We start from the raw sequence: 72,089 nt of genomic DNA on the forward strand, positions 1-72,089 counted from the left end.
CCAGTGGCTGTAAAGCGGGGTCTTTGTCCCGTCGGTAATCCCTATGTCCGGGAGTTTAATCTTGTCCCTTGCCTCGGACAGAATTTTGGGCATGTCCTTTTGTGGACATGTTAGCACCACTGCCGACGTTTTCGGGATGCGTCTCCTGTTTCTTCTTTTCCTCTTCTTCTTAGTCGAGGTGTTGGATGAGGAAGTCTTCTTGCCTTCCACTTTGCCTCTTTTAATCCCAGGAGCTCCTTTAGTGATGGTACCTGGGGCTGAAGTTGAGGCAACAGGTTTCATTACCTGTTTATTCTTCCTAGCTGCATTCCTGCCGAGGACTTTTGTCCACGGCGTTTCCACAGGGTTGCTAGTCGATCCGCTGCACGTTTGCAGATTTTCCGATGGAGCTGGTGGCGCATCCTTCTTCTTCTTAGAAGGCTGAGCCTTGTTATTCTCAAGCGGAGAGACATTTGATGGTCCTTGGCCTTTGTTCTTCTTCGTCTTCTTAGACTTATCTTCTCTATTTTTCTCTTCGGGAACCGGGTGCTTCTTGGTGTGGTCTCTCAGGCCGGACACCATGGAAGTGCTTTCTTGGGCTCCGTTGGGAGATACTTGAGGAGAAAGTCGCTCCGTGAGAGTGGACATCATGTCCCTCATTTGGGCCTGCATCATTTTGGCAAACACCGCTAGCTTGCCATCAATAAGTTCTTCTAGGCCTTTATCCTTATTGGCCGCTTTGCGACGAAGAGTTGTATTCTTGCTCTTCAGAGTTTCTTCGTCGTCGTCGGTAAGTATCCGCGATTTGCCTTGTACGGGCGGCCTAATCGCCGGTGGCCACTCCTCCCGGGGTGGAAGCGTCACAGACGGAGGGGCTGGAACATGGCTTGATTCAGCTCCAGTATCCATCTCCATAGGTTCGTCCCTAACTTGATTGTTCCCAGATAAGGGAGACGTCATCGCAGTAGAGCGGACTCTGTCTAATTCTTCGCGTAGTTGCCTAACCTCGGCCCTTAACTGCTCGACCTCTTGAGCATCCGTGCTTTGCATTGGCAACACCTTACGCGTCATTGCGTCCGCGTTTATTTCTATCTTAAGGGCGGCTTCCCTTAAGATGCGTACAAAGCCGCCCTTTAAGTTGCTGGATTTTACAGCAACCTCCTCTATCTTCTTAGCTGTTTGCAGGATCTCTGCCGCCATGGCCTGTACTGGCAAACCGGCAGACTCCTGCTCTATCCTCTCTGCCATCTGGGAACGACGTTTCCCCTTATAGTCGGATGGGTCGTATCCGCCCTCCGCAATTTGCTTCATAAGCCTAATCTCGTCCTTGATAGATTCAAGCTCCTTAGTCTTTTCTTTGATGGCAAGAATTTCAACGCCTTTCCCAGTTACTATTGGGCGTCCACGTTTCTTCTTCTTTCCTTCGAGCATGTCTTCGAAGAAATTCTCCTCCGAGGAAGAGAGAGAACGGTCCGTGCGCGCCGTCACACGGCGGGCTTTAGCGTCAACTTCGCGATTTCTTCTTCTGGATCTCTTAGACGCTCCAGACGCAGTAGTGCGAATAGAGACGTCCGTGGCGTCAGATGAATCCAAATTGATGACGTCCGTGTCTCTGTTTTCGTCCATGCTTGCGTCTTCCACTGAAGATTGTTGCGGCGCGCTACGAGCATCATCCTCCGTTGCTGTTGTTGGGCAGGTTTCCGTCAGCGCAGTTGGCGGAGGAGAACCTGCACTTGGTCGAATAGTGCCAAAAACACCCGTTGATGTCGACGGCTGGTTCTTCTTAGTTGCCGCGCTGGGTCTTGTCCTACTCTTAGGACCAACCTTCCTTCTTGCTTTCTTGACGACTTCCATTCCAATAAGTCGTGGAAGCTTCAGAAATTCTCCATCGGTGTCCGTGCATGGAGCGGCTCTTCTGTTCGTTTCTCCCTCTGAGAGAGAAAGACCTCGATCCTCCTGGTCAGATCGAGCTTCATTTGTCGCAGGCGCATTGTCCACCAGCGCCCTGCGGGCAAGCGCTGGATCGCCCGTCGTTGGATGACGACATGGCAGGAGCCGGGACGGTACTCCCACCACGCCGGTCCCTGAGGGTCCGAATCCTCTGGGGCTGTAGAACTTCCTTCTTTTGGTCTGACATCTTCATGTTGTATCAAGGGTTGGTTTGTGTAGGGTTTTCCTTCCCCTAGGCCGATTGGGTGCCCGCCCTGCCGACTCCGACCTAGCCGCTTCCTTCTTTCTTCCAGAGACACGCCGCGAGCCCCGCCTCGGAATACGTCCGAGCGGCCCCGCGGCGGTCAAAACCTCCTCCCCGGGGTGACCAGGCCCACCTCGGAAACTTCCGAGCGGCCCGAAACACCCCCTACGTCATCCCTGGGGTGCCCAGCCCGCAGGCCGGAACACCCTACGCCCCCGGAGACCGTGGGGTCACACCCCCGGTGTGCAACTCCGGTGCGTATACTCGTACCCGCCCCAGGAACGCACCACGTACGCCCCGGAAACGGGTAGAGGTAATCCCTAACCTCGGCTGCGGGAGCACCCGCGTGCAATGCCTCAGAAAGGGATCTTCTCCCCTTGAACGGGAGGCCCCTACCCAACCTCTGCATGGCGGGGAAACCACCCCTGCGGCCCAGCCGGCCGGGATTTGCATTCCGGGTTACCTTCCCTTACCACCTTGGGGGAATAAAACCCACCCTCTCGGCGAAGTGGTCGCCGGGCTCAGGCACCTCGGGACCGCCAAGTCCCGTACCACAGATCTACACCGTCCTAATAAAGGACGGCCTCAGCCCCTTGAGGTTTACTGAGGTTGGGTGCAAGCACCCAGACACTCGTTGCCACCATACTACAGCGGCTCTACATCCCGTGCCCCCCCCAACTGCGCCGGGCCACTAATAACCGGCCTCCGAATTGATTATAGTGAGGGGAGGTGGACCCTCACTAGACGGACACCAAGAGTCCAAGGCGCGGTATCCACTCTCGCCACGGCTCTTTTCAGAAGGGAACGGTAAACCGCCCAACCTTACGAGCCTGACACCCTCCGCGTGCGTTCGGGGCGAGAGGGGAGACCCCAGGGGATACCCACATCGCTGAATCCCGACGATCACGGACACCGCGCCCCGGACTGATGGCCACGCCATTCCCGGAGATGCTTCGCCAAGTGCGAACCACCCCCGGCCCGCCCACTTCCGATTTATTATACAGAGGGTAAGTGGACCTCTGTTCGACGTTTCATGTCCGAACTTATGCCCCCGCAAAGCGGCGTATCACAGTCGGCCATGAACCGTCTCCTTCCCGTGTCCCGCCTCCGTGTTTTTATACGTGGGGAAGGCGAACCCCAGTTTGCACATGTGACCTTCAGGTCCTCGGACCGTCAGATCACATGCACCCTACCCGAAGTCTATGTCTGCGGAATTATTGAGGGGCAGACATAACCCCTACAGTGGACGGTTCGATGCCTCGCATTGCCAGCCTAACTCCCCGAAGCCGCCCGGCGCCGCGCGACATTAATGCGTCCTCCTACCCGGACCCCTTTCATGCAAGGGGTAAACTAATCCCTAGCCATCCTCCGTTATTTATCCAGGGTGAGGATGGGACCCCTGTAGCGGTCTTAGTCCTCGGGCCAAAGGCCTTCGGCCAGTGTTCCGCTCGCGAGAAACGATGCCTGCGATTTAGGGAGCAGGCACGACTCCCTGAATTCGCTCTGGCCACTGGGCACTAGGCGAATAAGTACACGAACCCGAACGCGACGCGAAGTCTGCGGATTATCGAGGGGCAGACTCGAACCCCCCTCTGGCTCCGCTCTATGGCCGTGGCTCATGTGGCGGAACCTCCTACCCGAAGAACTAACGCCCGATGGCTGACTCGGGGCACCCGGGATTCCCGAGTCATGCCTACGCCTACCCGAGGCTCCCTGCAAACGGGAGCCAAGCTACCTAAGCGGACAGGGCCGTGCCAGAAGCCGTCACGCTGCCAGGGCGCCGAAGCTCCCAGCCGACCCGTGCCCGAAGACAATTTACCCCGAGGGGTAAAATGTCACGGGTATAGACTTATAGCTTTGGGACTTACAGCTGCATGCAGCTGCCCTGCCACCAGTCCACCCGATGCAAGGGAGTGAAGCTCCTCGCCAGCGCTCTAAGCGCCGCGTGGCAGTTTCAGCAGAGACAGTTTCGGCCAAGTCGTGCTTCGGCTTTAAGGACTAAAAGCCCCCGGCCATACTCCGAAGAGTACTTTGCCGTTACCTCCGCCACGACTTATAACCTACTACTGCCTCCGATCCGCCGCCCGAAGTTCCACACCGGTGTGTGGACTTCGCCCGAAGCCAGAGCCCCGTCAGCCTCCGGGGAGTACCCGGAGTTACCGACTCTCACCACGAGGGGTGGTTGGCGCGTGGGCCGGTGCCCTTCTGAGAGTCTCTGAGAGTCAACCTAACCTTAACCTTTTTTTTTTTTTTTTTTTTTTTTACGTGTGGAAATCCTTACGGATACCCCGGCTTGGGAACTCCGGGGTTATGTGGGACTCAGGTCTTATGCAAACGTGCTGCTCAATACCCACTAAAACCACACACGGTGGCTCGCAGGCAATGATTTGCGGGCGGCACGGGAACACGGATGTATTGCAAACTCCGCACTGCCCGCGCATCGCCGGGCCCCATTGACTAAGGGGGGCCTCTGCCTGGCCAGGGACATCCCCTCTTTTGGCGGGAGGGGAGGCCCCGGCACCCGGTCATGTTGATCGACCGGGCCACTCGATGTTAATGTAACCCCTCGGTGAGAGGCATCACCGCCACCCCTACCGACGCTCATCCTGGGCGAGGGGGCGGCAGACGGTTCCCAGCCGTCTGTGTTGCCACCCTCCTCTGCTCAAGGCCGCGGCCGGTTCAAGCTGAGAGGCGGAGAAACCCTCACCCTTTCGGGAGCTATTGGGTCCCCCACTTCCCCCGGAGGCTATCACCGGCGCGCGGCCCATCTCCTACCTTGGCCCTAAGAAGGGCCTGATTTAGAGTCAGGGGAATTCCTTGTGGGTAGAGTCCCCACGGTCCCCCCTTAACTCTAACTTTCGGCGCAATGCGCCCCAACACCCCGGCGAGTGTGACAAGTTTGTCGCACCCCCGGGGTCCCCACCTGCAGAGGTGCCTGCGCACTCCGCGCTGAGCTCTTCTCAGCTCTTCTCCCTTCTGCGAGATAACAGCTCGTAGAAGGAGAAGAACGCCGCCTCCGCCTCCCTCCGTGATGGCTTGATGACAGCCGGGAGGGAGAGGTCATCACCTATCGCCGCTCTAACTCAACTCCAACCTTTTTTTTTTTTTTTTTTTTTTTTTTATAGTGGGGAATGCACTCTTTACACATACCCTCTCCCTGGGGAAGGGAGAGGGTATGTCGGGCTCAGGTCTTATGCCGCGAGGCTGCCCACTACCGACTAAACCCCCACTTTTGCCCGCATATGGTGCCGTGACTGATGGGGAGGTTGAGGAATCACGTGCGTATACTTCTCAACCTCCCCGGCACCGACCCACCCGATGACTTGGGTGGGTCCCCCGCGCTGCCGCTCATTGGACTTAGAGCGGCAGGGCCCGCATTTGTGTGGCGGGCCGGCTTCTCTAAAATAGTCGCGTCTGGCTTGCGACTAACTATCTTCTTTGAAGGCGAGACTGGGAGAGGCTCCCCAGCCTCTTAATATTTCCTGGCCTCGCTCTTCTTGAGGCGAGGGAGAGACGCCCTCCCGCTGAGTTATAACTTGGCGGGGGAAGACTCGTCCCCGCCTTACTGTCATCTCTGTGTGCTGTTGGAGTTCAGACGCGAACTCCGACGCACAAGTTGAGTGGCGCCACCGTTTGGGCCAGGAAGGAGGGGGGAGGCTTGCGCCCGTCCCCTACCTCCAACCCGGCGCGCACGATGGACGCCTGTTGGGGCATGATTGCCCTGCGACGATGTCTGTCCTACGCCTGGAGTGGAGTTCACCGGCTGTCCTCTTCTTTGGCGTTCAGCGTCCTCCTTGGCACTCATGACACGCCCCGCGAATGTATGGAAGGCCTTGTATGCCTCCTCGTCGTCCACCATCTTCTTCATTATAGCCGGAAGGGATAAGTTGCATCCTGTCTTCCGGATAAGGTCAGCTCTCTCTTCTTGCCACGCAAGACATCCTTCTAGGGTGTGCTGCGCGTCGTCTCGGGGTGCCTCACAGTGATGACACCTTACAGATTCCTCCTTACCAATACGACGCAGGTAGGAGGCGAAGCAGCCGTGCCCCGACACCACCTGCGCTGCATGGAAGGAGAGTCTTCGCTTTACGGCAAGCCACTCTTCCAAAATTGGCTCTACTGCGCCAACTACTCGGCCTCCTTCTACCCTTACTTGGGCGCGTAAACGCGCTTTCCACGCCTTAAGTGTCTTAGCACGGTAATACAACCTAACCCGATTTTTGATGATCGGGGTCGGCCGTACACCGTGCTTTCTCTCGAACTTCCTAAGTCCCTCGTATACTCGGGAGTGCTCCGTCGCTGTCAGGTCCAATGGTGGAACTCCTGCTAATACCGCAGCCGCTGCTCGCGACACGGTGCGGTATACTCGCGCCGACCTGACATTGACCAGATGGAAGGCTTTCTCTAAAGCCGTACGACCACTTCTGGACAATGCCAGGTCATTCGCCCACACCGGCGCTCCATACATTACAATAGACCGCACCGTGTTCGCATATAGTTGTCTTGCTGCTCCACTGGGCCCCCCTAAGTTAGGGAGAATGCCTCTCAAGGCCGTTGCGCTGGATGCGGCCTTTGCAGCAATTGTGGTGATGTGCTCACGAAACGCCCACTGTCCATCGATGAGGAGTCCTAGATACTTGACGGTGGGTGTTACGATGACTTCCGCCGAGTCCAGGAATACTTTATTGTATGGCGGAGGGCCCTGAGCTTTGTTGTAGAACCACAGGGCCTCCGTTTTATTCATCGCCACCTCTAGGCCAAGTTTCCTGATGGCCGTTAGAACAGCTTGAGTTGCTACCTGAGCCCTAGCACGGGCCTCCTGCCAATTATCTCCTCCGGCTAACACTATGGTGTCATCGGCGTAACATAAAGTGTGACAGCCGGGAGGTAGAGCGACGTGAAGTACCGCGTTGTACCCCAGGTTCCATAGTAAAGGTCCTAGAACAGACCCTTGGGGTACCCCGCGGCGCAGTAACTTCTCTCGTGTGTTGCCATCACGGTCCTTGTACGTGATGGACCTGTTTACGAAATACTCTCTCACGGCGGCTTGTAAATATGTTGGAATCCTGTGCCGCCGGAGGGCCTCCATTATTGCCTCCCAGGGGAGGGAGTTAAAAGCATTTGAAATGTCTATCAAGATGCCCATGGCGACTCCCCCCTGGGAAGTTATTTCCTCTGAGAGAGATCTCAGCCGCAGGATTGCGTCTACTGTCGACAGTCCCTCTCGAAAGCCATATTGAGAGGCGCTCAGATTTGGGCCTACCTCTTTTAAGTGCTGAACGAGGCGGTTTGCTATTACTCTTTCCAAGAGTTTCCCTGCCTCGTCCAGCAAACAAATAGGGCGAAAGGAAGACGGTGCGTTGTCTTCTTTGCCCTTCTTCTTAAGAAGAACCAGTCTAGCGCACTTCCACTGTTGTGGAAAGGCTTGTTCTTTTAAGCATCTATCCAGAAGATGCTTGAGTTTGTCTCCTATTAATGGTAGAGCAAGGGACAGAATCTTCTTTTGTATGCCATCAGGGCCTGGCGCAGTATTGCCCTTGAGACTTCTTCTTACCGCTACACCAAACTCCTCTTCTTCCAGTGACGGAATTTCCTCGCGTTGACTGATAAACCGGCCAGTAGTAAAGTCTTCGGGCCTTGGTCCCCGGGGAGCGTCCGGGAACAAAGAGTTCACCACTTCACGGATGAGAGTCGGGTCCAAAGTTTCAGTAACCGAGGGGGCCGGCGTTCTTAGCTTCTTCGTCACTATCTTATACGCCAACCCCCACGGGTCGTCGTCTAAGTCTTGAAGAAGGCTTTCCCAGGCCTCAGTTTTGGCCTTCCGGATTGCCGTACGCAAGTCTTTCCTTGCCGCCTTATAAATGTCTAAAGCCGCAAGTCTGCCAGGTTTGTCGCGGCAGCGCGTGACTTCTCTCCTCTTCTGTGTAGCTTCTCGACGCAACTCCGCGATGTTTTCATTCCACCAGTAGGCGGAGCGCCGAGGGTTACGTCGGACTTTCGGCATGGAAGCGTTGCAAGCATTGGTGATCTCTTCCATGAACCAATCAGCCTCGCTCTGGACTGATGTAACGGAGCGGGTGTTCTGGCTCTCTCTACTCCAGCATGAAACCTCGAGAGAGGCTCTGAAGACATCCTCTCTGATTTTCTTGGACGCCCATCTTGACTCGGAAGGACGTCTTCTATTTCTTGCAGGTGTGGCTTGAAGCCCGAACTTTACAGATATGTATCTATGATCTGACAAATGTTCAAGCTCTGTAGCCACCCTCCATTGCCGCACTAAGTTCGCGGCCGCAGGGGAAGCCCATGTGAGATCTATCACAGACTCCCCCTGTGCCCGAATACACGTCGAGACCTTGCCTTTATTTAGCAGGACAAGATCCCACGAAGCCGCCCATTCCTCGAGGATTTTCCCTCGTTTGTTTGTTAGCCGGGAACCCCAAGCCGTAGACCAGGCATTGAAGTCCCCGGCCAACACCACGGGAAGTGGCCGAAGTCCGCCGATGCACACGCCGATCTCCTCCAACCATTCTTCGTACTCCGTAGAAGAGCCCGATGGTGGCAAGTATGTGCCAACTACAGCAAACGGGCCCCAATGTACCGCGGCGAAATGCCGACCACGGCCGATGGGAGCGCAGGGGGGTGCTCCTTGCCACCACCTCCACGTCAGCGCCACCGTCTTCGTCTCGTCCTCTATCCAGGATGGGTGGTTCTCGGGGATGCGGTGTGGCTCCGAGATCACTCCTAGTGTGCTGCCAGTCTCGGCCATCGTATGCAAGAACAGATCTTGCGCAGGGCGAGAGTGGCCAATGTTTGCCTGAAGAAGCGAAAGGGCCATTAGATAACGGCAGGTTGTCTTCCCTCCTCCAGGGGCCTTCTTCGTTGAGGCAGTGCGTCGGCAGGAGGCGGGATGTCCACTTCCATCGCTGTCTCTTCACTGGTGCGAAGTTTGTTTCCTCCGCTCGGTGGGCTTCCTCTTCTGTTTCGGGTGGTACATTGTTTACCACCCAAGATGTGGTCGGCTCTTCTTCCGATGTCAGCGCAGATTGGGCATCTGGGAGTGGCCGTGCATACTCTCGCCACATGTCCCGTGTTTCCGCAACGGTAGCATTTGCCCGACCTATCCACCTTGTTCGGGCATCTCTCTCTTGTATGGCCCCGCTCCAAACACTTGAAGCATCTCATTGGGCGGGGATCCAGAAGGGCCACCTTGACCCTTGTCCAGCCTATGGCGAGTTTGCCTCCTTCCGAGGCCTTCTTTGCGGCAGTGAGTGGCAGCCTGAGCCACAGACTATTCATGCTGCCGGCAATCTGTCGCATGTCTCCAGCCTGTACGTCTTTTGGCTGACATAGACCTTTACTTGTCACAGCCTCGATGACCTCCTCCTTAGTTATGGAAGGCTCCAGCGGCCAGACACGCAGCTCCGCAGTTATAGTTGGGCGAGAGATCTTGACGTCCTCTCTGTTTGCCAACACCTCCTTCATTAGGCCGGCTAAAGCATCAGCCTTGCAATCGCTCTCTGATCCGGGTATTTGGATCAGCAGAGCGCCAGTCGCCGTTGTGCGCATTGAGACTTTTTCGCTGATGCCCACCTCGGATAACTTTATCTTTGCTCTGACCTCTGCCATAAGTTTGTCATACTCCGCGCCGGGAGCTGACAGGACGACTGCAGAAGTTCTTGGAGCTCTTCTTCTCGTCTTCTTCTTTCCCTTGGGCTTCGCCGCAGGAATTTTGTTAGAAGAATTGGTGGCAGGTTTATCACCTTTCTTCTTTCCTCCCTTCTGTCGCGCATTAGCGGGCGCCGAAGAAGAGGAAGCTGTGGGTCTCGGCGGTTGTTTGGTCCCTTTTCTGGCCTTGCGTCCCACGACTTGAGACCATGTCTCTTTGTCTGTGGAGCGTGGGACAGGCTTCTCGGGAACATTCTCCTTCCGAGAGGTGGGACCGGCACTCGTCGGCCTTCTGCTCGTGGCCGTCTGTTTAGAGACAGACGGTTGCTTGGAGGAGGTAGAGATCTTAGATCTCTGGCCCTCGTCTTTTCCTATCTTCTTGGGATCTTCCTTCTTGGACTTGATCTTCTTGGGATCTTCCTCGGGAACCGGGCGCTTCTTGGTATTGTCCTTGGGGACGGATACCGTAGAGGTGTTTTCTCGGGCTCCGCTGGAAGAGACTCGAGGATCCAGTCGCTCCATTAGTGTGGTCGCCATGTCCCGCATCTGGGTTTGGACGACCTTGAAGAAGGCAGCTAACTTGTTGTCTATGATGCCCTCTATGTCCTTGCTGGGCGTTTTACGCCGAGGGAGCAAAACTGAAGGTCCAGCGTCTTCGCTGTCAGAAAGGACTTTACTGTGTCCTTTTAATGGCGGCCTCATTGCTGGTGGCCACTCCTTCTTAGGTGGCAAAACTACAGATGGAGGAGGCGGAGCGGTAGACGACTCAGCCACCTCACCAGCTTCTACCTCCATTGCGATGTCGTCCGCGTTTTCCTCTCTTGTTGTCGGTGATGAAGTTGGGGGACGAATTATCGCGGCCTCGCGAGCTTGCTTCAGTTCTTCTCGCAACTGAAGTACTTCAGCCCTCAGCTGATCGATTGTTCCGACGTCCGTGGTCTCCGCAGGAAGTACCTTGCGGGACATGGCATCTGCACTTATCTCAATCCTGAGTGCTGCCTCTCTAAGTATGCGAACAAATCCGCCTTTCAGATTGCCGGACTTGACCGCAACTCCTCTATCTTTTGGCTGTTTGTAAAATGTCAGCCGCAAGTGCCTGAATGGGCAGGCCGGTAGACTCCTGCTCTATCTTCTCAGCCATTTGAGTGCGGCGTTTGCCCTTAAAGTCGGAAGGGTCATATCCACCTTCGGCAATTTCTCTCATGGTTCTTATTTCGTCTTTGAGAGATTGCAACTCCTTGGTCTTCTCTTGAATTGCCAAGATGCGGACGCCTTTGCCGGTAACGACGGGTCTTCCTCGTTTCTCTCTCTGGTCCTCCTCGAAGGGATTATCTTCCGATGAAGAAGAATTCGATGCCATACGACGAGTCTTCGTCTTGATGTCGCGGTTGTTTCTTCTCCGAGTTCTCTTGGCTGCTCCTGATGCGGTAGTTCGTATGGAAGCATCTGATGCGTCCGACGACTCGATGTTTATCACGTCGGTGTCCGCGTTCTCCTCTATGTCATCTGCTTCCATTGGGCGGGATAGCCGTTTGTCGTCCTCTTCCGTGGCCGTGGTTGCGCCGGTTTCCGTAAGCGCTGTCGCCGGCGGAGGCGAGCCAGCATTTGGTCTCACAGCGCTGAACAACACCTCTTCGTCAGACGGTTGGTTCGTCTTGCGATTAACTTTGGCGCGCGCCTTACTCTTCGGGCCAAGTTTATTAGCTCTGGCCTTCTTTACCACCTTCATGTCGACTATCCGGGGAAGTTTCATATATTCCCCGTCTGTATCCGTAAAAGGGGCGGCCACTCTTCGCGTATCTTCTCCTGAAGATAGCCTGGATTGATGATCCTCTCCGTCGGACCGATCTTCATGCGAAAACATCGCAGACGCTGTAGCCACCAGCGCCCCTGCGGAGCAAGCGCTGGATTGCCCGTCGTTGGATGACGACATGGCGGGAGCCGGGACGGTACTCCCACCACGCCGGTCTCTGAGGATCCGACCCCCCTGAGACGGTAAAACCTGCTTCTGATTGGACGTCATTCCCATGTTGTATCATGATGATTTGGTTGGGGTTTTCTCCCTTAGGCCGATTGGGTGCCCGCCCTGCCGACTCCGACCTAGCCGCTTCCTTCTTCTTTCCAGAGACGCGCCACGAGCCCCGCCTCGGAATACGTCCGAGCGGCCTCGTGGCGGTCGCAACCTCCTCCCCGGGGTGACCAGGCCCACCTCGGAGACTTCCGAGCGGCCCGAAACACCCCCTACGTCATCCCTGGGGTGCCCAGCCCGCAGGCCGGAACACCCTACGCCCCCGGAGACCGTGGGGTCACACCCCCGGTGTGCAACTCCGGTGCGTATACTCGTACCCGCCCCAGGAACGCACCACGTACGCCCCGGAAACGGGTAGAGGTAATCCCTAACCTCGGCTGCGGGAGCACCCGCGTGCAATGCCTCAGAAAGGGATCTTCTCCCCTTGAACGGGAGGCCCCTACCCAACCCCCGGGTGGCATGGCGGGGAAACCAATTCCCTGCGGCCCCAGCCGGCCGGGATTTGCATTCCGGGTTACCTTCCCTTACCACCTTGGGGGAATAAAACCCACCCTCTCGGCGAAGTGGTCGCCGGGCTCAGGCACCTCGGGACCGCCAAGTCCCGTACCACAGATCTACACCGTCCTAATAAAGGGACGGCCTCTGTGGCCCCTGAGGTTGCCAGGAGGAAGTCAGAAGACCTCCCCTCACGACCCTGACAAGCCGGGCGTTTGTATTCCGGGTCGCCATCCCTTACCACCTTGGGGGGAATAATACCCACCCTCTCGGCGAAGTGGTCGCCGGGCTCAGGAACCCTCGGGAACGCCAAGTCCCGAACCACAGATCTACACCGTCCTAATAAAGGGACGGCCTCTGTGGCCCCTGAGGGTGTACCTCCCCCGGCTCGAGTACGTGATGTACTCGGAGTGCAATGCCAGGAAGGTACTGTGCGCTCTTAGTAGGATCGAACCTCCCCGCCGGGCCCTCCCCGGGACTAAGTCCCAGGTACTGCCCCAGCGGATCGTTGATTCGATCCCTTAAGCCCCCTCACCACGACAAGGTGGCGCACTACGAGGGGGAACCTAACCTAACCTTTTTTTTTTTTTTTTTTATAGTGGGGGAATGCCTTTACGCATACCCTCTCCCTTGGGGAAGGGAGAGGGTTATGTCGGGCTCAGGTCTTACGCCGCGAGGCTGCCCACTACCGACTAAACCCCCACTGTTGGCCTGCTTGGCGCTTTGACTTTGGAGAGATGCTAGGAATTGCAAGTGCATAACATCTAGCATCTCTCGGCGCCGACCCACTCGTTGGACTGAGTGGGTCCCCCGCACCGTCTCCTCTTTGTGGCTAAGGAGACGGGGCCCGCCAGTTTTTATGTGATGGCGGACCGGCCTTCTCTTGGAGCCAGCTCCAACTTCCAACCTAATTATAGAAGAACGGAAGAAATACCCCATTTCTTCCGTCTTCCACTATAAACTGCTCGACGGGGAAAGGACTTAGTGTATGTCCCTTCCCCGGAGCCGTCATCTAGGTGACGATGCAAGCATCGACACCTGAACAGAGGCGGGCGTTGCAGAAACATTGTTATTTCTGATGTGTCCGCCTCTTAAGTTGGGGTTAACACCCCCTACTCGGCCGGGTCGACCCGGTATATTAGGGGCATTTTGCCGAACAGACGGCGTACTATTTTGCCCTCCGACGGGCTGCCCCTGTCTAATTCTTTCGGCCTCCTCCTTCTTCCGCATTACACACGTGCAGAAGAAGGAGAAGGCCTTCCATGCCTCTTCATTATCTATTATGGCCGGGATTACTGATGTCATTGTGAGATCCTGGCCTAAACTTTGTATTAACTCCTCTTCACCGCCCAAGCATCACATTCTGCCAGAGTGTGTTGGGCGGTGTCCTGAGGGAAAGCACACCCGTACAGTGATAACACGCCCCGTGAGGGTCCCTCCCAATGCGACGCAGGTATGCGGCAAAACAGCCGTGACCAGAAATTATCTGCGTCACATGGAAGGGTAGTCCTTTGCCCCAGCGACGATCTAACCACTGAGGCAGCACGGGGCGTATACTATCACGACTCGCCGCCCCATTATATTGGAGCCGGCGAGTCTTTCTTTCCACTTCTTTACAGACTCCTTCCTATGAAGGAGTCTGACCTTGCCTTAATGCGGGAGTAACTTCTCTCCCCGCATCTTTAATAGCACGTAGCCGGCGATACGTACTTTGATGTTCGAGGGCCGTAATGTCTATAGGGATCAGCCCAGCCAAAACACTTGCCGCCATTCTAGCAACGGTCCGGTATGCCCTTGCTACTCTGACGGCCATGGGGTGAAATGCGGCTTCAAGTGTCACCCTTCTTCTTTTGTTGGCCGCCAGTGCATCAGCCCACACTGGGGCAGCGTAGAGGGCAATCGACCGGACCGTATTTGCATACAAGCGCCGGGCTGCCCCCTCAGGCCCGCCGAGATTCGGAAGTATACCTCTTAATGAGGTAGAACGCTCCCTAACTCGGCGGGCTATCTCCTCAAAATGGCCCTCAAAACACCACCTACCATCCAGTATTAGTCCCAGATATTTAATCCGAGAGCTAATACTAATTTTTTCGCCGGCTACGGCAATCTTCATCTCCTGTGGCGGCGGCCCAGATCTTCTGTTATAGAAAAATAATGCCTCTGTTTTAGCCGCCGCCACTTTAAGTCCCATTCGCCTTATAGAACTAACAACCGCCTGCGCGGCTATTTCTCCTCTGATGGCGGACTCCTCCCAGCCACTTCCCCCGGCTAATATTATAGTGTCATCTGCGTAGCAAACAACATGACAGCCGGGGGTAAGGTATGCAGCACTGTGTTGTACCCCATATTCCAGAGCAATGGCCCCAATACTGAGCCTTGGGGTACTCCACAGTGCAGCTCCCTGTCCCTAATTCTCCCGTTTCTATCCTGGAACGTGACCCATCTATCATTTAAATAGTCGCTCACAACGGCGACAAGGTAAGACGGAACCCGATGCCGTTGGAGCGACTCTCTTATTTGCTTCCAAGGGAGGGTGTTAAATGCATTGGATATATCAATTGATATTCCAAGCATCACCCCCCCCTGGGACGTTACCTGTTCAGAGAGAGACCGGACACGTAGAATTGCATCAACTGTTGACCGGCCCTCTCTGAATCCAAACTGGGCCACGCTCAGATTGGGACCTACCCGGGACAGGTGTCGGACGAGGCGGTTAACTATAATCCTTTCGTATATCTTGCCAGCCTCGTCCAACAGACATATTGGCCTGTATGCCGATGGGGAGTCCGCCTCTTTCCCCGGTTTTTGAAGGAGAACCAATTTGGCTCTTTTCCACACCGGGGGAAAGACGCCGCCACGCAGGCAACTGTTAAATATCTTTCTGAGGTGCTCTCCCAGGAATTCCATGGCCAGAGTCCATACTTTCTTTTGAATGCCGTCTGGTCCAGGGGCGGTATTGCCTTTTAGACCTCTTTTGACGGCATTCATAAACTCATCCAAAGTTATCTCTACATCCGCGGACCACTCGACCGGCTCAGTGTTCTCAACGTCGGCATTCTCTGTCTCATTATTTACTGGAAACAGGGTGCCAATTACATGCTCAGCAAACGCCGGTTCGAGCGTCCGCAGAACAGGGGGCGCAGCTGGTCGAAGTTTCTTCGTCACTATCTGGTAAGCGCGCCCCCATGGATCTTCGTCAAGACTTTGGATGAGTTCCTCCCAGGCTCTGGCCTTAGATAAGGCTATGGCCTTCCGGAGAGCACTTCTTGCTTCTCTGTATAAACAGAGAGCCTCTTCTCTTCGAGCCATATTGGCTCTACTCCGCGTGACCATTCGCATACAGCGGATAGCCTCACGCCGGAGATCTGCAATTTCGTCAGTCCACCAATAAGTGGACCGACGAGGCGCGCGGCTCACTTGAGGCATAGACGCATTACACGCGTCAGTCATTGCCTCGATAAGCCATTGTATCTCCTGCATAGGGGAGATATTTTCAGTAACAGCCTCGTTACTACTGTCTCTAAACCAAAGAGCCGCGATGATCGAGGCCTTAAAAGCCTCCTCATTTATTTGCCGAAGCGCCCATCTATTCTCGGGGCGGCACTTTCTGTTCTGCGTGAAAGTGAAGGGAATCCCAAGCTCGATTGTAATATAACGATGATCAGACAAGTGCTCGAGATCCCCTTCTACTTTCCATTCTCTAATTAAGCGTGCGGCCGTAGGTGAAGCCCAGGTTAGGTCAATAATTGACTCTCCCTGAGGCCGCACGCATGTAGCTTCATTTCCTCTGTTAATGAGGATGAGGTTATGAAGCGCCGCCCATTCTTCTAATATTTCACCCCTGGTTCCAGTTCGACGTGAACCCCACGTTCGGGACCAGGAGTTGAAATCTCCAGCAACAATAATAGGGGAGGCTCGGAGACGCCCTATGCAATCTCCTATGTCCCGCAACCATTTCTCAAAGTCCGCCAGGGTACCCGAGGGAGGTAAATATATTCCTATCACCACTACAGGCCCCCAGCGGACGGCGACGTAATGTTCGCCACTTTCTAAGCGACTGCAGGGCAGCGCGCTCTCCCACCACTTCCAAGTGATTGCCACTGAGCCAAGGGTATCTCCAGCCCAACAAGGGTTATTAGGGGGAATTCTATATGGCTCAGCGGCAATTCCCAAACTGTAGCCACGTTCCGCGAGGGTTTGTAGGAAAAGATCCTGTGCCCCACGGCCGTGGCCTAAATTAGCTTGGAGAAGGCGTGGAGACATTATTTAGCATCTCCATGACCTTCCTCCGTAGGTTCCACCTCCATGGCCTCCTGTTCTCCCCTTGTCGGGAGTTGTTGTACAGGCCTTTGAGTGATCGGTTTGTCCACTCTTCCTTTCCTCTTTCTAGAAGTGCACTTGGCACTGCCCAAGATATGATCTGCCTTTCTATTCAAGTCCCGACAGACCGGACATTTAGGCGAAGAAGAACAGTTCCTTGCTATATGCCCCGATTCTCCACAACGGTAACAACAACCGGATCTATCTTGAGAATCGGGACATTTTCCAGCCACGTGCCCTTTTTCTAAACATTTGTAACAACGGAGGGGGCGCGCGTCTAAGAGTTCAACTCTGATGCGAGTCCACCCAACATCCAGACGACCCCCCTCCGTTGCCCTTTTAGCCGCTGCAATGGGGAGTTTGATCCACAAAGTCCCCAAACCACCGGGAGGTCTTCGTATGTCTCCTGTGGTTATTTCTCTGGTGTGGCAGCCTCCTTTTTCTGCAACAGCTGTCACTATTTCTTCCTTACTCAAGGAAGGTTCGAGGCCTTTAATTCTTATTTCCGCCATTAAACATGGGCGGCTAACACGAACATTTTTGCCACCAAGGACTTCTTTGATTCTTGATGCTAAAGCATCGGCCTTAGAATCATTTGAAGTCCCTGAAACTTCTATAAGGAAGGCCCCAGACGCAGTAAATCTTGTCTTAACTTTCTCGGCAATTCCAACTTCATTGAGCTGAATCTTCTGTCTCACTTCCTTCATAATTTCTGAGTATTGGCCTTCAGGGCAGTTCAACACAACCGCAGAGGACCTGGGCACTCTTCTTCTTGGCTTCTTCTTCTTTTTCTTTTCCCCTCTTCCCTCCTTTGTGGCCATTTTAGCCGCAGAAGGAAGAGAAGGAAGAATATCTTCCCCCATCTTCTTAGATTGGGTATTATTTTTCTTTCTTCCACCTCCAGATTTTTGTTCTGGGATGGAAGAAGATGAACCACCTTCTTTGGCAGTTTTCTTTGCTGCTCGCCGTCCAACGACCTGAGACCATTCAGACTCCTTTGTCGACGATACAGCAGAAGATTTTTCAGCGGAGATATGTTTAACCGCTGACTGTCTTGTAGAAGGAACATTTTCCTTTTCACTGACTTTACTCTTGCCAGCAGACGAGGGAAGCGCAGGAGATTTAGTTCTCCTATTTGCCTTCCCTTTGTTTCCCTTGGCACCCCCACCGGGAACCGGGCGCCCGTGGAAACGCTTTTATAGCGTCCACATTTGGGGTGTTATTCCGGGCCCCAGTGGAAGTGCTTTGGGGAACAACCTGTTTGGCGAAGGTTGCTATCATGCCACCTATCTCCTTTCGTATCTCTTCCGCAAAGAATGAAAGCCTTTTTTCGATCAGGCTCTCAATATCTTTTATAGATTTCACAGATGGAGTGTGAGTCTTGGCTATCTCAATACTGGTTTTATCAGAAAGAACCAGGCGGCGTCCTTTAATTGGCGGTCTAACTGCCGGCGGCCAATCTTCTTTAGATGATAATACTTCCTTGAAAGAGAGAGGCTCACCGGCCTCAATCACTTCCATTTCTACATCATCCATTTCCTCACTTATCGCCTTTTGCGTTTTAAGTGGAGGAGGCATATATTCTGCATCTCTGGATGCCTTGAGTTCCTCGATTTCTTTTCGCAAAGACGCAGCTTCAACTTTAAGTCTTTCGACCTCAGATTGGTCAACTTTCTGACCTTTAGTCTCTGTGAGGGGCGCTTTACATACTAGAGCATCTGTCCCTACTTTGATCTTGAGGGCCGCTTCTCTTAAAATTCTTACGAATCCGCCCTTCAAATTGGTGGACTTTTTAGCCACTTGTTCAACCTGTTGGGCGGTTCGCAGAACCTCGGCAATTATGTCTCGAGAAGGAAGGTTAGACATTTCTTCTCCAAGTCTTTCCGCCATTTTTGAGCCTTTTTTGCCCTCAAATTCGGAAGGGTCATAATTACCCTTCGCAATTTCCTTCGCAGTTTTAATTTCTTCGCGAATCCTTCCTAATTCCTCTTTTGCTGCTTTTATAGCAAGGATCTCAACCCCTTTACCTGTTACTATGGGGCGTCCACGTTTTTTCTTTTGGCTCTCAAATAAATTATCTTCTGATGAAGAAAAAGAGCAGTCCATTCGTGTCATGACTCGGCGAGCCTTTGAGTCGACTTCGCGAGTATTTCTTTTCCTCGTTCTTTTTGATGCCCCTGACGCAGTAGTGCGAATAGAAGCATCTGAAGCGTTGGAGGAATCCAAACTTATAACGTCGGTGTTGGCGTTTTCGTCGCAAAACGCATTGTCTGCGGATGTTTGCAGCAACGCGCCTCGAGCGTCATCCTCTGTTGCCGTTGTCACACCAGCTTCTGATTGCGCAGCTGGTGGTGGAGAACCCGCATGTGGCCTTATTTGTTTAAAAGAAATCGCCGATGTCATTGGCAGATTTCTATTTGTTGCCTGGCCAGTCTGCGTCCTACATTTAGGGCCTACTTTCTTTCTACCCTTCGCTTTTTTAACAATCTCCATTCCGATTACTTGAGGGAGTTTCATATACTCCCCGTCTGTATCGGTGAATGGAGCAACATTCTCAGCCAATTCTTCGTCTAAGAGATAATGGCCTCGATCCTCGTAATCGGATCGGTCTCTGTTCATCGCAGAGGCATTTTCCCCGGCTGCCCCTGCGGAGCAAGCAGCCGGTAGCCCGTCGTACGATGACGACGAAGGGAGAGCCGGGACGGCACTCTCCCTCCGCCGACCCCTGGCCGTCCGAACGACCTGGGATGGTAGTGGTTCTCCTTTATTGCTACTCATATCCATGTTTAGTTATAAAATGGTTTGTGTAGGGTTTTCCTTCCCCTAGGCCGGTTGGGTGCCATCCCTGACGACCCCGGCCTGGCCGACTCCTTAAACTCGCGGCGCGTGGGCCCCGCCTCGGAATATGTCCGAGCGGCCCCACGCCCGCCCACACAGCTCCGAAGAGCACAGGAATAGGAAGGAAGGAAGGAAGGAAAGGAAGGAATAAGAGAAAAACAAAAAATATAAAAAAACAAAATAAACATAAAAACACAAAACAAAAAATCCCCTTAAACCCCCAAAAACCTCCCCCATAACCCCCCATTCCCCACACCTTGCCGGAGGGAGGTCTTAGACCATCCCCTAACGACCCCGGCGGGCCGGGCGTTTGAATTCCGGGTCGCCATCCCTTACCACCTTGGGGGGAATAATACCCACCCTCTCGGCGAAGTGGTCGCCGGGCTCAGGAACACCTCCGGGAACGCCAAGTCCCGTACCGCGGATCCCAGCCCTGAGAAGGACTGTTCACCGCGGCCCCTGAAGGTTTGTACCTCCCACGGCTCGAGTACATGCTGTACTCGAAGTGCAATGCCAGGGAGGTACTGTGCGCTCTTAGTAGGACCGAACCTCCCCGCCGGCCTCCCGGGACTAAGTCCCAGGTACTGCCCCAGCGGATCGTTGATTCGATCCCTTAAGCCCCCTCACCACGACAAGGTGGCGCACTACGAGGGGGAACCTAACCTAACCTAACCTAACCTAACCTAACCTAACCTAACCTAACCTAACCTAACCTAACCTAACCTAACCTAACCTAACCTAACCTAACCTTTTTTTTTTTTTTTTTTTGATTTACGTGTGGAAAAATCCTTTTACGGATTCCCCTTGAGTTGGGGGATATGTCGGACTCCGGTCTTATGCTACAGATGTAATTGAGCTGCCTAATACCGACTAAAAAACCACACGCTATTCTTCTCTGCGAGAGATAAGTCACGGCACGGGAGGCGACATATCATTACAGTGCCGCGCCGTGACTTTCGCATATCATTTTCACCTCTGGGTTTATTGTCTCCCTTCTTGGTAACAAGAGTTATTATTCCGCATTTCTCACGTTTCATTGTTCTGCCCAAGCTCATCAGGCGTAATAGAACACCGTGAGGTAAATGAATCCCAATGAAAAGCCCGGCAGAGATCTCCTCACCCACAAGGGGAGCTATTGGAGATCCCCGTGAGACCCTCATCAGGAAACAAAGTCCTCTAAGTTCTTAAAAGAACTGTTTGTCAAAGTATCATAATGATGATTTCTGCTTGTGATTAGAAATCTAATCCCGTCGTAGATGCGCTGGTGGTCGTCTTCTACGCCTTGTCCGTCTTGTGAGGATTTCTCGTCTTCGTTCTGTCTCGTTTTTCTCTTTGATAGAGATAACTTCTTGACAGAACGTGCAAAAGGTACTTTTGACCGAGGGGTCTGTTAGTATTGCAGACATGATAGAGTGCAAGTTTACATGTGGACCTATAAGTTGTATTAATAAGTCTCGCTGTGTTGTAAACGCAGAGCATTCGTAAAGAGTGTGGTCAGCACCATCCTTTGATGCACCGCACTCCCAGCACTTAGCACTTCCTTCCTTTCCTATTCGGTGTAGGAAGTCCCCAAATACACCATGGCCGGTAATAATTTGTGCCGTGCGGTAATCCAATGTACCGTGTTCCTCCAGCTCTGCTTGCCATTCTGGTAGTAGATCTCGTAATGCCATAATTACTCTATGTCCTGAACTTATGTTAGTTAATTTGTATAATTCCTTTTTCCAGTCCGCCAGTATCTTTTGATTCTCTTCTTTTCGAAGTTGTACACTAATTTCGTTAGTGAGAACTCGATGTTGATTTTCAATCCGCTTCTTGAAGTTATATCTACGTGCCAGGGACACCGCCTCTAAGTGTAGGGAGGTAAACCAGCAAGTATACACGCCGCATCTGTTGCTGTAGTTCGATAAAGTCGTGCTACTCTAACCGCCAGTCTTCGTTCGAAGCGTCGTATTTCTGCTAATGCCAGCCGATTGTGTTGAAGCTCGTCAGCCCACACAGGAGCCCCGTATAGAATTATACTGCGAACTGCAGTGGCGTACAACTTTCTTGCCTTCCACACCGGACCACCTATGTTTGGCATGAGATGTCCGAGAGAAATTGCAGCTTTAACCGCCTTTGGCACAACTGACTGGAAGTGCGTGCCAAAGGTCCAGTTTTCATCTAAAGTCAACCCCAAATATTTTATATAGGGGGAAGTTTGCACAGGTGTGTTGCCGACTAGTAACATGTGTTGAGGAGCCTTGCACGTGTAATTGTGGAAGAAGACAGCCTCCGTTTTAGACGTTGCGACGGTTAAACCGAGGCTTTTAATTGTCTCAACGACAATATGTACTGCTAGTTCAGATTTGACTACTGCCTCTCTCCAGGAGAGTCCCGTGGAGAGCACCAGCGTGTCGTCCGCATAGCATATAGTGTTACAGCCACTAGGTATAGGTGCCTGTAATACCGCGTCGTATGTCAGAATCCACAGGGTTGGTCCAAGTACCGATCCCTGGGGAACACCGCGCTCGACCGTTTCCGTGACGAGAAATCCGTCTCTGTTATTGTAAGTAAGTGTTCTTAGCTGTAAGTAGTCCTGTAAGATATTAACTAGGTATCTTGGTAATCGTAATTTTCGCAAAGCACCCATAATCACCGGCCAGGGAATGGTGTTGAACGCATTGGCAATGTCCAGAGATGTGGCCAATACAGTTTCTCCCTTCTCATTGCTTTTATGCACGTATTTCTTGACCGCCTGAATTGCATCTATCGTTGAGTGTCCTTTTCTAAATCCGAATTGGTTAACACTCAGTCCTCTTCCAGTTGATTCGACCCACTCCGTGAGTCTACAGTTGATAATTCTCTCCATGAGTTTTCCCAATTCATCAATAAGACAGATAGGTCTAAAAGACGAGGCGTTGTCCAGTGGCTTCCCTGGTTTTGGTATTAGCACCAGTGAGGCTCTTTTCCACTCTCTGGGAAACACTCCTTCCCTTAGTAACCTGGTGAATACCCGACAAAGCCTAGGGAGGAGTATGTCTGCCGCCAGGGTAATTATTTTCCCTGGAACATTGTCCGGACCTGGGGCCTTGTTGGCCTTGATTCCTTTGATTGCCCTCGTGATTTCCTCTTCCGTGACAGTAGGGTCCTCTTGTTCTTCTTCCTCTCCAGAGTCAATATCCTCCAGGGGTGTAGGTATTACTGCTTGCGAGGTGTCCCTTGGGAAAAGTGTGGTTACAATTTCCGTGATCTGCTGTGATTCCAGCATTTCCGTAGCCGGTGGTCCTCTTCTTCTATATTGTCCGCTAATTATTTTATAGGGACGGCCCCACGGGTCTGAGTCAATGGTTTCCATTAACTCAGCCCACGCTGCTGTCTTAGCTGCTGTGATTGCAATTCTAAGGTTTCTTCTGGCCTCCCGATAGTCTTCATATGCTTGGTCCACTTCCTCTTGTGTACTTCTGCGCCTTCTACGGCACCTTGTAAAGGCACGTTGCTTGATCACTGCCTGTTTCCTAAGCGAGGCAATGCTCTCGTTCCACCAATATGCTCCTTTCACCCTTGTGTTTGAACATAATGGCATTGCCATATTACACGCATCCGTTAATATACGAGTTAGTTTTTTAGCTTCGTCCTCAGGTTCATCCGCAGGGATATCTTCGGGCCATGTTGCAGACTCCAGGGCCGTCATGAGTAAATCCATATTTAATTTCCGTAGTGCCCACTTCTTTGGTCACTGTTTTCCTTGCGTCCGTAGTACGATTTCCGCTTGTCGAGATGATCATTCCCACATATCTGTGGTCCGACAGGGTTTCTAATTCCTCCCAGACTCTCCAGTTACAAACATGCTTGACAGCACTGTAATTGGCCCATGTGATGTCCACAGTGGATTCTCCTCTCCAGGCCACACAGGTGTTAACATCTCCCCGGTTTACCAGAAGGAGTCCTAAGCCAGAGGCCCAGTCCGCGAGGAGACGACCCTTTTGGTCCCAAAACTTACATCCTTATTCCGGGGACTTGGCGTTAAAGTCCCCTCCAAGGAGAATGGGGGTAGCCGGTGTACGCTTAATAAAGTCGCTTATTTCTTCCAGAGATGTCTCCATGTCCTCAAGGTTTATTGATGGTGGCAAATATGTGGCCATCACGATTATATTTCTCCATTTAGCTGCAGTCCATCCTGTTCCGCTTGTGATAGGGTTACATGCATTATCATTGCCCAGCCAGAAAATAGCCACGCTCCCCGCTGGGTCACTCATCCAGTTTGGATGCTTATCCGGTATATTGAAAGGCTCCGAAATGAGCGCAATCCCCCCGCCACACTCAGCGAGTGTGTGGAGCAGTAGGTCTTGCGCTCTCCTCGCATGGTTAGTGTTAATTTGAATTAAAGTTGTACTAGCCATTAAGTTCCTATTCCGTGTGCATGGCCTCCTCCTGGCCACTAATCTCTGGTGCAAGTTTTGGTGCTTCCGGTACCTCCTGTGTTTCTACTTCCATCACTTCCTTGGAGAGCTGTGGTGGATTTCCATCGTCTTGTCTATTAGTATTCGAAGCTGATTGTGTTCGAGGTTGTCTTCTATTTGTCTTGGCATTACATGCTGGTCCTCCCATTTTGTGCCTGAATGGTTTCTTCAGTTCTTCACAAATCAGACATTTAGGTAGGTTCTTACAGGTTACTGCAGTGTGGTTAGTTTCCCCACATCTGAAGCAACTGTTTGAACGGTCTATAGGACTGTTACAGTTTTCACGGACATGTCCCTTTTGTAGACACCGGAAACATTGTAATGGTCTTGCAGGTAGAGCTTCTATTCTTGCGGAGACCCATCCTATTTGTATTCTCTTCTTCTCGATTAGTTGGTTAGCAACGGCTACCGGGCACTTAAGTACTGTCGTGTAAAGTCCGTTGTATGATCTCCTAATTTCACCTAATTTAAGGTCCTCCTGCCTGCAAGTTTCAAAACTTGTAAGTACTGCATTAATGACATCATCCTTACGTGTATAATCATCCAGATCCCTGATTCGTATATCCGCGGTTTTCTGTGGACACGCTATCCTAACCTGTTGCACACTTGCAGTGCCGTAGAAAGTTCTTTGCAAGAACTTTTGCCTTCTCGTTATGATTGTCTCCCTTGATCTCATAAATGATGGAGCCTGTAATACCTCTCTTGGGTCGCAGGCTATCGATTCCAAGTTTCTTTAAGTCTATCCTGTCTTTGGCCATTTTCAGGATCTCCTGGTATTGACCATTTTCGCAAGTGATCGATACGGCCGCCGAATTAGGTGTTTTGCGCTTGGTCGTCTTGGGTTTAGGCTGCTCCGGTGCTTTCTTGCCACTCGTTGTCCTACTTCCTTGTCCGACTGTCTTATTACTGTTTTTTGTTTTTCTTCCAGCTACTGTTGCCCATGTCTCCACGCCAGGGCTTTCCTTGCTTGTGCCTGCTATAGCAGTTGCCGATCTAGGGTGTTCTGATGCTGTCACCGGTTTGCTCTTAGAGCTTTCTTTGTTCGTACCTGTAGTTGCCTGGCTTGATCTAGGCTGATTCCTGGTTCGTGGCTCCCCACTGGATTTTCCTGTGCACCACGAATGGAAGAGTTCATCTAAATATTTAAAATGAACAGATGAGATTGCGTTGGTGGAAATCTCACTAGCTTCCCTGTCTTCATTGTATCGTAAAGTGCCACCTGCTTTGTTCGTTGGTTTTTTAAAAGTTGTTTTAGTAGAAACTACCTCGCTGGTTACCACTTTAGAGGTACCGGAAATTGGACCTGTGGTAGTCTTATATGGTATAGGGTCTTCCCGCCTCTTTTTGGATTGAGGAGGCTGCGTAGGTGAGATCTGTGCGATTGTCTCCCGCAAAGTATTTACTTCTTGTTTAAGGTTTTTTATTTCTTCTTGTGCCTTGTGCAATTCATTAAGGAGACTCATGGTCTCTTGTCCTGTCGAACCGTCCGTGTTAAGTCTTGTCAGCATAGTGGTGACATTTGCTCGTGTTCTGCATGCGATTTCTCTCAGGGCCTTAGAGTATTCGCCCTTAAGACCTTTGGAAACCCCGGAAACTCGAAGTACCACTGCCATGTCCCGTAGGACTGTGCTGGCAAGGTCCCGAGATGGTGCATTCCGATTATCGTCCAGGAAATCTTCTTCGAGCTTATCTGCTCTTTGTTGCGAACGTGCTGAGATGGGGTGATTTGCATTGAGTATGCGACTCTCCTCCTCTTCCATAGCAGCTGCTCTTTCAAGTGCTGAGGTTGCATCATTTCTTTGTTCCGCAGTTCTCTTTCTGCCGATGATAACTCTCTTCCTTTTGCCGAGTGGCATATTCATGCGTTCGTCATCTCCTTCGATGGACCCTCCGTAATCCGAGCCGAGGTCTCCAGTACCTCCTGAGAGATAGCTGGAAGCTGGCGAGGTCGTTCTTTGTGAGGGTGTTCCCCTCTCTGATAAGTTCTCTCCCATGCTACGAGATAACAGGCTCCTGCCCGTATCTTTGCTCTTAGCTGTCTTCTTTGACGAACTGGTCTTCGCAGACACATTATCATCTACCCCCCCTGCGCTGCAGGAGGTAGATTGCCCGTCGTTGGATAACGACAAGGGGGAGCCGGGACGCTACCCTCCCCTGCCGACTACTGGGTGTCCGAACACCCTGTAGCTGTAAGTTTTCTTCTTTCTCATTGTCCATATTCATAGTTGTTGAATTGGTTTGTGTAAGGTGTCCTTCCCTAGACTGGTTGGAGCCCAATCCTTTCGAGTCCAGTCTACCCGTGTTCCGCAGAAGAAGAGCCCGAGCTGCAAATATTTTCCAGTGGCCTCTTCTTAATTTCTTCAGGTGATGTCCTCCTGTGTCCAGCGATGTTATCCTGTCCTTCCTTGCGGGGTCCTCTTCTGTGCGCTCTTAGCAGAAAGCAACATGCTTTCTGTGCCCCCTCACCACGACAAGGTGGCGCACCTCGAGGGGGACCTAACCTAACCTAACCTTTCTGTTCTAACTAACCTAACCTAACCCTAACCTAACCTAACCTAACCTAACCTAACTTAACCTTCCCAACCTAATTCTTCTCCCTAACCTGTTAACTAACCTAACTAACCTAATATCTAACCTAACCTAACCTAACCTAATTTCTTTCAACCTAACCTAACCTAACCTAACTTGTTTAGGTTAGGTTTAGGTTAGGTTAGGTTAGGTTAGGTTAGGTTAGTTAGGTTAGGTTAGGTTAGGTTAGGTTTAGGTTAGGTTAGGTTAGGTTAGGTTAGTTAGGTTAGGTTAGGTTAGGTTGGTTAGTTAGGTTAGTTTAGGTTAGGTTAGGTTAGCTAGGTTAGGTTAGTTTAGGTTAGGTTAGGTTAGGTTAGGTTAGGTTAGGTTAGGTTAGGTTAGGTTAGGTTAGGTTAGGTTTCCCTCAGGGGCCACAGATGCCGACCCTTTATTAGGTCGGTGTAGGTCTGTGGTACGGGACTTGGCGGTCCCGAGGTACCCGAGCCCGGCAACCACTTTGCCGAGAGGGGAGGTTTATTCCTCCCCAAGGTGGTAAGGGATGGCGACCCGGAATCCAAACGCCCGGCTTGCCAGGGTCGTGAGGGGAAGTCTTCTGACTTCCTCCTGGCAACCTCAGGGGCCACAGATGCCGACCCTTTATTAGGTCGGTGTAGGTCTGTGGTACGGGAATCGGCGGTCCCGAGGTACCTGAGCCCGGCAACCACTTTGCCGAGAGGGTGGGTTATATTCCCCCCAAGGTGGTAAGGGATGGCGACCCGGAATTCAAACGCCCGGCCTGCCGGGGCCGATAGGGGGGATTAGTTCCCCTTCCGGCGGGTGGTTGGGGGTTGGGGGTTTGGGGGTTGGGGGTGTTTTCCTTTTCCTTTCCTTTCCCTTCCCTTCCCTCTCCCGCTCAGTCAGAGCGGTGAGTACGGGCGTGGGGCCGCTCGGACGTATTCCGAGGCGGGGCTCACGCGCCGTGAGGCTAAGGAGTCGGCCAGGCCGGGGTCGTTAGGGTTGGTACCCCACCGGCCTAGGGGAGTAAACCCTAAACAAATCATTCTTGATTTGCTATGGAAATGTCGGCTCAAGAAAATGTAAACTTACAGTCCCAGAGAGAACGGACTCTCAGGAACCGGCGCGAGGGGGGTGCTGTCCCAGCCCCCCTCCCGTCGTCATCAAATGATGGGCCACCTACCACTTGCTCCGCAGGGGTGGTAGAAGAATATGCGTCTGCGCAGGATTACAACAAGCCAGGACCGGCTTCGTTTAAACAGAAGAAGGCGCGACCAATGGGACATTCACCATATCCGTCTCCTTTGGCCAATAGAAGACCATCGAGGGCATCATCACCTACTCCGTCGATGGCATCAAACACGACGGCAGACGTCTACACAGATGACGTCTTTATCTCGGGCACTGAAGACTCCGATGCTTCGGGATCATTCGGATCCGGGAAACGCAAGAGAGGACGTCCAGCTACGACTGGAGATTACGTAGGTCTCGCTGCAGCTAAGAGACAGGTGTTAGAGACGGAGCAAGAGATTGCTGAAATGGAAGAACGTAAGGCTATCTTGGACCCTTTATCATCTTTAAATCCCAAGCTACGCGAATCGGTAGATGACGCAGTAGAGCATTATTTGGAGGAATTTAAAAATGCTCCATCTGGAGACATAGTGTCTCAGACTTATGAGGACGTAGACCAGATTCTCCGTGTTTCTGGTGTCTCAAAAGGTTTAAAAGGGACTTTGGCGAAAGCCCTTAAAAAAGCAGCATGCCGTGCACGTGCTGGTATAACGGTGCTCTCTACTAGAAACGCATCGACGAGTGGAGGAAATTCTAACGCGGAACTCCAACTATTAAAGGAGTTAGATCAAGCGCGAAAAGAAATTAAAAATTTACGCGAAGAAGTTCGGGCATTAAGATGCAGAGCGGCGGAACTACCTATAATAAGGCCTGCTTGCACTTCTCCTAATGCAACCGAAAAAAGATTGAGGACTCCTCCTCCTATGGACGAACCAATGGAAGAAGATAATCCTTCCTTAACTAATAATACGACGATAGGTGCAATGCCAAGCACTAGTATGCCACCTGCAATCCGTCCTCCTATCAAAGGACGTTCTAAGGTGCTCAGGGATACTTCGCCATCAGAATTTGAGGCCGAGGAATTATTGTTAAAAAGGCTAGACGGTCTTTTTGGTAAATGGTGTGAGAGACGCTTTGGCACATCACCACCCTTTCCCATTGCCAAGGAGAAACCTCCTGCTTCCACCACACAAAGGAAGCAGAAGCCAACTGCGGGCAGTACTAAAGGAGCTGCAGAAACTTCCACTAAGGAAAGAAGAAAGAAGAAAACGGGCGCGACATCTGGTCAGGAGAGCCAATCGGAAATATTAATGCCTCCGCCTTCCTCTAGGAAAAATACTAGAGATACTTCCAAAGATCCGCCGTCCCGCTCCACTTCCGCACGTACTGAAGTGTGGGCGAAGGTTGTTGGCAGAAAGGCCAAAAAGAAGACGGAAACAACTCAGGTTTCTGTGCAGCGGTCATTATCTAAAAATAATAATGCACAAAAGGTCTCTGCAAAAAAGAGACCTTCAGAAATAAGAGACAAAGGTCAAACTCAGCCGACGGCGCCTAAAAAGCGAAATAAAAAGAGAAAAGTGCCTAACACGGCAGCAATTACAATTACTTGTCCGAAAGGAAAGTACGAGGACACTTTGAAACTTGCCAAATCACAAATCGATTTGGCAAGTCTTGGTATAAACGAGCTCAAGTCGAGGCGAGGCTTAACGGGCTCTATTATATATGAAATATCCGGCGAAGATAATACGGTTAAAGCCGACGCATTATCCGAGGCAATGTCTAAAGTACTTGCTAATTGCGAAGGGGTTAAAATAACACGCCCTAGGAAAATGGCGGATATCCGTGTACGTGATCTGGATGACTCTATAACATCCAATGAAGTCGCTGAGGCTGTCATAAAACTGACAAAATGTGCTCCTGAGGACATTAAGACTGGCCCTCCTAGACGCTCGTTTAACGAGCTATTTACCATTTTAATTCACTGTCCTTTATCAGTGGCTAATAAAATTGTGGCCAGTAAACGTATTCGTATAGGCTGGATATCAGCGAGAGTAGAACTTCTTGCAGAACGCCCTCTGCAATGTTTTCGCTGTCTGCAGAGTGGCCACGTTAGGGAGCGATGTCCCTCAACAGAAGATAGAAGCAATTGTTGCTTCAGGTGCGGTGTTCCGGGACACAGAGCGGTTGAATGTGTTAATCCACCAAGTTGCCCGGCGTGTAAAAAAGCAGGCCGTCCACATGGACATAAGATGGGCGGAGCTGCCTGTTCTGCTCAGGCCAAACCGGCCAGGAACAACGGAACGAATAGAGGTGAAGGTACCTCAGAGAATGTAGTAGTGACGGAGACGACAGACCCTCCGCCCAAGCCGCAACGCCCAGCCACAAGGCGTACAGCCGTTAACAAATCGGCCGAGAAGAGTTCCGACCTGGAGGAGGTCGAAATGAGGCCAATCAATGAATAATACGACCTTACTGCAGACTAATTTAAATCATGCTCGCGAGGCTCAAGACCTCTTTGTCCATAGTCTCGTAGAGTATGGTTGCGGCGTGGGCATAGCAGCAGAACCATATCGTGTTCCTCCAAATCACCCTTCTTGGGCAGTTGACACCCTTGGATCTGTAGCCATTCACTGGACTTCGCACACTCGGCCATGTATTTCTGTGGCATCTGGAGATGGTTGGGTTTGCGTAGAATGGAATACCATTTATTTGATAGGTATATATATATCCCCAGCTCTTAACCTGGTGGATTTTGAAACAAGACTAATGTCTTTGGACGGTGTTATCAGGCAACTTCTCCCCCGACCGATCTTGGTCGCGGGAGACTTTAATGCCAAGTCTTTAGCCTGGGGATGCCCGAGGCCGGATCGGCGAGGAGATATTACAACAGAGTGGGCGGACAGTTTATCCCTCTCTTTAATTAACGAGGGTAATGTTCCAACGTGTATTGCATGGAGAGGTGAATCGATCGTAGATCTCACATGGGCCTCCCCCTCCATGCGAACACTTGTATATAATTGGAGAGTGGCAGATGATGTAGACTCGTTATCAGACCATAGATACATCTTTATGACATTATCTGCTACACGGTCTGCTTTGCAGACACGATTGTTTGCGGAGGTCCCACGAGGTCGCAGATGGGCCTTGCGCAGCCTGGATCAAGACAAGTTCTTAGCAGCGTTGGAAAGCAGTACTTGGCCGCCGATAAATGAAGAACAAACGGCCCTGGAGGAAGTAGAATGGCTTCGAGATACGCTACAGGGAGCCTGTGATGTAGCCATGCCTCGTGCGGGTGCAAGAAGGTCGTCCCAAGCCTACTGGTGGACGCAAGAGTTAGCTGTTCTTAGGAGATCTTCTGTAGAGGCTCAACGACGGTTTACGCGTACTAGAAGAAGAAGACGTAGTACTGCGGAAATGATAGACGAGGCATATGAGAGTTATCGGGACGCTCGCCGAACTCTTAGATTAGCAATTCGCCAAGCAAAAAACGCGGCTTGGAACGAGTTATTAACTTCGATGGAAGAGGACCCTTGGGGCCGTCCTTACAAAATTGTAACGGGAAGACTTCGACCCAGGGCCCCTCCGATTACGGAATTACTGGACCCACGAAAGGCCAGTCAAATCGTGGATCATTTATTCCCGCCAGAAGATGGCCCATCTATTACTAGGGTGATACCTCCACCTGATTGTACACAGCGAGACGTTCCCCCGGTTACTGGGGAAGAATTACAGCAGGCGGTCCGACGTATTCGATCCGGTAAAGCCCCGGGTCCTGATGGGATACCAGGAGAAGCAATCAAGCTTTCCGTCAAAGTACTTGGTCCAAGAGTATGCCGTATTTTTACCCGATTAATAAAAGAAGGTATATTTCCGCCGGCTTGGCGAGAATCTAATCTTGTCCTGATACCAAAGCCGGGAAAACCTGTAGGAGAAGCTTCATCATATAGGCCTATCTGTTTGTTAGATGAAATTGGCAAGCTATTTGAGCGCATAGTGATTGGCCGTCTCACTCAACATACAGCTCGGAAGGAACATCGCCTTGACTCAAGGCAATTTGGATTTAGAGAAGCGAAGTCGACTATTGACGCTATTTCAATGGTCCGCTCTCTCGCAGAAGCGGAAACATCACAAGGGAGGGTGTTAATGGCGGTCTCATTGGACATTGCCAATGCGTTTAACACCCTCCCATGGAGAACAATCGGTGAGGCAATGCGGCACTTCGAATTGCCGTTATATGTGCAGGAGATAATAGGACAATATCTTAAAGACAGAGTGTTGTCCTATACAAATAAAAACAGGCAGGTAGTTAGAAAAGAAGTTGAGCGCGGGGTTCCACAGGGCTCTGTTCTTGGCCCTGCTCTGTGGAATCTCGCATATGATAGGATCCTGAGAGTCTCCCTTCCCCCGGGCTGCAGCGTAGTATGTTACGCTGATGATACCTTGGTGCTAGCCCGGGGGGAGGAATGGGTAGAAGCCCGCACATATGCGGATTTGGCAGTTAGTGCCATAGTTAGTGCGATTCAACGCCTAGGTTTACGGGTGGCGGCGAATAAGACCGAGGCAATTTTCTTTCATGCTTCGCGAACTCGTCCACCCGAGTTAAGTATTAATGTGAATAACACTCTCGTCCGGGTAGGCTCATTTGTCAAATACCTGGGCCTCACCTTGGACGGGCAGTGGAGATTTAACGAGCATCATGCTCGTTTGGCTCCAAGAGTGGGAAAAATGGTTGCTGCCTTGGGGCGTCTTATGCCCAACCTTGGAGGGCCAAGTTGGCCAGTACGCCGTCTATATGCTGCCGCAATCAGATCGGCGGCACTTTACGGGGCGCCTATATGGGCTAGGAACCTCACCACGAGGTCAAAGATGTTTTTACGCCGCATTGAGCGTGCTCTTGCTGTTAGGGTTGGCCGTGTTTATCGCACAACAGCTTGCGACGCGGCGTCATTGATTGCCGGAGTGCTGCCTTTGGACTTAGAGGCCCTGGCCCACGCCCGGCGTTACGAGTGGGTAGGCAACATTAGAAGCCGGGGGGATCTACTTACACCTGCCATAAAGGCAAGAATGAAGAACCTCAGCAGGAAGGAAGCTTTGAGGAGTTGGAGTGAGCGATTGCAGCAGACGACTGCAGACGCGCCCGGACATCGTGTGATATTGGCGGTTCGTTCCTGCTTGGAGGACTGGCTCGACGATGTGGCCGGCAGACTTGGATTTCGTGCGGCACAGGTGATCACCGGACATGGTGTCTTCGGTGATTACCTGTGCCGCATTGGTAGGGAGCAGTCTCCCCGTTGTTGGGAATGCGGTGCAGACCGGGACTCGGCGGATCACACTCTCGCCGAGTGCCCGGCCTTTGAAGAAGCCAGACGCGAATTGATCGCAGTCATAGGGGTTGACCTCTCCCTTCCGGTAGTAATTAATGCTATTGTGGAGGGGGAAAGGTCGAAAGAGGCATTTGCCTCCTTCTGTGAGACAGTAATCTCACAGAAGGAGGAAAATGAAAGAGTTCGTCGGGGGGAGATAGCCCCATCGAACTCCCAAAGAGGGCCTCAACAAGCGCCGATTAGGCGCAGACATAGGGGCATCCCGGCGCACTTACGCCGCTGGTGAGGAAACGGGGGGGCGGGTTCGGTCTAAGGATCAACCCTAACCCCCCCCTAGTGAGGAGTTGGGAAATGGTCCTTTTTAGGGCCAAGTAGTTAGGCGAAGAAACACGGCCCTTTTCAGGGCCATGTAGTTAGGCGGTGAAATACGGCCCTTTTCAGGGCCACTCGGAGTTAGCCCCCTGTAGGGGGCCCTCCACTTAACAGCCCTTGTCAGGGCTGAGGAAGGAGAGTACGTGCTGGCGCCCCGGGGGACGGGCAACCCAATAGCTCCCGTAAGGGTGAGGGTTGTTCCGTCTTTCTGGTGGTGTCAGCCGTGCTTCTTGGTACGGAGGGGGCGGTATCATAGGTGGCTGGGAACCACCTACTGCCCCCTTGCCCACTTGTGGGCGTTGGCGAGAAGGCGGTGGTCCCTTCTCGTCAAGATACAGTGTGGTGGCCCGGTCAAGTCAAAAGACCGGGCGCCGGGGGGCCTCCTTAGCCTTTAAGGAGGAGCCCTCGGCCAGGCAGTGACCCTCTTACACCTGGGGGTCTCGGCGGTGGGCGGCGGCGCGGCGTTTGTAATGTTTTCACGCCTCCCGTGCCGTTCGCCTATCACTGCCTGCGCTAGGCCACTCGTGAGGTTTTAGTGGGTATTAGGCTGCATGTCTGCATAAGACCTGAGTCCCACATAACCCCGGAGTTCCCAAACCGGGGTATCCGTAAAAGGATTTCCTCACGTTAAAAAAAAAAGGTTAGGTTAGGTTAGGTTAGGTTAGGTTAAATTTTTTTTTTTTTGACAAATCAAAATTTTTGCGCCAAAAGCCCAAAAATTTTCGTTTTTGCCACCGGCCAAAAGCCGGCGCAAAAATTTTTTACCGACTGTCGGTAATGCAGATTCTTGTTTTACCGACATAGTATCAATCGGTAAAACAAATTTTTTAATTTAATATCGGTCGGTAAAACAGATTTTTAAATTTTTTTTTTTTTGGCAAACCAAAATTTTTTGCGCCAAAAGGATAAAAATTTTCGTTTTTGCCGCCGGCCGACGGCCGGCGCAAATATTTTTTACCAACTGTTGGTAATGCAGATTTCTGTTTTACCGACATAGTATCAATCGGTAAAACAGGTTTTTTAATTTTATATCGGTCGGTAAAACAGATTTTTTTTTTAATTTTCTTTTTTTTTTGACGGATCAAAATTTTTGCGTTAAAAGCCCAAAAATTTTTGTTTTTGTTGCCGGCCGAAAACCGGCGCAAAAATTTTTTACCGACTGTCGATAATGCAGATTCCTCTTTTACCGACATAGTATTGGTTGGTAAAACAGGTTTTTCAATTTTATATCGGTCGGTAAAACAGATTAAAAAATAAATTTTTTTTTTTTTTTTTGACGGATCAAAATTTTTTGCGTCAAAAGGCTAAAAATTGTTGTTTTTGTCGCCGGCCAAAGGCCGGCGCAAAAATTTTTTACCGACTGTCGGTAATGCAGATTTTTAATTTATTGACATAGTATCGGTCGGTAAATCAGGTTTTTCAATTTAATATTGGTCGGTAAAACAAATTTTTTAATTTCTTTTTTGTTTTGCGGATCAAAATTTTCGCGCCAAAAACCCAAAAATTTATGTTTTTGTCGTCGGCCAAAATCTGGCGCAAAAATTTTTTATCGACTGTTTGTATTGCAGATTCCTGTTTTACCGACTTAATATCGGTCAAAAAGCAATTTTTTAATTTATGATTGGTCGGTAAACAAGATTTTCAAATTATTTATTTTACGGAACAAAAATTTTTTTTGTTTTTTGTCAATATTTTCGCCCCTGGAGAAAATAGGCCGCTGAAAATGATTACGTGGACATCTGTTGACGTCACCGCTGTGACGTCCTGAAGTCCGAAATGGTCTCGAGACTTGGTTCAACCATGTAATGATGAATAATAATAATTAAAGAGTTTTTCTGCAATTAAAGAGGCTAAAACTCCAAGATAAAGGTTACTTAATGATTCACTGTTGAAGAGTTGATAATTTGTTCCCAGACTAGATTTATTGTTGAACACAAATTTTTACGTTTTAATATAATTAGTAAATTTGGTCTTATAGTTTAACAAATTTATAATATGCGTATTTTATTTATATCTTCTGGGCGCGAAAAAATCGTAGAAGTAGTAGTAGAAGTATCTAAAGTAGTGAGCGCGATAAAAGGTTGACTTGTGGTTTTCTGAACTGCTTATATACTATTTTAGAACAATGGAAAGGAGTAGTTCTGACCTTTACAATCCTTATTTGGTTACAGAGTTTCAGATTGGTCCACGTAGGTTCAACCTTGGTTCCTTATAAGGTAAGATAGTGTTTTATTTGTTTATAACAATTTGGATAATTAACTAATTAAGAAAGTTTATTTATAGAACCATTTTAATTCTTTTATTCAATCACTTTATAAATAAATTAAAAGTTTATTAATATTTTATAATTTAAAAAATTTTTTATTAACTTTTGTATCTCTTGTTTTTCAGTAAAAGGTATTCCGGTTCTTCAAACTATCGGAGTTTGTAAAATTAATATCTCGGAATCTATGAGAAGTAAAAGAAAGTATAATATATGGATTTGGGGTAATTTTGCAAATGCCAAAGGATGTACGGAACAAAATTTAAAAATATTGTACTTGTTTAATATGTTTATAACAAATTTAATAATTAATTAATAAATAATAACTTTTATAAAAGTTTATTTAAATATTTATTTACTTTTAATACAAATATAACTATATATAAATACGTAAAATCACCGCATATTATCACGCATTAAATCGATACTTTCGCGGAACTTTGCACTATTACCTAAAGCCAATTATTTACGTCGTAAAGATCTTTTCCTTGAACGACATCCCGAAGGACGACCCACGCAGGAGAGCTTACAAAAATCTATCATAGAAAAAAGTCAAAAACTGTAATGCTGAATTCATAGAAACGCAGAGGAAGCAATCAAAAGCAGCGCAAATAAGATGTTGAGATCGGGTAAGTACCTGCCAATCTCATTTGTAATGTGTATCTTAAACGGAAATGTGCTTGCCGAATTAGAATAATTACTGTAGAATCAACGAAAAAAATTACGCGTTATTAAATCTAACTGCTACTAGATTAAAGTAAATAGCAAACGCTTGCTGTGTCTATAAAATATACCATCAACATCGCAAAACTCGTGAATTATATTGTCTCGGTTGTGCACCATTAATTGACTCTTTTAAATCCAACTTTGTGCACGTTGTTGATCTTTACCTATATTTCGGGAACGCTCTTAGTACATTAAAGTGTCGCGAGTGCGGATTAAAATTAGAGCTGTCGAAAGCTTACAGAAATTGTGGCATTTGCTCTATAGTTCATCGCGATTTTGTACGTTATTTTGAATTGAGCGGAGATACAGTATATTTGTTAGGAGAACCAGTAGAAATATTTATCGATTATATGGGAAGCGAATTTTAGTAAAAAAACATAAATGTGTCCAAATCGACCCCGTCCTCAAATGCCCATTAACACAGCTCCCTTGGGATTAACCAGAGCATTTATCAATTGGTTGCTCCAAGCTACGTTCGAAATCAGGTACCGTCACTTTGAACAAAAATTTACGCGCCTTTTTTTTTGCCGTAAATGCATGCTTAATTCTTGATATCCGACTTCAGAATTTAACTACGTACTATCTCATCGCATTCTTATCGGAATACGTAGCGGAAAATATGAATGTAGCAATTGTAATGTTTTGATAGCAAATTCGAGTAGTATCCGACACTGCCACTTGTGTACAGAAACGATAAATTGTTTTCTAACTTATCTCGAAGAAAATCCGGAAGATCAACAATATTTAGATAGTAAACCGACTATAATCACTATTTTATACCGGAGAATGCCAGTGCCAGATGCCTTATAAATTGTAAAGTTAATATTTCGTGGTCCGAGCGAATGAAAGAATCCCTTGATCGAAAGCCGCAACACGCTGAACTTTTGTGATCCTGTTACGTCCCGCTAAAAAACATGTATTTCATAGGAATATTTTTGCGAATACATTTAAGTACAATTTAATAATTATGTATGTAATGCGTAAAAAGTAAGACATATATAAATTTTTATCACTTTACTCATGCGTAGTATAGCATTAGTTGCGCCAACGTTATATTCAGTAGCTTAGCATTATTCACGCCGACGCTAGAAATCAGTAGTTTAACTTTATTTCCGCTTACAAAGGCTTCCACTTCCATGCGGCCCGCAGCGCCGAACGCCGCTATTCCCACCACCACCGTTTCACCTCCAGTCGGCCGGCAGCGCCGAACGCCGCTATTCCCACTACCTACTCCCACTACCACCTAAGCGCTAGGTGGGAGGCAGCGCCGGTAGAGCCCGGAGCTCGGTTGCACCGAAGCGTCAATTCTATTTCCAACTTCAAACTTTAAGCATCTCTCTTCCTAGAAAGTTTATTCCGCGTGCGGGTCTTGCGACATAAGCCTAACGAAATAAGTTCAACTTTTATACTTTATAATTGTAACCAGTAGTGTAACGTAAATTTAAGAATATATTTTAATTGTTAAAAGAAACTTCTTGTGTTAAATTTAGTGACATCCTAAATCTATTATTTCATTCCAATTTTAATTGTTTCACAATTTCAATTTATTAACGATATCTCAAAAACCCTGTGATTGACAATTAATTCTGGTGCAGCTGCACTGCACGTTTTTAAGAATCGATCTAACAGGCATTCTAATGTTGGAAGTGGTGCAGACGCACTGCACGCTTTTACCCTAAAATTTTTATTGACTTTATTTAATAGTATAATACTTTTGTGAAATTCCTACATGACGAATTCCAAATCACGTCGTGGCGGTCGGAAATATCAGATTCGCAAAATTACGGCCTATTACCACGCGCTGAATCGACGATCGCGCAGCAACCCCAGAATCACCAGCCACCGACGATACCGCCTGACACCGATTACCGTGGTCCTGAGAAAGCCGAGTTTAGACGACATCCCTAAAAACGATTTCCGCAGACAGGCGTACGGAAACCGTCCACGAGAGAACGCCGTATCCTGCGACGCCGACTTCATCAAGGAGCAAAAGAGGCAACACCGCGAAGTACAATCGAGATGCCAGCAGTGGGTGAGTCAAATTAACAGTCATATTTAATTTCTCTTGCATTCATTTTACAAGCCACATCCGACTAGACCAGCGCATTCCTGTCCAGACTTGTGCAACTTTCACTTTACCCTATTGTTCTGTGGAATTTTCTAACTTTCTCTTTACCCTATTGTCCTGTGGAATTTCCTAGCTTTTACTTTTCCACCCTTTCGTCCCATTGTCTATACCCGGATACGGCACCTCGCAGCGAGGGTCGTCTCTAACTTTCTTTTTTGGCTTGAAGGAATTTAGTTAAAATCTTGTGCATGAATATTCTATATTTTACTTGGCATCACTATGTATAATGTACCCGCCCTGTCGATTTGTGCCGCAACCCACTAATAATTCTCGCGACATTGCTTTATTGAACTCGACCCATACGTTAACCGAATGGTTAGATACAGGCCGCTGTGTTCATAAAGTGTATAGACGGCATCGCGAAACTCGCGATAATTATTGTTTAACCTGCGCACTTAACGCCGATAAATTTAAAATAATTTTGTTTTTGTCACCGGGCATTACCTTTGTTTGGGACCTTCTCACTATCCTCCCAAGTGCCATAGCTGTAGAATTGTTTTAGAGATTTTTGAGTCGTACCGAGACTGCCATTATTGTCGGTTAGTACGTCGCGACTTTTCTCGCTACTTAACTCTGAGCGGAGATAGAGTATATTTACAGAACAACCCCGTTGAGATTTTCATAGAAACGTTAACAACGGTTTAGTCTGAATTAATAAATGTGTCCAAGGCGACCTCGCGCGCGTGTACCCACTTGTAGAATCCCGTTGGATATAACTAGAATAATTATTAATTGGCTAGCTCACGCGACTTGCGAGACCAGATATTGGCGATACAAGCAAAAAGTGACGCGTCTCTTTTTTTGCCGGAGGTGTATGCTTAGATCTGGGCAACCCTCTTCGGACTTTTACTACGTGCCGTCACATAGAATTAATATCGGCTTAAGTCAAGGAGAATATGAATGTAGTAACTGCGGAGTATTAGTCGCCGACTCGCGAAATATCAGACATTGCCTACAGTGCCAAGAAGTTTACGGTTATTTCTAATCTACCTCGAACAAAACCCGCAAGATCAACCCTACTTAAATAGCGAAGCAACTATCATCTGCATCGAATATCAGAGAATTGCTTTAACGTAGATCAATCCCATTTTGTTAAGTTATCGTAACTCCCACAATTGCCTAGGCCCGTAGTCCGAATCCGCTTTGGGCGCCCGCGACTACCGGGACGTAACAATATCAATCTTTTTCGATTCCGGTAACGTAAACCAAAGAGGTAATAAGAAAATGCGAACACGTTACGCGCCAGACATAAACATCTTTCCCAACACCGGTAATATAAGTAAAAAAGGTGATAAAAAAATATGTGAAACGATAACCGACATTTAAGGGCGCAATACATCAAACATAAATATCCTACCCAAATCAAGTAACATAAATTAAAACGATGCTTGCTTAGATTTAGATGCTCTCTTGAGTGACAATTATAATAACAAATATGCGGATAGCGGCGTATCAGATATATCAGATAGCAACTCTATTTCAAGCGATCAGTCCAACAACAAAATATTTAATAATGTTAATATACCGTACCAGTTTCCAAATCATTACATGACCATAATAAGGAACACGCAAAACAATATTTTATATCGAAAAAATAGTTTGGTAATATTTATCTAGAAAACCGGACAACCATGCAATTAATGGGCTAAAATGTTAAAACAAAACTTAATTTTACCGAAAATTAATGAGCCTACTATTGGACAAGCGCGTCTAGTACCGTATATAAATAAATATAATAATTATTAACTTTACCTAAAAAATTATTCACTGTATTGCAAATGTTACGTCTCGGCAGTCGCGGACGCCTAAAGCGGAATTAAACTACGGGTTTAAGCAATTACGGGAGTAACAATAATTTAACGAAATAAAATCAATTTACGTTAAGGCAACTTTTTGATATTTAATACAAATAATAGTTGCTTTGCTATTTAAGTAAGGTTGATCCTGCGGGTTTTGCTTAAAGTAATTTAAAAATAACAATATTGCTTTTTAACACAGTGGGCAATGTCTAATATTTCGCGAATCGCGACAAGCACACCGCAGTTACTGCATTCGTATTTCCTTTGACTTAAGCCGATGTTGATTTTATGTAATGGTACGTAATAAAAGTCCGAAAAAAGTTGCCCAGATCTAAGCATACACCTTCGGCAAAAAAAAAGACGCGTTACCTTTTGCTCATACACTCAATACCTGGTTTCGCAAGTGGCATGAGCTAGCCAGTTATAATTACTCTAGTTAAATCCAACGAGATTTTACAGGTGGGTGCACGCGCGCAAGGTTGCCTTGGACACATTTATTAATGTAAACTATAAACGTAGTTAAAGTTTCTATAAAAATCTCAACGGAATTGTTTTAAAAAAATATTCTATCTTCACTCAGGGTTAAACAACGGGAAAAATTGCGACGTACTAATCGGCAGTAATCACAATCTTAATACGACTCAAAAATTTTTAAAATTATTTTACAGTGATGGCACCTTGAAGAATTATAGGAAAGTCCCAAACAAAGATAATGTCCGGTAACGAGAACAAAAATGATTTTAAGTCTATCAGCGTCGAGTGCGCAGGTTAAACAATAATTATCGCAAATTTTGCGATGCCGTCTATATACTTTATGGACACAGCGGCCTGTGTCTAACTATTCAGTTAGCGTATGAGTCGAGTTTAATAGAGCCGTGTCGCGAGTATTACTAGTGTGCTGTGGCACGGATCGACAGGACAGGCACATTATACATAATGACAGAAATCAAGTTTTATTGATGCAAATAAAATTTAAAATAATCATGCACAAAATTTTACCAAACTTCTACAAGCCAGGAGAAAAAGTAAAAACAACCCTCACTGCAGAGTGCCGAATGACAATAGGACCAAAAAATAAAAAAATGAAAGTTAGGAAATATCACAGAACAATAGGGTAAAGTGAAAGTTAAAAAAAGTTGAGCAAGTCTGAACAAGAATAAGCTAGTCTAGTCGGATGTGACTTGCGGAGCAGATGTACAAAGAATTAAATGTAACTATTAGTTTGGTTCACCCACTGCTGGCATTTCGACTGTACTTTGCGGTGTTTTTTTTTTGTTCCTTGATGAAGTTGCAGGATATGGCGTTCTTTCGTAAATGGTTTCCGTACGCCTGCCTGCAAGAATTGTTTTTAGGATGTTGTCTAAGTTCGGCTTTTTCAGGACCACACTAATTGGTGTCAGGCGGTATTGTAGGTGATTAATGATTTTGGGGTTGCCGCGCGATCGTCGATTCAACGCGTGGTAATAAGCCGTAATTTTGCGAATTTGGAATTTGTGTTTATCTCGTTGTCTAAAAGCTAAATCCCAACATCCGCAAGAACTTTTCAAAATACATTTTAGGTTGCCGATAGTAAAAAATATGTTATCGACCAACTCTCAACATCTTTCGTATTAAAAATGAACAATGCCGACACCATGCGCAAACCTCGAGACAATCGTAATAAGCTCAAGCGGTGCCCCGCTCCGGTGCCAGTCGGATTTAATCAGTCATACAGTGCACATCGTCTGTGCCAGTCTATTCTCTATACCTGTCATTAAGACTAATTTTTGTGAGAGCGTTAGCAATACACTTGCAACTCCGCTTAGTTCTATTGTTCTACTTCAAGGATTATTTTCGTAAAACATCCAACGCCTGGAACTACATTCACAGGCCGGTGGTTACATTTAAAATCAATTAACGCCTCAAAATTTTAATTTTTTTTAACATTAACAACGTAAGTTTTATTCACTTTTTAAACTTAAGAAATTACACTTAAATTAGCTACCGTGGTCAATTCTATTTTAAATTTAATTCATTTTTGTAAGCTATTGCAATTTAAATTAATAATTTATTTGAAACTAATAGTATAAATCTATGACAACTTACCTTAAACACGAATCGATTACCAATTATATTGTACTGTTTTTTATTGCATTAAATATTATAATCAATGATCGAGTCAACGGTTACACTATTTGGTCTCTACGTCGTTTAATTTTAATCCTAAATTTAGCTTTAGCATGTCGGTGGGACTTAGCTCCATTAGCACAAACTCTGAGTAATTTATTTTTTTCAAATTTGTGACATTGATGCGCTAACACTTGCCCCATTGACACTTAACGTTGATGCGCTACTAGTCAGTTTGAGCGTATGCAAATTCGCTCCATATGACTCAACGTCTATAAATTTTGTTAACAAGCGACAGCGTAGATGTGATCTCATTTTAAAAGATAAATACACTTTGATTCTATTTGCTTTATAGGCGCATTCATATAATTGCTACTCTGCTGATCCATTTTATTTCTATTTTCTTTTTTTAATCCGTGTTTGTAAAGTGGAGCAAACGTGTAAGACCCGCCAAGCAAAAGAGTGTTCCAAAGTGCTACTCCGCTTTATTAGCGACGATATTGAAGCGCTGGACCGCCCCATAAGCATTAACGTTTGAATTGCTACATTGCTTGAGAGGCAAAAGTGTCCATGTACTATCAGCAAGACAAGCAATAGCATCGACGAGCGTCTCTCTAGCTCGGCGAATAATACAAATCTTTATTTTGCGAATTCATCCAGTTCTGAAGAGCTACTCCGCTTCGTGCCGTAACACGATAGCGCTAGAATCAAGGACTGCGCCACAAGCGATTGCTCCGATGACCAAGTCTTTTCTATAATTTCTATTATTCTTTTTTATTTCATTACACTGACACAAGCGGCCATACCGCGTTACATAAACACAAATTTTATTAACTTTACACTACACTTACACCAGCAAAAGCTAGCAATAGCTATTCCGCTTTTAGACTAAGGCGTTAGCATTCATCTGCTACACCGCCGCCTACACAACACTCCACAAGATTATCCTCAACCGTGAGCATTTTAATTGCTAAAATTGCTTATCATATCTTTTTCCTTTTTACCTTAGATAATCTGAAATTTAAAACACAGAGCCGGCAAACGTAAACGCGCCCGGATAGAATTCTTGAAAAGAAAAGCAGCGGCAGAAAAGGCAAAACCAAAAATATTATTTATTGAAAACGGAACATTTCTAACACTTGCAAATACGACAATTTTAACGATCTTTGAGACCACCGACTCCGCCAGTAATAGACACAACAGATTTAACTTTAGACGCATCTTTTATTCCAGACACTGCAAAAACTTTTACTATCTTAAACACCCCAAGATCTTTGACACAAAAACTAAAAAATTTTTGAATTTATGGAAATAATTAAAAACTAACAGTTGTTACGTCCCGGTGGTCGCGGGCGTTTATAACAATTTCGGACCACAAGCCTAGGCAATAATAAGATCGCGATATTTTGACCGGGTAAAAACTGAATTTATTCCGTGGGAACTTTTTGATAATCTATAACGATTATGGTAGGTTCGTTATCCAAGTACGGCTGCTTGATGCGATTTTGCTCGAGGTAATTCAAAAATAACAGAATAGGTTCTCGACACTTTAAGCACTGCCGGACGTTGCAAGAATTAACAATTAAAACGCCACAATTACTACACTCGCGTTTGCCACAATTTAATCCAATAAGCAATTAATGCGAGTGTACGCGGACAAAATCGGTAATAAGATGTCCAGTTCTACGCATACACCGTTCACAAAATAAAAGATGCGTAATTTTCTGCTCGAAATAACGATATCTGGTCTCACATCAACCGTGAGCCTACCAATTAAGAACCAATCTAGTTAAATCTTTGAAATAAACGCGAGCAGGTATCCGTACATGAGGGTGTCGTGAACACATTTATTAAAATAAATTAAATAGTAGTCAAACTCTTTATAAATATCTCAACGAGATTATTCTGTAAAAAAAACTTGATCGCCGCTGAGATTTAAGTACCAAGAAAAATCGCGATGGACTAACCGGCAATGATTGCAATTCAAATAAGGTTCAGAAATTTTTAAAATTAATTTGAAGTCGTGACACCTATGTAAAACGCAGAACGTTTTAAGACAGAGATAATGACCAGTAACAAGAATAAAATTACCTTTGAGTCTATCGACGTTAACTGCGCAAAGTAGGCAATAAATATTACAAGTTTCGCAATGACGCCTGTACAGTCTGTGTACACAAAGACCGGTCTTTAACCACTTGGTTCGCGTTAAATTTAATAAAACAATGTCACAAATATTATTAGCGCGTTGTGGGGTACGTTGACTGGGAGGGCACATTATTCATCCTAGGATAGTACAAAATAAACACACGTATTTAAAATAAAAGTCTAAACGCTATTTAGGAAAATGCATGTAATGCGGTAGGTGTAGAGTTGACAACACGACCCTCACAGCAGGGGTCGGGATAAAAAAATAAAAGTAGGCTTTTAAGTTAAGTGCTTGCTAAAAGGTCGAACACGTAACCCTCACAGCATGGGTTAGGGTAAAAAAAAAGATTTTGAAATTTTAAGTTAAGTGCTAGCGATGCGGTAGGTAAAGGGTCGAGCACGCGACCCTCACAGCAGGGGGTAAGGTAAAAATATAAAATGGAGTATTTGTTAGGTTTAAGTGGATACAAATAAATTTGGGATAGCGTAGACGCGTGCAACAGATTTAAGAGCGAAAGTTATTCGTACTTACCCATTCTACACATCTAAGCTGCTTGGCTTTTGATTGCCTTCGCTGCGTCTCGATAAACTCAACGTCGCAATGCACGTTTTCCGGGAGTAGATTCTCGTAGACTCTCCTGCTTAAATCGTCCTTTGAAATGTCTTCTAGGCTTGGCTTTCTCACGATGAAGGTGATCGGCGTCAAGTGGTATTGCGGGCGTACGTCGTTCGAATGTTGGTTTAAATCGTGATAATACGCGGTTATCTTTGGAATCTGATATTTCCGGCCGCAACGACGTGATTTAAAATTTGTCCTTTACGAGTTTCACAAAAGTATTATATTATTAAATAAAGTTAATAGAAATCCTAGGGTAAATGCGTTGCAGTGCATCTGCACCACTTCCAACACTAGAATGCCTGCTAGATCGATTTTTAAAAACGTGCAGTGCAGCTGCACCAGAATTAATTGTCAATCACAGGGTTTTTGAGATATCGTTAATAAATTGAAATTGTGAAACAATTAAAATTGGAATAAAATAAAAGATTTAGGATGTCACTAAATTTAACACAAGAAGTTTCTTTTAACAATTAAAATATATTCTTAAATTTACGTTACACTACTGGTTGCAATTATAAAGTATCGAATATAGAAGTTATACTTATTTAGGCTTATGTCGTTAGACCCGCACGCGGGATGAACTCTTTGAAAAGAGAAATGCTTAGAGTTTGAAGTTGGAAATAGAACTGACGCTTCGGTGAGACTGAGCTTCGGGTTTTACCGGCGCTGCTTTTCACCTAGCGCTTAGATGATAGTAAGAGTAGGTAGTGGGAGGAGCGGCGTTCGGCGTTGCCGGCCGCCTGAAAGTAGAACAATGGTGGTAGGAATAGCGGCGTTCGGCGCTGCGGGCCGCATGGAAGTGGAAGCCTCTGTAAACAAAAATAAAGTTAGACTACTGATTTTTAGCGTTGGCGTAAATAATGCTAAGCTACTGAATATAACGTTGGCGCAACTAATGTTATACTACGCATGGGCAAAGTGATATAAATTTATATGTCTTACTTTCTACGCATTACATACTTGAATATTAGATTATACTTAAATGTACTCGCAAAAATATTTTTATAAAATACATGTTATTTGGCGGGACGTAACACAGTTTATCATTAATTACCTCTAAATTTTCTTTTGAGATTAAACACAAAAAACAGATTTATTCATTGTTTAATCAATTAAATTACAAGAAAACTTTGTCCGTAAAAAGTACAATAAATAAGCAATTATTTTAATGAAATTCAGTTTCAATTTTATTTGTTATAACATTGATTCTATTCCGAACAAAATCAGTGACGTTCTTGCCAATTTCCGAGCTATCGCCGGTGTATGCAAATAGGTTCAAAAATAAATAAGGAGATCGGCTTGCGTCGTAAAACCGAAGTATCTGAGGCGAGAGTAAAACAAAGCGTAGTGTTCCCCGAGATGCAACACGACGTGACAGTAGTATTTATCTAGAAAACTGGACAACCATGCGACTTAAAAGCAAAGTTAAAGCAAAATTCATTTCTGCCGAAAATTAACGAACCGACGGTTAAACCAGCGCGTCTTATACTATACAAAAATAGACATTATTGTAATAATTTTTTTTGATAATTCATTTACTGTATTACAAAAAAATAGCGTTAAAGATGCAATTTTATTTTTATACGATGTAGTAAAAGAAATCAGCATTTCCGATTTTTCAATCACTAAAGAAGACGTCGGTAACATACTTTGGAAAACCGTTGATAAGTACTTTGACGATACATTCCAAGGAATGAAAACAACAATTACAATTTGTTTAAATAAAATTGTTTTACCTCCTGAAAACCGTCGAGAAAATATAAAAAAGTACCACGCTTCTTTTCTCGAAGGCCATAAAAAAGTTACAAAAATTTTTAGTCGCGGACGTCTAAGACGGATTCGGACCACGGGCCTAGGCAATGAAATCGCGATATTTCGACCGGGTAAAAACTGAATTTATTCCGTGGAAATTCTTTGATAATTTATAACAATTATGGTAGGTTTGTTATCCAAGTACGGCTGTTCAATTGGATTTTGCTTGAGGTAATACGAGAGCGTACGCAGACGAAGTCAGTAATAGGGTGTCCGGTTCTACGCATACACCGTTCACAAAAAAAAAAAGACGTGTAATTTTCTGCTCGAAGTAACGATATCTGGTCTTACATCAAGCGTAAGCTAACCAATTAAGAATTAATTTAATTGAATCTTTGGAATAAACGCGAGCAGATATCCGTACACGAAAATGTCGTGAACACATTTATTGAAATGAATTGAATGGTAGTCAGACTTTCTATAAATTTCTTGACGGGATTATTCTGTAGAGAGACTTAATCATTGCTGAGATTTAAATACCAAAAAAAATTACGGTGGACTAACCGGCAATGATCGCAATTTAAATAAAATTCAAAACATTTTAAAGTTAATCTGCAACCGTAACATTTTTGTAAAACGCGGAACGTTCCAAGACAAAGGTAATAATTAGTAACAAGAGTAAAACTACCTTTGAGTCTATCGACGTTAACTGCACAAAATAAGCAATAAATATTACGAGTTTCGCGGTAACGTCTGTACAATTCACGTACGCAAAGACCGGTTTCCAATTACTCGATTCGCGTTAGATTTAATAAAGCAGTGTCACAGATATTATTAACGCGTTGTGGGGTACGTTGATTGAAAGAGCACATTATACATCTTAGGATAGTATAAAATAAACACACGTATTCAAAATAAGAGTCTAGACGCTATTTATAAAAATGCATGCAATGCGGTAAAGGTAGGGTTGACATCACGACATTTACAGCAGGAGTCGGGATAAAAAATAAAAGTAAGCTTTTAAGTTAAGTGCTCGCTAAAAGAATTAAACACGCAACCTTCACAGCAGAAGTTAGGGTAAAAAAGTAGATTTTCGTATTTTGGGTTTAAGTGCTAGCGATGCGGTAGATAAAAGATCAAGCACGACCCTCACAGCAGAAGGTAGGGTAAAAAAGTAAAGTAAAGTATTTGTTAGGTTTAAGTGAATACAAATAAATTTGGGATAGCGTAAACGCGTTCAACAGAATTAAGAGCGAGTTATTTGTACTTACTCATTCTAGATATTTAAACTGCGTTGCTTTTGATTGTCTTCGTTGCGTTTCGATAAACTCGGCGTCGCAATGCACGTTTTTCTCCTGGGGTGGATTCTCGTAAACCCTTCTGTGTGAAACGTCTTTTGAAATAACTGCTGGGCTCGGCTTCCTCACGATAAAGGTGATTGGCGTCAAGTGGTAATGCGGGCGTACGTCGTTCGAATGTCGGTTTAAAGCGTGATTATACGCGGTTATTTTTTGAATCTGATATTTTCGACCGCCGCAGCGGATTCTAGAATTTGTCATAAAGTTTTACAAAAATATTATAATATTAAATAAAATTAATAAAAATCTTAAGATAAAAGCGTGCAGTGCAACTGCACCACTTCCAACACTAAAATGCCTGTTAAATTAATTTTTAAAAACGTGCAGTGCGGCTGCACCGAAATTAATCGTCAATCACACAGGATCTTTGAGATATTGTTAATAATTAAAATTGTGAAACAATTGCAATTGGAATAAAGCAGGAAATTTAAGATGTCATTAAAGTTACCACGAGAATTAAAACAACTAAAATATAATCTTAAATTTTACGTTACACTACTAGTTACAATTATAAAGTATTGAATATAGAAGTTAAATTTATTTCGTTAGACTTATGTCGTTAATTTATTAGACTCGCACGCGGTATAAACTTTCTTGGAAAAGAGATGTTAAAAATTTGAAGTCAGGATTAGAACTGTTGCTTCGGTGAGACTGAGCTCCGGACTTTACCGGCGCTGTTTTTTATCTAGCGCTTAGGTGGTAATGGAAGTTGGTAGTGGAAGTAGCGGCGTTCGGCGCTGCGGGTCGCATGGAAGTGGAAGCCTTTGTTGGCGTGAATAAAGCTAAACTACTAAATATAAGTCGGCGCAATTAATGCTGTACTACACACGAGTAAAGCAATATAAATTTATATATGTTTTATATGTATAAGTAATAAATAATGCTTTAATGTACTCGCAAAAATATATTTATAAAAAATATATATTATTTGGCGGGACGTAACAAAATATACATATTATATTTTTAGTATTAAGAAAAAGCAAAAATTTAAGATTGAATTTGTTAATACTGTAAACATACTCTAAACATTTCTTAAACAATTTATGTAAATTATGTTTAAAAATTATCAGTTAAAATAATAAAGAAACTGAGCTTATTATGTGAGTCATGATTTTGAGTCATGATAAAACAACATTTTAAACCAAGACCAGATTTTAAAAACAATAACGAAATTTGTTACCATATAAAGAACTAAAATTAAACTTACATAAACTAATTTAAAACTCTGTAATTAAAAAAGGATTAACAAAGACGAAACCACTTTTTTTTGTTGCTCTAAAATGGTATACAGGGTGTCCCAAAGTCATGTAGAAAAACATTGGAACTAAGTAGATCTCGTTATTTTAAGAAGAAAAGTTTAACCATTTTTTATTCCGAGTAATATTAAACTAGATAATAATTATTGAAAATTATATTTTTTGAGCGGAACTTACTGCCCCCCACACCGCGCGGAGACGCTTTATCTATTGGTAGTCCCCAATCCTTGCGTTCTCGATCATCGATAAAAAAAATGAAAGCGCGCGAAGCAAGACAAACGGTTACGATCGGCCCACCTAGATAAACTGGTCTAAACCAGAAATCAAAAAAAGGCGACAACGCGTAACAATACAAAAAAAATTATCGATGATCAAAAAAACAAGGACTAAAAACTACCGACGGAAAAAGCGTTTCCGCGCGGTGTGAGAAACAGTAAGATTCGCCCAAAAAATCTAATTTTTAATAATTTTTATTTTGTTTAATATTAATCAAAATAAAAAATGATTAAAAACGTTTTGTCTTAAAATAACGACATCTACATAATTTTAAAGTGTGTCTACATGACTTTGGGACACGCTGTATAAGCAGTACTAAAAACCACAAACAACCATTACCTATCTCGCGCTCGCTCTTTAGTAAAAAGCTTAAAAAAATTTTCAAAAATTTTCTTGTAAAATTTACAAAATTCTTAAGCTCTAAGCTTTTAGATAATTTTAGAAGGTTTATAAAGAATTACAAATTAAAATACGCATATTGAAAATTCGTTAAAATATAAAACCAATTTTAAAAATACGGACCAATTTCAAGTTTTTTGTTTTCACCAGTATGCAAAATATTGCAAAAAAACAAAATAAATATTTTTTAAATCTGGCAACGTAGTATTGTGCGCAATTTGAAAAAAATGTATACAAGTTCATTTTGAGCATTTCACTTTTACCAGTAGTAGAAATATGGCTTAAGAACAAAAAAAAACTATCAAAAATCTTGCAACGTAGAATTGTGCATTGACGTCAGCAAATGCCATTATGACCATTTTCAGCGTTCTACCCCCACCAAAAGCAAAGATATTAACGAAAAACAAAAAAAAAATTTTTAAAAATCTGACCACGTGACGTCGTGCGGTGACGTCAGCAGATGCCCACGTGACCATTTTTAGCGTCCTACCCCCTCCAGGGGCAAAGATATTGACAAAAAACAAAAAAAAATTTTTGAAAATCTGACCACGTGACGTCGTGCGGTGACGTCAGCAGATGCCCACGTGACCATTCTTAGCGTCCTACCCCCTCCAGAAACGAAGATATTGACGAAAAACCAAAAAAAAAATTTTGAAAATCTGACCACGTGACGTCGTGCGGTGACGTCAGCAGATGCCCACGTGACCATTTTTAGCGTCCTACCCTCTCCAGGGGCAAAGATATTGACAAAAAACAAAAAAAAAGTTTTTGAAAATCTGACCACGTGACGTCGTGCGGTGACGTCAGCAGATGCCCACGTGACCATTTTTAGCGTCTTACCCCTTCCAGGGGCGAAGATATTGACGAAAAACAAAAAAGAAATTTTTGAAAATCTGACCACGTGACGTCGTGCGGTGACGTCAGCAGATGCCCACGTGACCATTTTTAGCGTCCTACCCCTTCAAGGGCAAAGATATTGACAAAAACAAAAAAAATTTTTGAAAATCTGACCACGTGACGTCGTGCGGTGACGTCAGCAGATGCCCACGTGACCATTTTTAGCGTCCTACCTCCTCCAGGGGCGAAGATATTGACGAAAAACAAAAAAATTTTTGAAAATCTGACCACGTGACGTCGTGCGGTGACGTCAGCAGATGCCCACGTGACCATTTTTAGCGTCCTACCTTTCCAAGGGCAAAGATATTGACGAAAAACAAAAAAATTTTTGAAAATCTGACCACGTGACGTCGTGCGGTGACGTCAGCAGATGCCCACGTGACCATTTTTAGCGTCCTACCCCTTCAGGAGCGAAGATATTGACGAAAAACGAAAAAAAATTTTTGAAAATCTGACCACGTGACGTCGTGCGGTGACGTCAGCAGATGCCCACGTGACCATTTTTAGCGTCCTACCTTTTCAGGAGCGAAGATATTGACGAAAAACGAAAAAATTTTTGAAAATCTGACCACGTGACGTCGTGCGGTGACGTCAGCAGATGCCCACGTGACCATTTTTAGCGTCCTACCCTTTCCAGGGGCGAAGATATTGACGAAAAACAAAAAATAAATTTTTGAAAATCTGACCACGTGACGTTGTGCGGTGACGTCAGCAGTTGCCCACGTGACCATTTTTAGCGTCCTACTGTTTTTAGAAGCGAAGATATTGACGAAAAACAAAAAATAAATTTTTGAAAATCTGACCACGTGACGTCGTGCGGTGACGTCAGCAGATGCCCACGTGACCATTTTTAGCGTCCTACTCTCTCCAGAAGCGAAGATATTGACGAAAAACAAAAAAAAAATTTTTTGAAAATCTGACCACGTGACGTCGTGCGGTGACGTCAGCAGATGCCCACGTGATTATTTTTAGCGTCCTACCCCCTCCAGAGGCGAAGATATTGACGAAAAACAAAAAAAATTTTGAAAATCTGACCACGTGACGTCGTGCGGTGACGTCAGCAGATGCCCACGTGACCATTTTTAGCGTCCTACCCCCAGGGCGAAGATATTGACGAAAAACGAAAAAAATTTTTGAAAATCTGACCACGTGACGTTGTGCGGTGACGTCAGCAGATGCCCACGTGACCATTTTTAGCGTCCTATTCTTTTCAGGAGCGAAGATATTGACGAAAAACGAAAAAAAAATTTTTGAAAATATGACCACTTTACGTCGTGCGGTAACGTCAGCAGATTCCTACGTGACCATTTTTAGCGTCCTACCCTTTCCAGGGGCGAAGATATTGACGAAAAACGAAAAAGAAATTTCTGAAAATATGACCACGTGACGTTGTGCGGTGACGTCAGCAGATGCCCACGTGACCATTTTTAGCGTCCTACCCCCTCCAGAGGCGAAGATATTGACAAAAAACAAAAAAAAAATTTTAAAAATCTGACCACGTGACGTCGTGCGGTGACGTCAGCAGATGCCCACGTGATTATTTTTAGCGTCCTACCCCCTCCAGAGGCGAAGATATTGACGAAAAACAAAAAAAAAAATTTTGAAAATCTGACCACGTGACGTCGTGCGGTGACGTCAGCAGATGCCCACGTGACCATTTTTAGCGTCCTACCCCCTTCAGGAGCGAAGATATTGACGAAAATCGAAAAAATAATTTTTGAAAATCTGACCACGTGACGTTGTGCGGTGACGTCAGCAAATGCCCACGTGACCATTTTTAGCGTCCTATTCTTTTCAGGAGCGAAGATATTGACGAAAAACGAAAAAAAAATTTTTGAAAATATGACCACTTTACGTCGTGCGGTAACGTCAGCAGATTCCTACGTGACCATTTTTAGCGTCCTACCCTTTCCAGGGGCGAAGATATTGACGAAAAACAAAAAATAAATTTTTGAAAATCTGACCACGTGACGTCGTGCGGTGACGTCAGCAGATGCCCACGTGACCATTTTTAACGTCCTACCCATTCCAGGGGCGAAGATATTGACGAAAAACGAAAAATAAATTTTTGAAAATCTGATCACGTGACGTCGTGCGGTGACGTCAGCAGTTGCCCACGTGACCATTTTTAGCGTCCTTCCCTCTTTAGGGGCGAAGATATTGACGAAAAACAAAAAATAAATTTTTGAAAATCTGACCACGTGAAGTCGTGCGGTGACGTCAGCAGATGCCCACGTAATCATTTTTAGCGTCCTACCCTTTCCAGGAGCAAAGATATTGACGAAAAACGAAAAAGAAATTTTTGAAAATTTGATCACGTGACGTCGTGCGGTGACGTCAGCAGATGCCCACGTGACCATTTTTAGCGTCCTACTCTTTCCAGGGGCAAAAATATTGACAAAAAACAAAAAAAAAATTTTTTTAAATTTGACCACGTGACGTCGTGCGGTGACGTCAGCAGATGTTCACGTGACCATTTTTAGCGTCCTACCGCCTCCAAGGGCGACGATATTGACGGAAAACGAAAAAAAATTTTTGAAAATCTGATTACGTGATGTCGTGCGGTGGCGTCAACAGATGCCCACGTGATTATTTTCAGCGTTCTACCCTTTTTAGGGGCGGAGATATTGACAAAAAACGAAAAAAAAATTTTTGAAATTTTACAACGTAGCATTGTGCGGCAATTAAAAAAGATGCATACGAGCCTATTCGGAGCCTTTTATTTTCATCAAAAGACGAGTCATAACCAAAAAACGAAAAAAAATATTTTTGAAATTTTACAACGTAGCAATGTGCGGCAATTAAAGAAGATGCATACGGGCCTATTCCGAGTTTTCTATTTTCACCAGCAGCCGAGATATGGTCAAAAAACGAAAAAAAATATTTTTGAAATTTTACAACGTAGCATTGTGCGGCAATTAAAAAAGATGCAAACGGGCCTATTCGGAGCCTTCTATTTTCACCAGCAGCAGAGATATGGCCAAAAAACAAAAAAAAATATTTTTGAAGTTTTACAACATAGCATTGTGCGGCATTCAAAATAGATGCATTTGGGCCTATTCGGAGCTTTTTATCTTTATCAGAATTCGAGATATGGCCAAAAAACGAAAAAAAATATTTTTGAAATTTTACAACATAGCATTGCGCGGCATTCAAAATAGATGCATTTGGGCCTATTCGGAGCTTTTTATATTCATCAGAAGCTGAGATATGGCCAAAAAACAAAAAAAAATATTTTTGAAATTTTACAACGTAGCATTGTGCGGCAATTAAAAAAAATGCATACGGGGCTATTCCGAACTTTTTATTTTCACCAGCAGCCGAGACATGGCCAAAAAACAAAAAAAAATATTTTTGAAATTTTACAACCTAACATTGTGCGACAATTAAAAAAAATGCATACAGGCCTATTTGGAGCCTTTTATTTTTATCAGAAACCGAAATATGGCCAAAAAACGAAAAATAGTATTTTTAAAATTTTACAACGTAGCATTGTGCAACATACAAAATAGATGTATTCGGGTCTATTCGGAACCTTTTATTTGCATCAGAAGCCGAGATATGGCCAAAAAACGAAAAAAAATATTTTTGAAATTTTACAACATAGCATTGCGCGGCATTCAAAATAGATGCATTTGGGCCTATTCGGAGCTTTTTATCTTCATCAGAAGCCGAGATATGGCCAAAAAACAAAAAAAAATATTTTTGAAGTTTTACAACATTGCATTGTGCGGCATTCAAAATAAATGAATTTGGGCCTATTCGGAGCCTTTTTTTTTCATCAGAAGACGAGTTATAGTCAAAAAACAAAAAAAAATATTTTTTAAATTTTACAACATAGCATTGCGCAGCATTCAAAATACATGCATTTGGGCCTATTCGGAGCTTTTTATCTTCATCAGAAACCGAGATATGGCCAAAAAACAAAAAAAAATATTTTTGAAATTTTACAATGTAGCAATGTGCGGCAATTAAAAAAAATGCATACGGGCCTATTCGGAGCCTTTTATTTTTATCAGAAGCCGAGATATTGCCAAAAAACAAAATAAAATATTTTTGAAATTTTACAACGTAGCATTGTGCGGCATTCAAAATAGATGAATTCGAGCTTATTCGGAGCTTTTTATTTTTATCAGAAGCCGAGATACGGCCAAAAAACGAAAAAAAGTATTTTTAAAATTATACAACGTAGCATTGTGAAACATACAAAATAGACGTATTCGGGTTTATTCGGAGCCATTTTATTTCATCAGAAGTTGAGATATGGCCAAAAAACGATAATAAATATTTTTGAAATTTTACAACGTAGCAATGTGCGGCAATTAAAAAAGATGCATACGGGCCTATTCGGAGCCTTTTATTTTTATCAGAAGCCGAGATATGGCCAAAAAACGAAAAAAAGTATTTTTGAAATTTTACAACGTAGCATTGTGCAACATACAAAATAGATGTATTCGGGCCTATTCGGAGCCTTTTATTTTCATCAGAAGCCGAGATATGGCCAAAAAACGTAATAAAATATTTTTGAAATTTTACAACGTAGCATTGTGCGCAACTAAAAATAGATGCATACGGGTTTGATTTGAGCTTTCTATTTTCACCAGCAGTCGAGATATGGCCAAAAAACAAAAAAATATTTTTGAAATTTTACAACATAGCATTGTGCGGCATTCAAAATAGATGCATTTGGGCCTATTCGGAGCCTTTTATTTTTATCAGAAGCCGAGATATGGCCAAAAAACGAAAAAAAGTATTTTTGAAATTTTACAACGTAGCATTGCGCGGCATTCAAAATAGATGCATTTGGGCCTATTCGAAGCTTTTTATCTTCATCAGAAGTTGAGATATGGCCAAAAAACAAAAAAAAATATTTTTGAAATTTTACAACATAGCATTGTGCGGCATTCAAAATAGATGAATTTGGGCTTATTCGGAGCCTTTTTTTTTCATCAGAAGACAAGTTATAGTCAAAAAACGAAAAAAAATATTTTTGAAATTTTACAACATAGCATTGCGCAGCATTCAAAATAGATGCATTTGGGCCTATTCGGAGCTTTTTTCTTCATCAGAAACCGAGATATGGCCAAAAAACGAAAAAAAATATTTTTGAAATTTTACAACGTAGCGTTGTGCGTAACTAAAATTAAATGCATACGGGTCTGATCCGAGCATTCTATTTTCACCAACAGTAAAAATATGGCTAAAAAACGAAAAAAAATATTTTTGAAATTTTACAACGTAGCATTGTGCGGCATTCAAAATAGATGAATTCGAGCTTATTCGGAGCCTTTTATTTTTATCAGAAGCCGAGATACGGCAAAAAACGAAAAAAAGTATTTTTGAAATTTTACAACGTAGCATTGTGCAACATACAAAATAGATGTATTCGGGTTTATTCGGAGCCTTTTATTTTCATCAGAAGCCGAGATATGGCCAAAAAACAAAAAAAAATATTTTTGAAATTTTACAACGTAGCAATGTGCGGCAATTAAAAAAGATGCATACGGGCCTATTCGGAGCCTTTTATTTTTATCAGAAGCCGAGATATGGCCAAAAAACGAAAAAAAGTATTTTTGAAATTTTACAACATAGCATTGTGCGGCATTCAAAATAGATGCATTCGAGCCTATTCGGAGCCTTTCATTTTCATCAGAAGCCAAAATATGGCCAAAAAACAAAAAAAAATATTTTTGAAATTTTACAACGTAGCATTGTGCGCAACTAAAAATAGATGCATACGGGTTTGATTTGAGCTTTCTATTTTCACCAGCAGTCGAGATATGGCCAAAAAACAAAAAAGAATATTTTTGAAATTTTACAACATAGCATTGTGCGGCATTCAAAATAGATGCATTTGGGCCTATTCGGAGCTTTTTATTTTCATCAGAAGCCGAGATATGGCCAAAAAACAGAAAAAATATTTTTCAAATTTTACAACGTAGCATTGTGCGGCAATTAAAAACGATGCATACGGGTCTATTCGGAACCTTTTATTTGCATCAGAAGCCGAGATATGGCCAAAAAACGAAAAAAAGTATTTTTGAAATTTTACAACATAGCATTGTGCGGCATTCAAAATAGATGCATTCGGGCCTATTCGGAGCCTTTTATTTTCATCAGAAGCCGAGATATGGCCAAAAAACAAAAAAAAATATTTTTGAAATTTTACAACGTAGCATTGTGCGGCAATTAAAAAAGATGCATACGGGCCTATTCCGAACTTTCTATTTTCACCAGCAGCCGAGATATGGCCAAAAATAAAAAAATATTTTGAAATTTTACAACGTAGCATTGTGCGGCAATTAAAAAAGATGCATTCGGGCCTATTCGGAGCCTTTTATTTTCATCAAAAGCCGAGATATGGCCAAAAAACAAAAAAATATTTTTGAAATTTTACAACGTAGCATTGTGCGGCAATTAAAAAAGATGCATACGGGCCTATTCCGAGCCATCTATTTTCATCAGCAGTCGAGATATGGCCAAAAAACAAAAAAATATTTTTAAATTTTACAACATAGCATTGTGCGGCATTTAAAATAGATGCATTCGGGCCTATTCAAAACCTTTTATTTTCATCAGAAGCCGAGATATGGCCAAAAACGAAAAAAATATTTTTGAAATTTTACAACGTAGCATTGTGCGGCAATTAAAAACGATGCATACGGGCTTATTCCGAGTTTTTTATTTTCACCAGAAGCCGAGATATGGCCAAAAAACAAAAAAAAAATATTTTTAAATTTTACAACGTAGCATTGTGCGGCAATTAAAAAAGATGCATACAAGCCTATTCGGAACTTTTTATTTTCATCAGAAGCCGAGATATGGCCAAAAAACGAAAAAATATTTTTTAAATTTTACAACGTAGCATTGTGCAACATACAAAATAGATGTATTCGGGTCTATTCGAAGCCTCTTATTTTCATCAGAAGCCGAGATATGGCCAAAAAACGAAAAAAAATATTTTTGAAATTTTACAACGTAGCATTGTGCGGCAATTAAAAAAGATGCATACGGGCCTATTCGGAGCCTTTTATTTTTATCAGAAGCCGAGATATGGCCAAAAAACAAAAAAAAGTATTTTTGAAATTTTACAACGTAGCATTGTGCAACATACAAAATAGATGTATTCGGGCCTATTCGGAGCCTTTTATTTTCATCAGAAGCCGAGATACGGCCAAAAAACGAAAAAAAGTATTTTTGGAATTTTACAACGTAGCATTGTGCAACATACAAAATAGACGTATTCGGGTTTATTCGGAGCCATTTATTTTCATCAGAAGTTGAGATATGGCCAAAAAACGAAAATAAATATTTTTGAAATTTTACAACGTAGCAATGTGCGGCAATTAAAAAAGATGCATACGGGCCTATTCGGAGCCTTTTATTTTCATCAGAAGCCGAGATATGGCCAAAAACGAAAAAATATTTTTGAAATTTTACAACATAGCATTGTGCAACATACAAAATAGATGTATTCGGGCCTATTCGGAGCCTTTTATTTTCATCAGAAGCCGAGATATGGCCAAAAACGAAAAAAATATTTTGAAATTTTACAACATAGCATTGTGCGGCATTCAAAATAGATGCATTTGGGCCTATTCGGAGCTTTTTATTTTCATCAGAAACCGAGATATGGCCAAAAAACAAAAAAATATTTTTGAAATTTTACAACATAGCATTGTGCGGCATTCAAAATAAATGAATTTGGGCCTATTCAGAGCCTTTTTTTCATCAGAAGACGAGATATAGCCAAAAAACAAAAAAATATTTTTAAATTTTACAACATAGCATTGCGCAGCATTCAAAATAGATGCATTTGGGCCTATTCGGAGCTTTTTATTTTCATCAGAAGCCGAGATATGGCCAAAAAAAAAAAAAATATTTTGAAATTTTACAACGTAGCATTGTGCGGCAATTAAAAAAAATGCATACGGGCCTATTCGGAGCCTTTTATTTTCATCAGAAGCCGAGATATGGCCAAAAACAAAAAAAATATTTTTGAAATTTTACAACGTAGCATTGTGCGGCATTCAAAATAGATGAATTCGAGCTTATTCGGAGCCTTTTATTTTTATCAGAAGCCGAGATACGGCCAAAAAACGAAAAAAAGTATTTTTAAAATTTTACAACGTAGCATTGTGCAACATACAAAATAGACGTATTCGGGTTTATTCGGAGCCATTTATTTTCATCAGAAGTTGAGATATGGCCAAAAAACGAAAATAAATATTTTGAAATTTTACAACGTAGCAATGTGCGGCAATTAAAAAAGATGCATACGGGCCTATTCGGAGCCTTTTATTTTTATCAGAAGCCGAGATATGGCCAAAAAACGAAAAAAAGTATTTTTGAAATTTTACAACGTAGCATTGTGCAACATACAAAATAGATGTATTCGGGCCTATTCGGAGCCTTTTATTTTCATCAGAAGCCGAGATATGGCCAAAAAACAAAAAGAAATATTTTTGAAATTTTACAACGTAGCATTGTGCGCAACTAAAAATAGATGCATACGGGTTTGATTTGAGCTTTCTATTTTCACCAGCAGTCGAGATATGGCCAAAAAACAAAAAAGAATATTTTTGAAATTTTACAACATAGCATTGTGCGGCATTCAAAATAGATGCATTTGGGCCTATTCGGAGCTTTTTATTTTCATCAGAAGCCGAGATATTGCCAAAAAACAGAAAAAAATATATTTGAAATTTTACAACGTAGCATTGTGCGGCAATTAAAAACGATGCATACGGGCCTATTCGGAGCCTTTTATTTTTATCAGAAGCCGAGATATGGCCAAAAAACAAAATAAAATATTTTTGAAATTTTACAACGTAGCATTGTGCGTAACTAAAATTAGATGCATACGGGTCTGATCCGAGCATTCTATTTTCACCAACAGTCGAAATATGGCCAAAAACGAAAAAAAATATTTTTGAAATTTTACAACGTAGCATTGTGCGGCAATTGAAAAAGATGCATACGGGCTTATTCCGAGCCTTCTATTTTCACCAGCAGCCGAGATATTGCCAAAAAACAAAAAAAAATATTTTTGAAATTTTACAACGTAGCATTGTGCGGCAATTAAAAAAGATGCATACGAGCCTATTCGGAGCCATTTATTTTCATCAGAAGTTGAGATATGGCCAAAAAACGAAAAAAAATATTTTTGAAATTTTACAACGTAGCATTGCGCGGCATTTAAAATAGATGCATTTGGGCCTATTCGAAGCTTTTTATTTTCATCAGAAGCCGAGATATGGCCAAAAAACAAAAAAATATTTTGAAATTTTACAACATAGCATTGTGCGGCATTCAAAATAGATGAATTTGGGCCTATTCGGAGTCTTTTATTTTTATCAGAAACCGAAATATGGCCAAAAAACGAAAAAAAATATTTTGAAATTTAACAACATAGCATTGTGCAGCATTCAAAATAGATGCATTTGGGCCTATTCGGAGTCTTTTATTTTCATCAGAAGCCGAAATATGGCAAAAAAACGAAAGAAAATATTTTTGAATTTTTACAACGTAGCATTGTGCGTAATTAAAATAAATGCATACGGGCCTATTCGAGCATTCTATTTTCACCAACAGCCGAGATATGGCCAAAAAACGAAAAAAATATTTTGAAATTTTACAACGTAGCATTGTGCGGCATTCAAAATAGATGAATTCGAGCTTATTCGGAGCCTTTTATTTTCATCAGAAGCCGAGATATGGCAAAAAACGAAAAAAAATATTTTGAAATTTTACAACGTAGCATTGTGCAACATACAAAATAGATGTATTCGGGCCTATTCGAGCCATTTATTTTCATCAGAAGCCGAGATATGGCCAAAAAACGAAAAAAATATTTTGAAATTTTACAACGTAGCATTGTGCGGCAATTAAAAAGATGCATACGGGCCTATTCGGAGCCTTTTATTTTTATCAGAAGCCGAGATATGGCCAAAAAACGAAAAAAAGTATTTTTGAAATTTTACAACATAGCATTGTGCGGCATTCAAAATAGATGCATTCGAGCCTATTCGGAGCCTTTCATTTTCATCAGAAGCCAAAATATGGCCAAAAAACAAAAAAAAATATTTTTGAAATTTTACAACGTAGCATTGTGCGGCAATTAAAAAAGATGCATACGGGCCTATTCCGAACTTTCTATTTTCACCAGCAGCCGAAACATGGCCAAAAAACAAAAAAATATATTTTTGAAATTTTACAACGTAGCATTGTGCGGCAATTAAAAAAGATGCATTCGGGCCTATTGGGAGCCTTTTATTTTTATCAAAAGCCGAGATATGGCCAAAAAACAAAAAAAAATATTTTTGAAATTTTACAACGTAGCATTGTGCGATATTCAAAATAGATGAATTCGGGCCTATTCCGAGCCTTCTATTTTAACCAACAACCGAGATATGGCCAAAAAACAAAAAAAAATATTTTTTACATTTGGAAACATAGCATTGTGCAGCATTTAAAAAAGATGAATACAAGCCTATTCCGAGCCTTTTATTTTCACTAGCAGCCGAGATATAAACGAAAAACAAAAAAAAATATTTTTGAAATTTTACAACGTAGCATTGTGCGGCAATTAAAAAAAATGAATACGGGCCTATTCCGAGCTTTCTATTTTCACCAGCAGCCGACATATGGCCAAAAAACAAAAAAAAATATTTTTGAAATTTAACAACATAGCATTGTGCGGCATTTAAAATAATTGCATTGGGGCCTATTCGAAACCTTTCATTTTCATCATTATCCGAGATATGGCCAAAAAACAAAAAAAAATATTTTTTAAATTTAACAACATAGCATTGTGCGGCATTTAAAATAAATGCATTGGGGCCTATTCAAAACCTTTCATTTTCATCAAAAGCCGAGATATGGCCAAAAAACAAAAAAAAATATTTTTGAAATTTTACAACGTATCATTGTGCGGCAATTAAAAAAAATGCATACGAACCTATTCCGAGCCATCTATTTTCACCAGCAGTCGAGATGTGGCCAAAAAACAAAAAGAATATTTTTTATATTTTGCAACATAGCATTGTGCGGCATTCAAAATAGGTGCATTCGGGCCTATTCGAAATTTTTTATTTTCATCAGAAGCCGAGATATGGCCAAAAAAAGAAAAAAAATATTTTTGAAATTTTACAACGTAGCATTGTGCGGCAATTAAAAACGATGCATACGGGCTTATTCCGAGCCTTTTATTTTCACTAGCAGCCGAGATATGGACGAAAAACAAAAAAAAATATTTTTGAAATTTTACAACGTAGCATTGTGCGGCAATTAAAAAAGATGAATACGGGCCTATTCCGAGCCTTCTATTTTCACCAGCAGCCGACATATGGCCAAAAAACAAAAAAAAATATTTTTGAAATTTACCAACATAGCATTGTGCGGCATTCAAAATAGATGAATTCGGGCCTATTCAAAGCCTCTTATTTTCATCAGAAGCCGAGATATGGCCAAAAACAAAAAAATATTTTGAAATTTTACAACGTAGCATTGTGCGCAATTAAAAATAGATGCATACGGGCCTATTCCGAAACTTCTATTTTCACCAGCAGCCGAGATATGGCCAAAAAAAAAAAAAATATTTTGAAATTTAACAACATAGCATTGTGCGGCATTTAAAATAATGCATTGGGGCCTATTCGAAATCTTTCATTTTCATCATTAGCCGAGATATGGCCAAAAAACAAAAAAATATTTTTAAATTTAACAACATAGCATTGTGCGGCATTTAAAATAAATGCATTGGGGCCTATTCAAAACCTTTCATTTTCATCAGAAGCCGAGATATGGCCAAAAAACAAAAAAAAATATTTTTGAAATTTTACAACGTAGCATTGTGCGGCAATTAAAAAAGATGCATACGGGCCTATTCCGAACTTTCTATTTTCACCAGCAGCCGAGATATGGCCAAAAAACAAAAAAAATATTTTTGAAATTTTACAACGTAGCATTGTGCGGCAATTAAAAAAGATGCATTCGGGCCTATTCGAGCCTTTATTTTCATCAAAAGCCGAGATATGGCCAAAAAACAAAAATATTTTGAAATTTTACAACGTAGCATTGTGCGGCAATTAAAAAAATGCATACGGGCCTATTCCGAGCTTTCTATTTTCACCAGCAGCCGAGATATGGCCAAAAAACAAAAAAAAATATTTTTGAAATTTAACAACATAGCATTGTGCGGCATTTAAAATAATGCATTGGGGCCTATTCGAAACCTTTATTTTCATCAGAAGCCGAGATATGGCCAAAAAACAAAAAAAATATTTTTTAAATTTAACAACATAGCATTGTGCGGCATTTAAAATAAATGCATTGGGGCCTATTCAAAACCTTTCATTTTCATCAAAAGCCGAGATATGGCCAAAAACAAAAAAAAATATTTTGAAATTTTACAACGTAGCATTGTGCGGCAATTAAAAATGCATACGAACCTATTCCGAGCCATCTATTTTCACCAGCAGCCGAGATATGGCCAAAAAACAAAAATATTTTTAAATTTTGCAACATAGCATTGTGCGGCATTCAAAATAGGTGCATTCGGGCCTATTCGAAATTTTTTATTTTCATCAGAAGCTGAGATATGGCCAAAAAAAGAAAAAAAATATTTTTGAAATTTTACAACGTAGCATTGTGCGGCAATTAAAAACGATGCATACGGGCTTATTCCGAGCCTTTTATTTTCACAGCAGCCGAGATATGGCCAAAAAACAAAAAAATATTTTTGAAATTTTACAACGTAGCATTGTGCGGCAATTAAAAAAGATGAATACGGGCCTATTCCGAGCCTTCTATTTTCACCAGCAGCCGACATATGGCCAAAAAACAAAAAAAAATATTTTTGAAATTTACCAACATAGCATTGTGCGGCATTCAAAATAGATGAATTCGGGCCTATTCAAAGCCTCTTATTTTCATCAGAAGCCGAGATATGGCCACAAAACAAAAAAAAATATTTTGAAATTTTACAACGTAGCATTTTGCGCAACTAAAAATAGATGCATACGGGCCTATTCCGAAACTTCTATTTTCACCAGCAGCCGAGATATGGCCAAAAAACAAAAAAAAATATTTTTGAAATTTAACAACATAGCATTGTGCGGCATTTAAAATAATTGCATTGGGGCCTATTCGAAACCTTTCATTTTCATCATTATCCGAGATATGGCCAAAAAACAAAAAAAAATATTTTTTAAATTTAACAACATAGCATTGTGCGGCATTTAAAATAAATGCATTGGGGCCTATTCAAAACCTTTCATTTTCATCAGAAGCCGAGATATGGCCAAAAAACAAAAAAAAATATTTTTGAAATTTTACAACGTAGCATTGTGCGGCAATTAAAAAAAATGCATACGAACCTATTCCGAGCCATCTATTTTCACCAGCAGCCGAGATGTGGCCAAAAAACAAAAAGAATATTTTTTATATTTTGCAACATAGCATTGTGCGGCATTTAAAATAGGTGCATACGGGCCTATTCAAAACCTTTTATTTTCATCAGAAGCCGAGATATGGCCAAAAAACGAAAAAAAATATTTTTGAAATTTTACAACGTAGCATTGTGCGGCAATTAAAAACGATGCATACGGGCTTATTCCGAGTTCTTTATTTTCACCAGAAGCCGAGATATGACCAAAAAACGAAAAAAAATATTTTTGAAATTTTACAACGTAGCATTGTGCGGCAATTAAAAAAGATGCATACGGGCCTATTCGGAGCCTTTTATTTTTATCAGAAGCCGAGATACGGCCAAAAAACGAAAAAAAGTATTTTTGAAATTTTACAACGTAGCATTGTGCAACATACAAAATAGACGTATTCGGGTTTATTCGGAGCCATTTATTTTCATCAGAAGTTGAGATATGGCCAAAAAACGAAAAAAATTTTTTGAAATTTTACAACGTAGCATTGTGCGGCAATTAAAAGATGCATACGGGCCTATTCAGACCTTTTATTTTCAGAAGCCGAGATATGGCCAAAAAACAAAAAAATATTTTTGAAATTTTACAACGTAGCATTGTGCGGCATTCAAAATAGATGCATTCGGGCCTATTCAGACCTTTTATTTTCATCAGAAGCCGAGATATGGCCAAAAAACGAAAAAAAATATTTTGAAATTTTACAACGTAGCATTGTGCGGCAATTAAAAAGATGCATACGGGCTTATTCAGAGCCTTTTATTTTCATCAGAAGCCGAGATATGGCCAAAAAACAAAAAAAAATATTTTGAAATTTTACAACGTAGCATTGTGCGGCAATTAAAAAAGATGCATACGGGCCTATTCCGAGCCTTCTATTTTCACCAGCAGCCGAGATATGGCCAAAAAACAAAAAAATATTTTTGAAATTTAACAACATAGCATTGTGCGGCATTCAAAATAAATGCATTTGGGCCTATTCAGCCTTTATTTTTATCATAAGCCGAGATATGGCCAAAAAACGAAAAAAAAAAATTTCGAAATTTTACAACGTAGCATTGTGCGCAACTAAAAATAGATGCATACGGGCCTATTCCGAGACTTCTATTTTCACCAGCAGCCGAGATATGGCCAAAAAACAAAAAAAATTATTTTTTAAATTTAACAACATAGCATTGTGCGGCATTCAAAATAGATGAATTCGGGCCTATTCAAAACCTCTTATTTTCATCAGAAGCCGAGATATGGCCAAAAAACAAAAAAATATTTTTAAATTTTACAACATAGCATTGTGCGGCATTTAAAATAGATGCATTCGGGCCTATTCAAACCTTTATTTTCATCAAAGCCGAGATATGGCCAAAAAACAAAAAAATATTTTGAAATTTTACAACGTAGCATTGTGCGGCAATTAAAAAAGATGCATACGGGCCTATTCGAACTTTCTATTTTCATCAGCAGCCGAGATATGGCCAAAAACAAAAAAATATATTTTGAAATTTTACAACGTAGCATTGTGCGGCAATTAAAAAAGATGCATTCGGGCCTATTCGAGACCTTTTATTTTCATCAAAAGCCGAGATATGGCCAAAAACAAAAATATTTTTGAAATTTTACAACGTAGCATTGTGCGGCATTCAAAATAGATGCATTCGGGCCTATTCCGAGCCTTCTATTTTCACCAAAGCCGAGATATGGCCAAAAAACAAAAAATATTTTTAAATTTTAAACATAGCATTGTGCGGCATTTAAAAAGATGCATACAAGCCTATTCGAGCCTTTTATTTTCACAGCAGCCGAGATATGGCCAAAAACAAAAAAATATTTTTGAAATTTTACAACGTAGCATTGTGCGGCAATTAAAAAAATGCATACGGGCCTATTCCGAGCTTTCTATTTTCACCAGCAGCCGAGATATGGCCAAAAAACAAAAAAAAATATTTTTGAAATTTAACAACATAGCATTGTGCGGCATTTAAAATAATGCATTGGGGCCTATTCGAAACCTTTATTTTCATCATTAGCCGAGATATGGCCAAAAAACAAAAAATATTTTAAATTTAACAACATAGCATTGTGCGGCATTTAAAATAAATGCATTGGGGCCTATTCAAAACCTTTCATTTTCATCAAAAGCCGAGATATGGCCAAAAAACAAAAAAATATATTTTGAAATTTTACAACGTAGCATTGTGCGGCAATTAAAAAAATGCATACGAACCTATTCCGAGCCATCTATTTTCAGCAGCCGAGATATGGCCAAAAAACAAAAAAATATTTTTAAATTTTGCAACATAGCATTGTGCGGCATTCAAAATAGATGCATTCGGGCCTATTCGAAATTTTATTTTCATCAGAAGCGATATGGCCAAAAAAAAAAAAAATATTTTGAAATTTTACAACGTAGCATTGTGCGGCAATTAAAAACGATGCATACGGGCCTATTCCGAGCCTTTTATTTTCATAGAAGCCGAGATATGGCCAAAAACAAAAAAATATTTTGAAATTTTACAACGTAGCATTGTGCGGCAATTAAAAGATGAATACGGGCCTATTCCGAGCCTTCTATTTTCACCAGCAGCCGAGATATGGCCAAAAAACAAAAAAAATATTTTGAAATTTACAACATAGCATTGTGCGGCATTCAAAATAGATGCATTCGGGCCTATTCAAAGCCTCTTATTTTCATCAGAGCCGAGATATGGCCAAAAAAAAAAAAATATTTTGAAATTTTACAACGTAGCATTTTGCGCAACTAAAAATAGATGCATACGGGCCTATTCCGAAACTTCTATTTTCACCAGCAGCCGAGATATGGCCAAAAACAAAAAAATATTTTGAAATTTAACAACATAGCATTGTGCGGCATTTAAAATAATGCATTGGGGCCTATTCGAAACCTTTCATTTTCATCATTAGCCGAGATATGGCCAAAAACAAAAAATATTTTTAAATTTAACAACATAGCATTGTGCGGCATTTAAAATAAATGCATTGGGGCCTATTCAAAACCTTTCATTTTCATCAGAAGCCGAGATATGGCCAAAAAACAAAAAATATTTTGAAATTTTACAACGTATCATTGTGCGGCAATTAAAAAAAATGCATACGAACCTATTCCGAGCCATCTATTTTCACCAGCAGTCGAGATGTGGCCAAAAAACAAAAAGAATATTTTTTATATTTTGCAACATAGCATTGTGCGGCATTTAAAATAGGTGCATTCGGGCCTATTCAAAACCTTTTATTTTCATCAGAAGCCGAGATATGGCCAAAAAACGAAAAAAAATATTTTTGAAATTTTACAACGTAGCATTGTGCGGCAATTAAAAACGATGCATACGGGCTTATTCCGAGTTCTTTATTTTCACCAGAAGCCGAGATATGGCCAAAAAACGAAAAAATATTTTTAAATTTTACAACGTAGCATTGTGCGGCAATTAAAAGATGCATACGGGCCTATTCGACCTTTTATTTTCATCAGAAGCCGAGATATGGCCAAAAACGAAAAAGTATTTTTGAAATTTTACAACGTAGCATTGTGCAATACAAAATAGATGTATTCGGGCCTATTCGGAGCCTTTATTTTCATCAGAAGCCGAGATATGGCCAAAAAACGAAAATATTTTTTGAAATTTTACAACGTAGCATTGTGCGGCAATTAAAAAAGATGCACGGGCCTATTCAAAGCCTTTCATTTTCATCAAAGCCGAGATATGGCCAAAAAACAAAAAAATATTTTGAAATTTTACAACGTAGCATTGTGCGGCAATTAAAAAAAATGCATACGGGCCTATTCGAGCTTTCTATTTTCACCAGCAGCCGAGATATGGCCAAAAACAAAAAAATATTTTTGAAATTTACCAACATAGCATTGTGCGGCATTCAAAATAGATGAATTCGGGCCTATTCAAAGCCTCTTATTTTCATCAGAAGCCGAGATATGGCCACAAAACAAAAAAAAATATTTTGAAATTTTACAACGTAGCATTGTGCGCAACTAAAAATAGATGCATACGGGTCTATTCGAGAGCTTCTATTTTTACCAGCAGCCGAGATATGGCCAAAAAAAAAAATATTTTGAAATTTAACAACATAGCATTGTGCGGCATTTAAAATAATGCATTCGGGCCTATTCAGAGCCTTTATTTTCATCAGAAGCCGAGATATGGCCAAAAACAAAAAAATATTTTTTAAATTTTACAACATAGCATTGTGCGGCATTTAAAATAAATGCATACGGGCCTATTCAGAACCTTTATTTTCATCAGCCGAGATATGGCCAAAAAACAAAAAAATATTTTGAAATTTTACAACGTAGCATTGTGCGGCAATTAAAAAAATGCATGAACCTATTCCGAGCCTTTATTTTCACCAGCAGCCGAGATATGGCCAAAAAACAAAAAAATATTTTTAAATTTTACAACATAGCATTGTGGCATTCAAAATAGATGCATTCGGGCCTATTCGAAATTTTTATTTTCATCAGAAGCCGAGATATGGCCAAAAACGAAAAAAAATATTTTGAAATTTTAACAACGTAGCATTGTGCGGCATTCAAAATAGATGCATACGGGCCTATTCAGACTTTTATTTTCATCAGAAGCCGAGATATGGCCAAAAACAAAAAAATATTTTGAAATTTTACAACGTAGCATTGTGCGGCATTCAAAATAGATGCATACGGGCTTATTCAGACCTTTTTTTCATCAGAGCCGAGATATGGCCAAAAAACAAAAAAAAATATTTTTGAAATTTTACAACGTAGCATTGTGCGGCATTAAAAAAGATGCATACGGGCCTATTCAGACTTTATTTTCATCAGAAGCCGAGATATGGCCAAAAAACAAAAAAAAATATTTTTGAAATTTTACAACGTAGCATTGTGCGGCAATTAAAAAAGATGCATACGAGTTTATTTGGAGCCTTTTATTTTCATCAGAAACCGAGATATGGCCAAAAAACAAAAAAAAATATTTTTGAAATTTTACAACGTAGCATTGTGCGGCATTCAAAATAGATGAATTCGGGCCTATTCGGAGCCTTTTATTTTCATCAGAAGCCGAGATATGGCCAAAAACAAAAAAATATTTTGAAATTTTACAACGTAGCATTGTGCGCAACTAAAATAGATGCATACGGGCCCTATTCCGAAACTTCTATTTTCTGGCAAGCCGAGATATGGCCAAAAAACAAAAAAAAATATTTTTGAAATTTAACAACATAGCATTGTGCGGCATTTAAAATAATTGCATTGGGGCCTATTCGAAACCTTTCATTTTCATCATTATCCGAGATATGGCCAAAAAACAAAAAAAAATATTTTTTAAATTTAACAACATAGCATTGTGCGGCATTTAAAATAAATGCATTGGGGCCTATTCAAAACCTTTCATTTTCATCAGAAGCCGAGATATGGCCAAAAAACAAAAAAAAATATTTTTGAAATTTTACATCGTATCGTTGTGCGGCAATTAAAAAATGCATACAGACCTATTCCGAGCCATCTATTTTCACCAGCAGTCGAGATGTGGCCAAAAACAAAAAGAATATTTTCTTTGCAACATAACACGTGTGCGGCATTAAAATAGTGCATTCGGGCCTATTCAAAACCTTTTATTTTCATCAAGAAACCGAGATATGGCCAAAAAACGAAAAAAAAATATTTTTAAATTTTACAACGTAGCATTATTACGGCAATTAAAAACGATGCATACGGGCTTATTCCGAGTTCTTTATTTTCATGACCGAGATATGACCAAAAAACGAAAAAAAAATATTTTAAGGGTACAGCAATAGCAATGTGCGGCAATTAAAAAAGATGCATACGACTCATTGGAATTTTATTTTTATCAGAAGCCGAGATACGGCCAAAAAACGAAAAAAGTATTTTGAAATTTTGTGGCATTGTGCAACATACAAAATAGACGTATTCGGGTTTATTCGGAGCCATTTATTTTCATCAGAAGTTGAGATATGGCCAAAAAACTGCATCATTTGATATTTTACAACGTAGCAATGTGCGGCAATTAAAAAAGATGCATACGGGCCTATTCAAAACCTTTCATTTTCATCAAAAGCCGAGATATGGCCAAAAGCAAAAAATATTTTGAAATTACAACGTAGCATTGTGCGGCAATTAAAAAAGAATACGGGCCTATTCGAGGCTTTCTATTTTCACCAGCAGCCGACATATGGCCAAAAAACAAAAAAAATATTTTTGAAGAATTTACCAGCATTGTGCGGCATTCAAAATACATGAATTCGGGCCTATTCAAGCCTCTTATTTTCATCAGAAACCGAGATATGGCCACAAAACAAAAAAATATTTTGAAATTTTACAACGTAGCATTTTGCGCAACTAAAAATAGATGCATACGAGTCTATTCGAAACTTCTATTTTACCAGCAGCCGAGATATGGCCAAAACAAAAAAATATTTTTTGATTTAACAACATAGCATTGTGCGGCATTTAAAATAATTAGGACCTATTCGAAACCTTTCATTTTTCATCAAAAGCCGAGATATGGCCAAAAAACAAAAAAATATTTTTGAAATTTTACGACGTATCATTGTGCGGCAATTAAAAAAAATGCATACAGACTATTCCGAGCCATTTATTTTCACCAACAGTCCAGGATCTTGACTAAAGCAAAAAAATCATTACTATCATTGCCATAACATAAGCATTCTTGCGACAATTCAATAAGGTGCATTCGGACTATTCGAAATTTTTTATTTCATCAGAAGCCGAGATATGGCCAAAAAACGAAAAAAAATATTTTGAATTTTACAACGTAACGCATTGTGCAGCATTCAAAATAGATGCATTTGGGCTCTATTCGGGCTTTTTATCTTCATCAGAAGCCGAGATATAGCCAAAAAACAAAAAAAAATATTTTTGAAATTTTTCAACATAGCATTGTGCGGCATTCAAAATAGATGAATTTGAACTTATTCGGAGCCTTTTTTTTTCATCAGAAGACGAGTTATAGTCAAAAAACAAAAAAAAAATATTTTTGAAATTTTACAACCTAGCATTGCGCAGCATTCAAAATAGATGCATTTGGGCCTATTCGGAGCTTTTTACCTTCATCAGAAACTGAGATATGGCCAAAAAACAAAAAAAAATATTTTTAAAATTTTACAACGTAGCATTGTGCGGCAATTAAAAAAGATGCATACGAGTTTATTTGGAGCCTTTTATTTTCATCAGAAACCGAGATATGGTCAAAAAACAAAAAAAAATATTTTTGAAAATTTACAACGTAGCATTGTGCGGCATTCAAAATAGATGAATTCGGGCCTATTCAAAGCCTCTTATTTTCATCAGAAGCCGAGATATATTACAAAACAAAAAAAAATATTTTGAAATTTTACAACGTGGCATTTTGCGCAACTAAAAATAGATGCATACGGGCCTATTCAGGAAACTTCTATTTACTACAGCAGCGAGATATGGCCAAAAAACAAAAAAAAAATATTTTGAAATTTAACAACATAGCATTGTGCGGCATTTGAAATAATTGCATTGGGGCCTATTCGAAACCTTTCATTTTCATCATTATCGAGATATGGCAAAAAACAAAAAATATTTTTAAATTTAACAACATAACGTGTGCGGCATTTAAAATAAATGCAGGGCCTATTCAAAACCTTTTCATTTTCATCAGA

The 72,089-nt window shown here is 43.1% G+C and overlaps 3 protein-coding genes across 3 annotated transcripts; 1 reads left to right on the top strand and 2 right to left on the bottom strand.

Moving 5' to 3' along the window:
- Positions 1-20,761: 20,761 nt before the first annotated feature.
- Positions 20,762-21,193, bottom strand: LOC139112573 (uncharacterized). Its single transcript, XM_070673663.1, has one exon. It carries the CDS (start codon positions 21,191-21,193, stop codon positions 20,762-20,764), a length of 432 nt encoding a protein of 143 aa, XP_070529764.1.
- A 2,313-nt stretch (positions 21,194-23,506) lies between these two features.
- On the bottom strand, positions 23,507-23,902 carry LOC139112574 (uncharacterized). Its single transcript, XM_070673664.1, has one exon. The coding sequence runs from the start codon at positions 23,900-23,902 to the stop codon at positions 23,507-23,509; it is 396 nt and encodes a 131-aa protein (XP_070529765.1).
- A 3,647-nt stretch (positions 23,903-27,549) lies between these two features.
- LOC139112575 (uncharacterized) lies at positions 27,550-37,920 on the top strand. Its single transcript, XM_070673665.1, has 4 exons — positions 27,550-29,991; positions 30,035-33,061; positions 35,424-35,468; positions 37,837-37,920. Exons 1-4 carry the CDS (start codon positions 27,550-27,552, stop codon positions 37,918-37,920), a joined length of 5,598 nt encoding a protein of 1,865 aa, XP_070529766.1.
- The last annotated feature ends 34,169 nt before the right edge of the window (positions 37,921-72,089 follow it).

Source organism: Cardiocondyla obscurior, unplaced genomic scaffold, assembly GCF_019399895.1.
Source record: "Cardiocondyla obscurior isolate alpha-2009 unplaced genomic scaffold, Cobs3.1 scaffold31_0_849067, whole genome shotgun sequence".
Lineage (NCBI taxonomy): Eukaryota > Metazoa > Arthropoda > Insecta > Hymenoptera > Formicidae > Cardiocondyla > Cardiocondyla obscurior.

Bases quoted from the DNA above. Each gene is read 5' to 3' on its own strand.
- LOC139112574 (XM_070673664.1), bottom strand. From the start codon at position 23,902: ATGGCTAGTACAACTTTAATTCAAATTAACACTAACCATGCGAGGAGA.
- LOC139112575 (XM_070673665.1), top strand. From the start codon at position 27,550: ATGTCGGCTCAAGAAAATGTAAACTTACAGTCCCAGAGAGAACGGACT. The intron at 29,992-30,034 runs GTCGAAATGAGG...ACCTTACTGCAG, and splicing joins AGAGTTCCGACCTGGAGGAG to ACTAATTTAAATCATGCTCG. The intron at 35,469-37,836 runs GTAAGATAGTGT...ATTCTGGTGCAG, and splicing joins CAACCTTGGTTCCTTATAAG to CTGCACTGCACGTTTTTAAG.
- LOC139112573 (XM_070673663.1), bottom strand. From the start codon at position 21,193: ATGGCATTACGAGATCTACTACCAGAATGGCAAGCAGAGCTGGAGGAA.